Source organism: Chiloscyllium plagiosum, unplaced genomic scaffold (genome assembly GCF_037043375.1).
Source record: "Chiloscyllium plagiosum isolate Xiang-an unplaced genomic scaffold, Cpla_swu_hap1 HiC_scaffold_20, whole genome shotgun sequence".
Classification (NCBI taxonomy): Eukaryota; Metazoa; Chordata; class Chondrichthyes; order Orectolobiformes; family Hemiscylliidae; genus Chiloscyllium; species Chiloscyllium plagiosum.
In genome coordinates, this window is record NW_028270158.1 from 68,739,729 (window position 1) to 68,811,817 (window position 72,089).

Genomic DNA, 72,089 nt, shown 5'->3' on the forward strand with positions numbered 1-72,089 from the left:
CAGCTGTTTATGAACTGCAGAATTTTATAGGGAGAAGCAGGAGTGAAGTCTGGAAGATACATTAGTTGTTTATAGTCTGCAGGATGTTACAGATGCAAGCAGGAATGAAATATGGAAGAGGTAACATTTGTTTATGCATTGCAGGATGGTTCAGAGACAAGCAGGAATGAAATCTGGAAGAGTGAATACTTGTTTACGGTCTGCAGGATGTTTTAGAGACAGACATAAACGAAATGTGGAAGAGGCACTAGTTGTTTATGGTCAGCCGGATGCTACAGAGTCAAGCAGGAATGAATTCTAGAGGGGTTAATTGCGTTTTATGATCTGTAGAATGGTATAGAGACAATTAGGAGTGAAATCTGGAAGAGGTAGCATTTGTTAATGATCTATAGGATACTACTGGGATAAACTGGAATGAATTCTGCAAGAGGTATTACTTGTTTATGGTCTGCAGAATGTTACAGGGCTGGGAAGGAATTAAATCTGGAAGAGGTAATAATTGTATATTGTCTGCCAGATGGTACAGAGACAAGCAGGAGACATATCTGGAAGAGGTAATATTTGTTCATGTTCTGCAGCATGATACAGGGAGAAGCAGGAATGAAATCTGGAAGAGGTAATAGCTTTTTTATGGACTGTAGGATGCTACAGGTACAAGCAGGAGTGAAATGTGTAAAAACCAGAATTGATTATGTTTTGCAGGATGGTACAGAGACAAACAGGAGAGCAATTCGGAAGAGGTAGTGGATGTTCATGCTCTCCAGCATGCTATAGAGACAAGCAGGAATGAATTCTGGAAGAGATAATAGATTATCATCAGCAGCATTTTACAGAGACAAGTGAGAGTGAAATCTGGAAGAGATAATAGTTGTTTATGGTCTGCAGGACATTATAGAGACAAACATCAGTGAAATCTGGAAGAGGTAACAGTTGTTTATGGTCTGCAGGATGGTACAGAGACAAGCAGGAGACAAATCTGGAGGAGGTAATAGTTGTTTATGTTTTGCAGGATGGTACAGAGACAAATAAGAGAGAAATTCAGGAGAGGTAATGGGTGTTCATGGTCTCCAGCATGCTACAGATATAAGTAAGAGTGAAGTTTGGAAGAGGTAATAGTTGTTTATGGTTTGCAGGATGTGAGAGTGACAAGCAGAAATGGATTCTGGAAGATGTAATGGTTGTTTATGGTCTGCGGGATGGTGCATAGACAAGCAGGAGATAACTCTGGAAGAAGTAATATTTGTTTATGGTCTGCAGAATGATACAGAGACAAACAGTAGCGAAATTAGAAAAAAGGCAATATTTGTTAATGGTCTAACGGATGCTACAGGAATAAGCAGGAATGAATTCTGTAAACGGTATTACATGTTTATTGTCTGCAAAATGTTACAGGGTCAGCAACAATGAAGTCTGGAAAAGGTAATAGTTGTTTATGATCTGTAGGATTGTACAGAGACAAGCAAGAGTGAAATCTGGAAGAGGTAATAGCTGTTTGTGGACTGAAGGACATTTCAGAGACAAACTTAACTGAAATCTAGAAGAGGCAATAGTTGTTTATGGTTTTCAGAATGGTACAGAGACAACCAGGAGTGAAATTCGAAGCAGTAACATTTGTCAATGATTTGTTCATGGTGTGCAGGATGCTCCAGAGTCAGGCAGGAATGAATTATGGAAGACTAAGTAGCTTTTTATGATCTGCAGGATGGTACAAAGACAATTAGGAGTGAAATCTGGAAGAAGTAACATTTAATAATGATCTATAGGATACTGCTGGGATAAGCTGGAATGAATTCTGGAAGTGATATTACTTGTTTATGGTCTGCAGAATGTTGCAGTTGTTTATGGTCTGTCGGATGATACAGAGACGTAGGAGTGAAATGTGGAACAGATTAAAAAAAATTCATGGTCTGTGCAATGCTACAGAGACAAGCTGAAATTCATTCTAGCAGAATTAACAATGTTTTATGATCTGTGGGATGGTAAAGAGGCAAGCGGGAATGACATCTGTAATAGGTAATAGTTGTTCTGCTTCCCCCTCACCCACTCGCCCCTCCCCTCATCCTCTCTCCCCATCTCTTCTCTCCTTATTCATAATCCCCCCATCCACCTTCTCTCCCCATCCACAACCTCTATCTGACATCCCCTCCCTCTCTCTCTCACCATTCACTTTCTCTCCCCTCACTCTCCGCCCTCCATTGGCTGTAACCTCCATCTCTCTGCCCCTCCTTCTCCCTGCTCTCTCCTCTGTCTCTTGATCTTCCCCATGCTCTTCTCCACCCGATCCTCCCTCTCTCTCCCTCTTGCTCTCTTTTCTCTCTCACTTTGCTCCCTCTCGCCCTCCCTCACCCCTCCCTCTCTCTCTCTCTCCCTCCTTCTACCTCACGCCCCTTCCCACTCTCCCTCTCTACCCATCCCTTTCTTTGTCACTCTCTCACTCTCCCTCTCCCACCTCCTTCGCTCGATACTCCACCGTTTCTCTCTCTCTCCCCCATTCTCTCCTCCCCTTCCTCCCTCTCACGGTCACTCTTCTCCCCCACTCCCGCCCCTTCTCGCCCTCTTCCACTGCCCTCACTCACCCCCTGACTACCCCTGCTCTCTCTCCACTTTCCTGTCTTTCATCCCCCTCTCTCTTCCACCTCGCCTCTGTCTCTGCCTGCCCCTCTCTCGTCCTCTCCCCTTCTCTTGCCACTGTCTCTCCCTGTCCCTTCTCTCATTCTCCCTTCACTTTCCCCCTCTCTTCCTCCTTCCCCTCACTCTCCTCCTCTCTCTCCACCTCTCTCTGCCCCTACCCATCTGTCTCCCAATCGCATGCTTTCTCCCCACCATCACTCTCAACCACTCCATCTCTCTCCTGTTTCTCTCTTTCTCTTCGCTCTCGCCATCTCTCACCCTTCGCTGTCTCCCCACTCGTCCCGACCCACTGTTTCCTTCCATCTCTTTGTCTCGCTCCCAATCCCTCTCTTAATCCTGCCTCCCTCTTTCTACACCTCACCCTGTCTCTCTCCACACATCTCACTCTCTCTCTCGCCCCTTTCACTAACTATTCTTCCCTCCCCACCTCCCTCGATCTCTCTACAATTACCCAACACTCTCTTTCTCCCCACACCTCCCTGTCCTTCACTTTCCCACACTCTCTTTCTGTCGCACCATCCCTCTTTCTATCTTTCACTCTCCCAAACATTCCCCCTCCACTACCAATACAGGCGCTCCCCATCCCTTCCCTCCATACCCCATTCAACATTCCCCATACCCCACAATCTCTGACACCTCGCACTCTCCCCTTCTCTCTCCCCTCCGCAACCACGCTCTCTCCCCATCCTCTCTCTCTCTCAACCCATGCATCTTCTCCCCTTTCACTCTCGCTCCCTGACCCAAACACTCTCACCCATGCACACTATCTCACCCTTCCCATTCAATTTTACTCCCCTCTCTCTCCCCCCACTCTCTCTCTCCTCCACCTATCTGTACCACATCAGTCCTCTCCCCGTCTGTTTACTCATCTCTGCCCCCCCTCTCTCTCCCCTTCCCCCCGTCTCTACCTATCCCTCGCTCTCTGCGCACATTTTCTCTCACTCTCCTCCCCGTCTCTCTCACACTTTCCCGACTCTCTCTCCCCTTCCCTCCCTGTCGCTCTCTCTCTCACACACAAATAGTCCCTGTCTCTCTTCTGCCTCCCCCAATGCGCCCCAGTCCTCTCTCTCTCTCCACCCACTTACCTCTCTCTCCCTACACCCTCCCCATTCTCTCTCTCTCGCCCCCCTCTGTTTCTCGCTCTTCCACTCTCTGTGTTTCTACCCTGCTTCTCTCTCTGTGTCCACGCTGCCTCCCCACATCTCACCTCCTCCACACTCCCCGTCCACACTCCCCATTCCCTCTCTCTATTCCCTCCATCTCACGCTCTTTCCCTCTCCCGATCCTTACTCTCCACTTCAGCCTCTCACCCTACTCCAATTTGTCTCAACCCCACACTCTCTCCCTCTCTCTCCCCATCCGTTCCCTCTCCCACCTCTCTCTCTCTCCTCTCTCTCTCCTCCTTCCTCTCAACCCTCTTTCCCTTTCTATCTCTCCCCCACTCTCTGGCTCTCTTGGCCCTCCTCCTTCTCCCTCCCCCTCTTCCTACCCACTCCCTGTCGAGCTCTCCACCATCTCTTCCTCCCACCACCCTGTTTCTCTTCCACCGTCTCTCTTCCTTCTGTTCTTCTCCCCGTATTGCTCTCTCCTACAGCCCCCTCCCTTTTTTCCGTCCACCTCTCTTGACCCTCGTCTCTTATTCTTCCTCTCTCTCCAATACCCTACATCTCTCCTTCTCGAACAATTCCCTCCCTATCTCGATTTCCCTCGCTCTCTCCCCACACTGTCTCTGTCCTCCTGTCCTCTCCCTGCCGCGCCCTGTTTCTCTCCATTGCCCACTCTCTTTCACCCCTCCACATTTCTCTCTTGCTCCCTAGTCTGTGCCGCCACTCCTCCTCTCCCTGTCTCTCCAAACCCCTCCCCTATCTCTCTCCTCCCTCTTTCCCCAGTCCCTCTCTCTTCCCTTCCCTCCCTTTCTCCACCCCTCTATCTCCACCTTTCAATCTCTCTCTCCCCGCTCCTGTGTCTAGTGCTTTACCTGTCTCTCTTCCGTCCTCTCTCTCTATCCTATCATGCCCCTCTCTCTCTGTCCACTTCGTCTGTCTCTCTGTCTGTTTCTCACCTCCTCGTTCCTCTCTCCTTCCTCCTCTCTCACTCCTCTCTGTCTCTCCCCCTCTCTGGGGTCTGTCCCATCTCCCTCACTCTGTCCCTCCAATCACTCTTGCCCAACCTCCCCATCTCTCTCCCTCTCACCTTTCCCTCTCTTTCTCCTCCTCCCTCTCTCTCCCATCCCTCTCTCTCACCCCGTCCTTCTCTCTCACCCCTTCCTTCTTTCCCCTCAGTCTATCTCCCCCTCTCGCTCTATCTTCCCCTCTCTATCTCTCCTCCTTTCCCAATCCCTCTCTCGGTTCACACTCCTCACTCTATTTCTCCCTCTTTTCCTCGTCCTCCTCTCTCCAACTCCCTCACTCTCTCTCCCAACGTCCATCACCCTCTTCTCCCTCCCTCAGTCTCTCTCTCTCTCCACTCGCTCTCTGTCTCTCCCCCTACCCTAACCTCCCTTTCACTCCCACCCTCATGCCTCGCACTCTCCGTTCCCCTCACTCTCTATTTCGTCCCCACACTCTCTTTATCTTCCTCCTCCCTCCTTTCCTCTCCATATCCATCTCCCCCTCACTCTACATCCTCGCGGTCTCTTTGTCACATCTCGCACTCTGGTCCGTCTTCCCTCCCTCCCTCTCTCCTGCTTCTCTCTATCTCTCAGCATGAGTCTATCCTTCTCCCTTGCCCTCCCTTTCTCGCCGTCTTCTTCTCCCTTCAGCCTCCCACTACCCAAAACCCTTCCTCTCTTCTGCCCTCACTCTCGTAATCTTCCTCTCCTTCACTCTGTTTCTCTCTCGTTCCCTCAACGTCTCTCTCCCTTTTCTGCCTCTCACTCTACATCCTCCGTCTCTCCCTCTCTCAAACCGCTCTCTCTCGCTTTTCCTTTTCTTATTTCTCCATCCCGACCTATCCCTGCTCTCTCTCTCTCTCCCAAGCTATCATTGTCTACAACACTCCGTTTCTCTTTCCGCTCCCTCTCTCTAAATCCGAACCTCTCTCTCCCCACCTCTCATCCCCTCCACTCTCTCTCTTTCACCTCCTCCCCTGTCTCTCTTTATCTCTTTCGCGCAGTCAATGCCTCTCCACAACGATACTTACCGCCTCCACTCCACTTTTCCCTTTCTCCCTAATATCTCTCTACACACCACTCTCTCTCCTCCTCTTTCTCTCTGCCTTGCCCACTCTCCCTCCTTATTCATACCTTCTTCTCTTTCTGACCCTCCCCGCTCCCAAACGCACTCCCTCCCCCTCCCTATCTGTCCCCATCCCTTCCTTTCCCCCAGCCTGTTCTCTCTCCTTCCCTCTCTCTCTGCCACCTCGCTCTCTCCCACACTCATTTCTCTCTTTCCACTTTACCTCGCTTTTTCCACTCCTGCACTTGCTCTTCACCTCCCTCTCGGCCCTTCCCCCTCCCTCTTTGTCTCTCTCACTCCCTCTCTCACCCCGTACCTCTCTCACCTGCCTTTCTCTCTCTCCAGTCCATCTCTCCAGCTTCCTTTCTCTTCCTCGAACCCCCTCACTTCCTATTCTCTCTTGCCATTCTCTCACTCCCTTGCCCCTATCTCTCTCTCTCCCACCTCTCTTCCTCCCTCTGTTTCCCCCTCCCTCCGTCTCCCTCTCTCCCACTTACTCTCTCCCTCTCTCGCACTCCCGCTCAGCACACTCACTGCTCCCAGAACTGCAGCTGCTATTTTCTCAATGCAATATTTAGTTTTCGCCTTCTGGCAACAAATAGCCAAAAACAGATCAAAGTGAAGAGTGGCGGCGAACCAGACAGTAAAGTTAGTGGCTGCGTAAAGAAGGACGGCTTGGATATTTCACAAGCGGATGGAGTACAGGCAATAAACCTATTCCCAATAAAGTATGTCCGATCGAGGACAATGACCAGGAGATCCGCCGCTGCAATAGCCCACAGGTAACGTCTGACACATGGAGGCAATCCATAATCTTTATGATGCAGAATGTTGATCATCACTACGTTAACTGTGAGGAAGAAAAACAAGCACATGCTACATCAGCCTGGAAGCAAAGTAATCATTTTGACTGAAGACACAGGGACAATGTGTCGCTGTATTCAGAGATGTAATAAAATAATTGGAGCTGAAATAACAAATGGGACGGTCTGAATTACTGAGACCGTGCGTCATAAAACAAAAGGAAACCTCCTTTCCCAAACACAAAGGGGTATATCCATAAGAACATATAGTTTCCACATCGTTCGAAACACTCGATCACTCGAAAGCAGACACAGGTCACTACTTTCCGTTTCTTCATACGGAGGGTGAAAACATTGTAGTCCTCAAGGAATTTCTCCCAGTTCGTTGAAGACAAACGGAGGTTGAAAGTTTCTGTCTTTCAGTCTAAACTGTCATCGATCCTCTGTTGTGCAGAAATGTACACGCAGTTAAAACATACTCACCTCCTTAACTGCCTGAGGGGACTTCGCAACACTGTCTCCTTTTCCCTGGAATGGGAACATGTCCCTCGGGATCCCATTATTTGTTCAATTCACTGACATACAGCCGTTCTCATATAATGTCAGAGGTAGAATGTTCCGCAGAACGTCAGGCCTAGGATTTTTCGGGGAATGTCAGTTATTGAATGTTTGGTATGGAATGTTCCAAGGAATGTATGTTGCAGAATGTTCAGAGGAATGTCAGTTATAGATTGTTTGGTACGGCATATTCTGGGAAATGTCAGTTATAGAATGTTGGGTATGTAATGTTCCAGGGAATGTCAGTTAGAGAATATCGGATACAGAATGCTCCGGGGAATGTCAGTTGTGGAATGTCAAGTACAGTATGTTCTGTGATATCTTCCACCGCTGTGCCAGCACCATCTCTCACTTTTCCTTTGCTCCATCGATTGTCGTACAGACGCACATCTGTTCCCACAAGGATATTGAACAGTTCATCAACTTCAACACCTTGCATCCTGATCGCAAGTAAACCTGGTTCATCTGGGACACCTCACTCACTTTCTGGTCCTCTCCATCCACATCTTTGGCAACCGCCTACGTGCGGGCATCTACCAGAAGCCCACCAAATCCCACAGATACCTGGACTACACCTCCCCCAACCTGCCTCCTCTAAAACCTCAATCGCTTATTCTCAATTTCTCTGTCACCGCCGCATCTGTTCCCAGTATGACCAATTCCACTGTGGAACCTCAGATAGCCTCCTTCTTCCAAGAACGCAAATTCCCATAAAACGTAGTCGACAATGCCTTCCACTGCATCTCCTCCATTTCCCACAGCTATGCTATTGAACTTCATCCCTCCCAACAAAACAAGCGCAGACCTCCCTTCCACCCCACCATCCTCTGTATACTCTGAATCATGGTTCACCACTTCCATTACCTACAAACAGATGCCAACACAAGGGTATATATCCCTCGCCATCCCCATCTCCATTCGGGAGAGACCATTCAGTTCGCGTCTCCCTGATTAGGTTAACGTCCACCCTACATGACTGTCCCCTACCAGCACCTTCCCCTGACATCGCAAGAAGTGCAATCCAGCGCCAACACCTCCTTCACCTCCTCCCAATGCCACAAAAGGTCCTTCCATATTCAACAGAAATTTGCCTGCACATCCACCAATGCATCTACTGTGTCCTTTGTGGTCTATACTCCACCAAGGACTTGCAGATCCTGGGGCCCCACAATCGCCAAACCCTCACCACCAGACGCCTGAACGAAAAACGCCTCATCCTTGGGATGAGGCAATCACACGGATTGATGTGGATTTCACCAATTTTCAAAATTCACCTCTCACTAACTCATCTCTGTCCCAACCCTCCAACTCGGCACCGCCCTCTTGACCTGTCCAGCATCTATCCCATCTATCCGCTCCACCGTCCTCTCCAACCTATCACGTTATTCCCCATTTGCAACTATGTATTGTATTATCACCTAGTTCACCCAGGCTCACCACTCGCCCCCCCCCATATATCTCTCAGCTCCCAGCCCACATCCTCTTCCCTGATTAAGTGCTTAAGCCCCAGACGTCGATTCTCCAGCTCTTTGGATGCTACCTGATCTCCTTTTCCAGCAACACAGTCACGGGCAAGCAAATAGCTGACAAATTGCTTCGTGTCAGTCTACCCGGTGAAAGTCACGAGTAATATTCCAAAAAAAAGTCAATAGAGTGAGGGGGCAGAACTTGGTATTGTGTCCATCACCGAGGAGAAGGTGAAAGAAAAACTGAATAGCATGATGGTGGATAAATCATCCGGACCAGATGAACTACACCCCAGAGTTCGAAGGGAGATAACTGCAAAGGTGTTCGTGCTCATCATTCTGGAATTGCCTGAATTCCAGAGATTCCAAGAGGATCAGCGACGTGACACAATTTATTAAAATTGATGTAAGGCAAAAGACATAAAATTACAGACCAATTAGCCTAAACTCAGCCGTGTGTCAGATGCTGGAATCCATTGCAAAGAATGAGGTTGCTGAATGTTTCAAATTGTATGGTAACACGCGGCAAAATCAGCATGGTTTCATCAAGGGAACAACTCCGGATTCCTCAACCGTTCCAGAAACTTCCATCGGCCTCCGAAACCAGTCCGGCGCCATTACACACGCGGCCGCTACAGCGCCCGCGGCAATAGCCGCAGACGCCGCCGACGATGACGTCACTTCCGCCCCCACCGACCTCGCAACCTTCATGATCGCGGCCCAAACAACCGCCTCCGGGATCGCCGCACAGACAACCTGCTCTGCGATCGTCATGAAGACAGTAACCAACAGATTGGCGACCTCCGCGGCTATGGGGTAGAACTCTGTCTCCGTGGTCGCCGCAGCTACTTCCGCCCCCAGTGACGTCAACAATCTACATTTGGACCACATCGCCGCATGTGTCTCCGCCCCCCCGCCGCGTTCCGTCACCACGCCTAACCCCGCCCCCCCGCCGCGTTCCGTCACCACGCCTAACCCCGCCCCCCCCGCCGCGTTCCGCCACCACGCCTAACTCCGCCCCCCGGCCGAGTTCCGTCACCGCGCCTAACCCCGCCCCCACGCCGCGTTCCGCCACCACGCCTAACTCCGCCCCCCGGCCGAGTTCCGTCACCGCGCCTAACCCCGCCCCCACGCCGCGTTCCGTCACCACGCCTAGCTCCGCCCCCCGGCCGAGTTCCGTCACCGCGCCTAACCCCGCCCCCCCCGCCGGTCTCCATCACCATGTCCAACTCCGCCCCCACGCCGACCTCTGTCCCCGCCCCCAGGCCTAACCCCGCCCCCGCATCCAGCTCCAGTCCCACACCAGGTCCTAGCTCCCAGCCCTGCCGTTTGTTCACCATCCCTCCAGACTTGCCCCTCTCTGAGGATGAAAGATCAGTCCTCAGCAGAGGTCTCACCTTCGTTCCCACACGTTCTCGGGTCAATGAATTCAATACACGGAGTGACACCGAACAATTCTTCCGCCGCCTTCGCCTCCGTGCCTTCTTCTTCAATCAAGACTCTCGCCCACCCTCTGACGACCCCTTCTCCCACCTCCAACACACCCCGTCCACCTGGACACCACGTGCTGGCCTCCTACCTGCCCTCGACCTCTTCATAGCAAACTGCCGTCGCGATATTAACCGCTACCTGAACTCCCGCACCCCTCCCACCCACTCCAACCTCTCACCCTCGGAACGCGCAGCCCTCCACTCCCTCCGTTCCAACCCCAACCTCACCATCAAACCAGCTGACAAGGGAGGCGCAGTAGTAGTTTGGCGCACTGACCTTTACACCGCTGAGGCCAAACGCCAGCTCGCAGATACCTCCTCCTACCGTCCCCTTGACCATGACCCCACCCCCCACCACCAAACCATCATCTCCCAGACCATCCATAACCTCATCACCTCAGGGGACCTCCCATCCACCGCCTCCAACCTCATAGTCCCACAACCCCGCACCGCCCGTTTCTACCTCCTGCCCAAAATCCACAAACCTGACTGCCCCGGACGACCCATCTTCTCAGCCTGCTCCTGCCCAACCGAACTCATCTCGGCATACCTCGACACGGTCCTGTCCCCATTAGTCCAAGAACTCCCCACCTACGTTCGTGACACCACCTCCTCCAGGATTTCCGCTTCCCCGGTCCCCAACGCCTCATCTTCACCATGGACATCCAGTCCCTGTACACCTCCATCCCCCATCACGAAGGAGTCAAAGCACTCCGCTTCTTCCTTTCCCGCCGTACCACCCAGTACCCTTCCACCGACACCCTCCTTCGACTAACCGAACTGGTCCTCACCCTGAACAACTTTTCTTTCCAATCCTCCCACTTTCTCCAAACAAAAGGAGTAGCCATGGGCACCCGCATGGGCCCCATCTACGCCTGCCTCTTCGTAGGGTATGTGGAACAATCCATCTTCCGCAACTACACTGGACCCACCCCCATCTTTTCCTTCGCTACATTGATGACTGTATCGGCGCTACCTCGTGCTCCCACGAGGAGGTTGAACAGTTCATCCACTACACTAACACCTTCCACCCCGACCTCAAATTCACCTGGACAGTCTCGGACTCCTCCCTCCCCTTCCTAGACCTTTCTGTTTCTATCTCAGGCGACCGAATCAACACGGACATCTACTACAAACCAACCGACTCCCACAGCTACCTGGACTACACCTCCTCCCATCCTGCCCCCTGTAAAAACGCCATCCCATTCTCCCAATTCCTTCGTCTCCGCCGCATCTGCTCCCAGGAGGACCAGTTCAAAATACGTACAACACAGATGGCCTCCTTCTTCAAGGACCGCAATTTCCCCCCCGACGTGGTCGACGGTGCCCTCCACCGCATCTCCTCCACTTCCCGCTCCTCCGCCCTTGAGCCCCGCCCCTCCAACCGCCACCAGGACAGAACCCCACTGGTCCTCACCTACCACCCCACCAATCTCCATGTACAGCGCATCATCCGCCGTCACTTCCGCCACCTCCAAACAGACCCCAGCACCAAGGATATATTTCCCTCCCCTCCCCTATCAGCTTTCCGTAGAGACCACTCCCTCCGCGACTCCCTTGTCAGATCCACACCCCCCACCGACCCAACCTCCACTCCCGGCACCTTCCCTTGCAACCGCAGGAGGTGCAACACTTGCGCCCACACCTCCCCCCTCACTTCTCTCCAAGGCCCCAAGGGAAACTTCCATATACGCCACAGATTCACCTGCACCTCCACCCACATCATCTACTGCATCCGCTGCAGCCGGTGTGGCCTCCTCTATATTGGGGAGACAGGCCGCCTACTTGCGGAGCGATTCAGAGAGCACCTCTGGGCCACCCGGACGAACCAACCCAACCAACCTGTGGCACAGCATTTCAACTCCCCCTCCCACTCCACCGAGGATATGCAGGTCATTGGACTCATCCACCGCCAAACCACAACAACCCGACGGTCGGAGGAGGAGCGTCTTATCTTCCGACTGGGAACCCTCCAACCCCAGGGGATGAACTTGGACTTCACCAGTTTCTTCATCCCCCCTCCCCCCACCTTGTCTCAGCCGGATCCCTCCAGCCCGGCACCGCCTTCCTGACCTGAAGTCTTCTTCTTGACCTCTCCGCCTCCATCCTACTCCGACCTATCACCCTCACCTTGACCTCTTTCCACCTATCACATTTCCAACTCCCCTCCTCCAAGTCCCTCCTTCCTAGTGGGCGGCACGGTGGCACAGTGGTTAGCACTGCTGCCTCGCAGCGCCAGAGACCCGGGTTCAATTCCCGACTCAGGCGACTGACTGTGTGGAGTTTGCACGTTCTCCCCGTGTCTGCGTGGGTTTCCTCCGGGGGGTCCGGTTTCCTCCCACAGTCCAAAAATGTGCAAGTCAAGTGAATTGGCCATGCTAAATTGCCCGTAGTGTTAGGTAAAGGGGTAAATGTAGGGGTATGGGTGGGTTACGCTTCGGCGGGTCGGTGTGGACTTGTTGGGCCGAAGGGCCTGTTTCCACACTGTAAGTAATCTAATCTAATCTACCTTTTATCTTCTCCTGCTGAACACTCTCTGCTCATTCCTGAAGAAGGGCCTGTGCCCGAAACGTCGAATCTCCTGTTCCCTGGATGCTGCCTGACCTGCTGTGCTGTTCCAGCAATAAAGTTTCAACCTTCATCAAGGGAACCTCTTGTCTGACTAATTTGCGAGAATACGATAATGAAGTAATGCCAGTTTAGACTAAAGAGAGACAATGGATATTATCACCCTTCAAGAATGCCTTTGATAAGGTGCCGCAAAGTAGGCTACTTCTTAACATAAAGTCCCATGGTGTTAATAGCGATGTGCTAGCATGGATAGAAACTTGTCTGTCTGGCAGAATGCGGAGAGTGGTGTGAGCAGGGTCCTTCTCAGGATGGCAAACAGTGACAAGTGTTATTCCAGAAGGCTCACTGTTGGGACAACTACTTTAAACTTCATACATTTTCGATTCAGATGAAGGGAGTGAGGACATTTTGCTGAAGTTTTCAAACGAAAATAAAATGATAGGTAGAGGGACAGGAAGCACTGTGGAGAAGTTTGGTTGTAGCAGGCTTTGGTCAGCTTAGGTGAGCGGGCAAAGAAGTGACAAAGGAAGTTCAACGTGGGGATTGACAGGACATGCGCTTAGGTAGGAAGAATAGAGGAATGGAATATTTTCAAAATGGCGAATAAATTCAGAAGGGTGCATTGCAAAGAAACTAGCGAACCCGAGTCTAGGTTTCTCTCAAGGTTATGTTACAAGTTGAGTCAGTAGTTTGGAAGGCAAATGTATTGACGCTATTTATTTTTGGAGGTCATGAATAAAAAAAAGGGATGTGCTTCTGTTACTCTTTCAGGGCTCACCTGACAACATTTGGACTATTATGCGCCGTTTTGGGCTCCATATCTCAGGAAGGATGTACTGGCCCAGGAGCGTGTTCAGTAGAGTTTGATGAGGTCCCAGGCATGAAAAGCTAAACACACGAAAAACGTTTGAGGAGTATGGATCTAGACTCGATAGAGTTTACAAGGATTACGGGGGATCTAAATAGAACACATAGATTACTGAATGGCCTGGTCAGATTGGATGCTGGAAAGATCTTGCCATTGGTAAGAGAGACTAGGACCCGAGTGCATAGGTTTAGAGTAAAAGGAAGAGCGTATATAACGGAGATAAGGACAAATTTCTTCAGCCAGAGAGTGGTGAATCTATGGAATCCATTGTCACTGAAGGCTGTGGATGGCAGTTCATTGTGTATGTTTAAGACTGAGATAGATAAGTTCATGAATATCAAGAGGATCAAGGGCTAGTGGAAGAACGCAGAAGAATGTGTTTGAGAAACTTACAGCCATAATGAAATAGCGGAGCAGACATGATGGGCAGAATATCCTAATTTCTGCTTCTAAGTCTTTTGGTCCTATGCTCTACGTACCTCTTTTCTACTCCCCCTCTTGGTTCTGCTTCAGACTCACATTCCCTCTCTCCCAGGTCAAGTTTCTGGCTCTGGTGTCCTAACAATCGCTGCTCCATCCATCCCACTATTAATAGTAGAGTCGTTAAACGCCTAGATTTTGTTCTCTGTCCTGACGCTATTCATTCCTGACCCCATTGATTGTTGTGCTAGGAATATGCTGTTCAGTCACCTCACTTTTATTTTGCCGTTCACTTACTGTTGACATGATGACTTATTCCTCATCATTAGATCGAGCGTGGTCTGAAGCATGAGTTGATTCAAGAGGATATTGTTTGAGAAAACGCTGTTCTGCAAAGTGGGTTGTCTGCTTCTCTCAGTTTTTGTGGAAAGTGAAGGCTGAACTGTGAGTAAGCTCTACTACAGAGGTGACGAGACCTATTGTGCCTGTTAGTCAAATGTATCCAATTTGTCCCATTTGTCCAGCTCTTACTATAAAATTCGGCAATTGTTTCCTTTCAACTGTTTGTCCAAGTTGCTTTTGAATCTGCTTCTACTCACAGGGCAGGCAGTTATCATGAACTGCTCTCTCAAAAGTTCCCTTCTTGTATCATGTTATTTGGACTCTTTGTTAAAATTGATACAATCTAGTTACTGACTTCTGTGCCTGTAGGACAAAAAATGGTCCTGTATTTATTGCATCAAGCCTCATTTACTTTCAACATGTCAGTGAATTAGAGTCCAGAGTGTGATCCTGAAAGAGCACAACAGGTCAGGCAGCATCCAAGGAGCAAGAAAGTCGATGTGCCTATCATAAGCCCTTCATCAGGAATGATGCTTGTGGACTGAGGAATAGCTGGGCGGGGGTGTGGGTGGAGCGAAGCTAGCAGGGAATGGGATCGGTACATGAATTTAGGAGTGCAAGTGATAGTTTAGAGGCGTTGATGGAGCGGACAGGTGGGAGGCAAGATAGCCAGGGCGGACCTTTCAAGAAGGCGGGGCCGAGTTCAAGGCTTGCGAATTGGATAAGTTTCGTGGAGACCCTTAGATGCTGTCAGAACTACACTCTTGACTCTGATCTCCAGCAACTGCAGTTCTTGTTTCCGCCTACATCACCTTCGAACACAACAGGAGAAGAATGTTTAGACTATCAAGTAAATGCTGTCTTTTCATTGAGTGATCGAGTTACTTCCACCCCTCCCCTACGACACCAGGGCCTCACAGGCTTATTTCCGGCAAGAGCCCATACCTCCAACCATTGCAATCGCTAATTGTCTCCACTTATTTTAGCGGAATGACCCTAATTTCTAAGTCATTACCCATCTCTTTTTAAAACAAAGGTCTTCCTCAAATCCAGCATCTGTTGTTCAACGAATTATCAGACATTTTCAATGGAAAGACGGGCTCTTTTGCCACACAGAGTGTGCCCTTGTCACTGTATTGAAACGGCCACGGACAGATACACCTTTCGCAGGCAGATTGTTCAGTAGGGGTGTGGTTTTTTTCACTCACTTTTCTGTTCCCTTGCAACCTGCTACAGTTCCAGTCTATCAGTTGAATCAGGTGGAAATGGTCAACCTTGCTCCATAGTGATGGTGATGAGCAACGCTTGATGGTGGACTTTGAAGTCCCAAAATGAGAGTTTATCCAGCATCCTTCCGACCCCCAGCGCTCCCTCCAAGTACACATGGAGGAGGACTTACTGTTTACGTGAGTCTTTCATCCCCATGTTTGATTTAAGATGTCATAGTTTTTCATAACTAACGTTTAGGGCTCCCAGGGTAACTCCCTTCTGACAGTATGCACCATTGTGTTGCTATACCTGCTCGGTCTATCTCGCCAGTTAAAAACAGAATGAGAGAACAATTCTTTGCATACTTCACTGCCCAGAGACAGAGATGCTGCTGCTGCTGCTGCCGCTGCCGCCTCTGCTGGATTCAATTTCTAATATGCAAGTGCATGCTTGTGTATTTTTGAGAGAGTGACTGACACGTTTCCCATCACTGTGATGTTTTTGTAAGGAAAAGGAATATCAGGGGCATTTGTGTTGACAGAATGTAAAGCTATCACCAAGTCTGCACTTTGTGTCCCAAAAGCAGAGGTTATCACATTGTGAGCAGTGAATGCTGTTATAAGTGCAGGTAAATTGTTTTCACCTCGAAGTTATGTTTGCAGCCTTGAATATTGAGGATAAATGAGGTAAATGGGCAGGTTTTGCACTCTCGACAGTTGCGGGGGGGTGAGAAGCTATCCCGCCGTGGGTGTGTATTGGGAATGTAAGGAGAGTGGACTGGAGAGTCCTGGAGATGCTCCCCATCTCTGTGTCATCTTAAGTTATGGATAAAATACATTTGCTTCTTTCCTCCAAGTCATTAACTAATCTCCATGCAACCTCAATTATTACAGGTCACCAACCTGGAAAAGAACCCTTGTCACCCTTGCTCAATCGCCAACTATTTATACATGCCGGCACACTACCAGCAACATCGCAGACTCTGAAGCCTTTTGGACTTCCAATTACAACAAATCTACTGGTTTCCCTCTGTCCGCTCTCGATGAGGCTTATTTGATAAACCCTCACAGTATAGTCAGCCACGATATCTCTTTCATGAAGACACGCCGAATTTGTTCAATTAGATTATGATTTTTCAAATGTTCTGTGACCACTTACTAAGAGAAAATATATAACAATTTTAAACAATATATGTTAGCGTAATCAGTCAATACTTACATTTGAGTGAAATAATTAAAACGAGAGTTCGCTGCTCCCTTGCTGTTGTTCTAATGACTTACTCCTCATCAGCAAATCTATTGCGCACTGAACCATGAGTTGTTTCAAGAGCATATTGCTTGAGAAAACGTTCTTCTGTAAACTGGATTGTCTGCTTCTACCAGTCTTTTGTAAAGGTGAGACAAAAGTTTGTGTAAGCTCGACAACAGACAGAGCTCACTCGACCGATTGTGACTGTTAGTCAAATTCATCCAATTTGTCCAGCTCATAAGGTGAAATCCTGCAATTGATTGCATTTCAGATGTTTTACCAATTGTCATTTTGAAAGTTGTTTTTGAATCCGCTTCTAGTCACATTGCTGACAGTTATCATGAACTCGCTGTATAATAAAGTTCCCTTCTTCTCTTTTGTTCTTTCGACTATTTGTTAAACATGTGAAATCTGGTTTCTGACCCTTCTGTCTGAAGGAACAATTTGTCCTGTATTTACTGCAACAAGTCTCGCTAACTTTGAACACATCATGGAATTAAATGATTTCGATGTGAGCTTAAGACATATAGATAGTGAGTTTGCAGATGACAACAAAATAGAAGGTGCAGTGGACAGCGAAGAAGGTTCTCTCAGATTATAACTGGAACTTGATCAGATGGGCCAATTGGCTGAGGAGTGGCAAATTAATTTAATTAAATGTGAGGTACTGCATGTTGGGAAAGCAAATCTTAGCAGGATTCTGAATGGCAATGTCACAGGGAGGGTTACTGAACAAAGAGAACTTGGAGTACAGGTTCGTAGCTCCTTAAAAGTAGAGTCGCATGAAGATGGGAAAGTCAAGGAGGCATTTGGTATGCTTTCCGCTATTGGTCAGAGTATTGAGTACAGGAGTTGGGAGGTCATGTTGTGGCTGTAAACGACACTGGTTCGGCCACTTTTGGAATATTGAGTTCAATTCTTAGGTCTCCTTCCTATCAGACAGATGTTGTGAAACTTGAAAGGGTTCAGAAAAGATTTACAAGGATGTTGCCAGAGTTTGAGGATTTAAGCTGTAGGGAGAGTTTAAATAGACTGGGGCTGTTTTCCCTGGAGTGTCGGAGGCTGAGGGGTGACCTTATAGAGATTTATAAAATTATGATGGCTTGGATAGGATAACTGGACAAAGTTGGTTGTGGGAGTCCAAAACTAGAGGGCATAGGTTTATGGTGAGAGAGGAAAAATACAAAAGACACTTAAGAGGTAACATTTTTCACGCAGTGGGTGGTACAAGCATGGAATGAGTGGCTAGAGGAAGTGGTGGAAGCTGGCATAATTGCAAAATTAAATGCGTATTGATATATGGGTATATGAACAGGAAAGGTTTGGAAGGCATTGGGCCGGATGTTAGGCAGGAGGGATTAGATTGGGTTGGGTTATCTGATCGGCATTGAAAGAGTTGAACCGAATTGTCTGTTTCTGTGGTGGACATCGCTTGACTCTATGACGTTAGTGTCAAGAGTGTGGTGCTGGAAAAGCACAGAAGGAGCAGGAAAGTCGACCTATCTGTCATAATTCCTTCGTCAGGAATGACATCTGTGTGCTGAGAAATAAATAGGAGATGTGGTGGTGGGGGAAAGGTGGCTGTGAAAGTGACAGATAGATGAAGAAACAAGGCAGAGGTCATAGTTTGGAAAGGTGGGTGCAGCGGACAGGAGGGATGTTTAGTGGATAGGTAGGACTGGTAAAGAGGGCAATTCCAATTTGGAAGCTTGGTACTCGGATATGTTTTTGGGGTGGTCTTTGAATGCTGCCTGACTTGTTGTGTTTTTCTAGCACGACACTCTCGACTCTGCTACCCAGCATCTGCAGTTTTCACGTTCACCTACATCATGAAACCAGACCTTTTAATAGCACAGGAGCACATTATTCAGAATATCAAGTAAATTTTCATTTCATGAAGCGATCCAGTCACTCCCAACCCTCCTCTACTCCACTGCTAGATCCACACCGGTTTATTTCCATTAACAGACCATGCAAACTGCCATTGCAATAATTAATCTTCTCCATTTCCTTACCTGAATAACACTAATTTCCAAGTCATTGCCAATTGCTCTTAAAAACAATTTTTCCTCCCATCGCAGATATGTTGAAAACAAAACATCAGATAGACTCAGTATTGAATTGTATTTTGTCTCGATCTGGACTCTGCGCTGATCATTTTACTGACACTGTCACGGATATATGCACCTTCCGCTGGTAGATTGGCCAGAATGGGTGTGGGTATGATTGTCGCGTGTGTTGGTTCCCTCACTCTCTGCTAAGTCCGAGCCTTTCATTTGAATCAGGTGGAAATGGGCAACTGTGCGCCGAGTAACGCTCCTGAATAACTCTTGATGATCAATTTGAAGTCCATGCAGGAGAGTATATCCAACATCCATCTCATCCTCAGTGCTCCCTCCAACATAGAGGAGGATTTATTGTTCTGGTGAGTTTGCAGGCGACGTCGGTGCTATGTGAAGATCAGCAGGATGTTTCCTTCCTCATGTTTGACCAGCTGCAATGAGACGCCATGAGTTCCATAACAAACGGTGGGGGCACACAGAGTGATGCCCTTACGACTGTGCTACGAACCCTCCTCGTCTATCTCGCCAGTAAAAAAACAGAACGAGAGAACTGACTTTGCATACTTCACAGCTTAAAGATAGAGCTGCTGCCACTGGAATAATTTTCTGATCTCTGAGTGCAGGCGCGAGTGTTTTTAAGAGAGTGACTGACACTTTCCCCATCACTGTGATGTTTCTGCAAAAAATAAGGAAGACTCACAATAGCACGGAATTGCCTCCTCTAGTGCTGTCAGATGCAGAGAGTGAAAGCCATTCTCAGTTTTCTCCCATCTCAGTAAGAAACGTCTCAGCTGCTCGATGCTCCTTCCTTCATTTCCACTATTGGTGACGTTTCAACCTTACGATCTGTCAGAATTTGCAGTTAGTTTTGTTTTTTACACTGGGGCTATGTGTTCTGGTCAGAATCTCTATTAATAATCGTCAAATCAATGAAAGTTTCGCAGCGAAGAGCAGTCAATACTGTGGATCCAAGATCTCACTGAGAAATATAATGGGAAGTTCAAGTCGATCCACTTAGCTCCCAGGAAAAACCCATCCCTCTCTCTGAGCATGATCGTCTACTTACCCAGACTCTATGCAGCCTTGGTCTAATCTTAGAAGATGATATGAGGCCCACGTCCTCCACGTCACAATTATCAGCCACTAAAAATCTCAGCCTTGTCTTTTGGACTCCAAACGTGACCATTCCCAAGTTATCCTGACAGCATCACAGCCTCCACCACCTTCGGGAAATTTAAGCTCATCTCAAACTCTGCTGCTCATATTTGAACTCACACTAAGTCTCATTCCCCGATCCCGCCCCTGTGCTTACTCTGCTCATTGGCTCACAATTCAGCAGCAACTAGATTTTCAAATTCTCATCATTGTTTGATAAGTTTCCCTACAGTGTGGCAAATTGCCCTTCGCCTCAACAAGTCCACACCGAACCTTCGAATAGTCACCCACTAAGCCTTATTTTTCTTCATTTACTCGTGCCTAATGCACCGAACCCTATGGGGAATTTAGCATGGCCAATTCACCTGACCTGCACATCGTTCGGAATGTGGGATGAAACCGGAGCACCCGGAGGAAACTCACGGAGACACAGGGAGAATGTGCAAACTCCACACAATCACCCATGGCAGGATTCGATCTCAGGTCACTGGCGCTGTGTGGAGCAGTGTTAACCACAGAGCCACGGTGTCGCCCACCATGTAATCAAACCCGTGCTTGTCCTGAACTTCCATATCTCTGTAATGTCCTCCAAACTGTGTCATCCAGCATGCTCAGCAACCTTGGATGCATGGTGTTCTATTCTTTCATCCAAGTCATTGAGAAATATCATGAAAAGCTTTGGTCCCAGCACAGATTCATGGTTACACGACTATTCACACAGTATATCTCCTGGACCAAAGCAATTACTCTTCGTTAATTGCATATGTTTCCATGTTGAAGGAGTCTCTCAAACAGAGCAACATAGAAAAAAATGAGCAAGCGTCGGGATTTAGCCATGCTCTGTATTTTATGACGAACATGGCTGGTCATTCAATTCAGTCCCCTGGTCCCGCTTTCTACCAATACCCTTTGATCCCGTCAGATTGAAGAACTGTATTGAGCTCCTCATTACAAATGTTCGATGTTTTGGACTCATACAGAAATAAATAAACGTTGCTGGAAAGGCTCAAAACGTCTAGAAATATCTTTGAAGAGAAATCAGCGTTGACGTTTTGTGTTCAGTGAACCCTCCTCAGGACTGATGATAGCTCTGAAAATGCTAGTTTGTGTGCAGAAGATAGGGTGGGTGGGTGCGGTAAGGTGTAATCAATATTTGGAAAGAGGGAGCAAAAAGATCAAAGTACAGTTGATTATATAAAGCAGTGGATAATGATTTGGTTAGTCGAGTGAAAAACTAGTAATGGAGACGTTTAGTGTCTTTGTATTTCAGACTATGTGATGATAAGGCTTGAACTGTGGGGCTGAGCGCTAGGACTTGGGAGAAATCAGGCCGAAAATTATTGAACACAACATTGAGTCAGGAGGGCTTTAAGACCCCAAGGGGAAAATGAGGTGTTCTTCAAGCACGCGCTGATATTCATTGGAACATTGCAAAAAGCCTGTGACAGAAATATTGATAAGTGAATAGGGTGGTGCGTTAAAGTGGCAGGCAACTGAAAAGTCAGGGCTATTTTTGTGGGCAGTGTAGACGTTTTGTAAAGCGATCACTCAGTCTACACGTCCTTTCTCAAATTTAGAGGATGCCACACTGAGCAGTGAATGCAATAGACTAGATTGCGAGAATTGCAGATAAATTGTTGTTTCACCTAGATTGGATGTTTGGGTCCTTGGATACTGATGAAGGAGGAGGGAAGTTACGAGGGTTGATTCCATGGGGCTGTACGGGTGTGTTGGGAGTGAAGAAAGCATGGACCACAGAGTTCTGGAGATGGTCCCTTTTTGTGTCATCTCAAAATATGGAAGAAGTACGTTTGCTTTCTTTCCAAGTTATTAACCTGTGACTATCGATTATACAAATATCTCAGCAAAAGGCCCAGCAATCACTTCTCTATCTTCCCATTATTGTGAGGCAAATGGTTTTCGGGAAATTGATGGAATTAAAGTTTAATAAATTCACCAGACAAATAACTTGCATCCCAAAATATTCCAGAAGGTGGTACATAAATTGTTGGAATAATGGTGTTCATCTATCACGGTTCTCTGTTTTCAGGTAATGTTCCTTCATAATTGCAGGTTGGCTCATAAGATCTCAGAATTGAAAAAGGTCGTGAGAGAGAAAATGGCAAGTTTTCGGCCGTTCAGCCTAACGGTGTTATTGGAGGAATATACTCGAATTCATGATTAAACAGAGTTGGGTATAAGTTTATAAGAGACATGGGATAAATGAATACAAAACAGCTTGTTCTTGTTTGTCTAAAGGTCAATACCAAATTGGTATCCATTCAGTCGTGCGTACAAGCTTGATAAAGTGTGTGCATGAGTGCGAAGGGGCATAAACTTGTGAGAGGTTGTATGCACAGGTGTTAATGTGAGAGGTGTATGTGTGTACCTACAAGAGAGAGATTGTGAATGAGAGTGCTTGTGTGTGGGTGTCTCCTTGTGTGTGTGCGTGAGAGAGAGAGAGTGCATACTGTAATGGGGTGAACTGTAGTGTGACATGAACCCAAGGTCCGATTTAAGGCCATACTCATATGTCGGGAACATGGCTATCAACCTCTGACCAAGTTGGTACGCATTCAGTCGGAAAAACAAAAGGTTTAGAGGGGAGTTGAGGAGCAGGTTTTACCCACAGGGTATTGAGGATCTAGAATGTACTGCTTGAGTTAGAGATGGAGATGGGAAACCTCATAACATTCAAAACGTAATTGGATAAATACTTAAAATATCATAGCATTTAAATCTATGCGCCCTATATTGCAAGTGGGGCTAGTGTAGGCTTAGGTTGACTGGCATTGATTCAGTTGTCCGAAGGGACTCTTCTAATGGTGTAATTTCGTCGCACGATGGTGAGCAGTTTTGATTTCCTTATCTGAGGAAAGACGTTCTGGCTGTGCAGGAAGGGCACAAATCAAACTGATTCCTGGGATGAGAGGACTTATATCTGATGAAAAACTGGGTCGGTTATGAATATACAATATTCACTGGAGTTCAGAAGATTGAAGTTTGAATTTTGAAACTTTCAAAACCCTAAGAGGTCAAAGTAGGATGAATATAGGAAGGATATTTCTGACGACTGGAGAGTCCAAAACCAGGCTTTACTGTATAATGTTATGCAAAGAATATTTAAGAATAAGAAGGGGAGAAATGAACCCGCGTCTCTGGCACTGTGGTTAGCACTACTGCCTCACAGCGCCAGAGACCCGGGTTCAATTCCCGCCTCAGGCAACTGACTCTGTGGAGTTTGCACATTTTGACCTTGTCTGCGTGGGTTACCGCTGTTTGCTACGGTTTCCTCCCACAGTCCAAAAATGTGCAGGTTAGGTGAATTGTCCATGCTAAATTGCCCGTAGTGTTGGGTGAAGGGGTAAATGTAGGGGAATGGGTCTGGGTGGGTTGTGCTTCGGCGGGTCGGTGTGGGCTTGGTTGGGCCGATGGGCCTGTTTCCACATTGTAGATAATCTACTCTAATCTAATCTTCACTTGGAGAATAGAAATCTGTGGAAGTCGCAATCATAGAAAGCAGAAGAGCTAGAAATATTGAATGTTCTAACAGGGATTAGATGCAGTTAATGGTGAGTAAGCATGAACAGGGGATTGAGTTTGATGATCAGCCATGATCATATTGAATAACGGAGCAAGCGCGAAGGGCTGAATGGTGCAGATCAGCTCCTAGTTTGGCGACAGTCGACAGAGACGAGGGAAATTATGTGTCCCCTTCAAGCAACATACGAATAGTGGTGCCCTCAGGGATCTGAGCTGGATCCTCAGCATTTCAAAGTATTTCCAAATGACTTCAGCGAAGGAACGGTCATGACAGGAGCCACAAAGATATGGCTGAGGTTTTCAGTGGCAGATCATTGTGATGTGGAGGACTGGGGGCTCAAGTAAAATTCAAAGATGAAGCCATGTTTTAAAGAATCTGTTTAAGCAGGAGAAAGGGCTCTGGGAGACGGATGTAGGTGGACACGAAGTTGAAAAAGATAGCTTTAATCTTGCAAAAGTGTGTCCTGGTCTACCTTTACAAAGTCCTGACAGCTGTTAGCTGCTGTGCCTTTCACTTACAAGGCACTTATTATTAGAGATTCTGACCACAGCAGAAAGCCCCAGTGTAAAAATAACTGCAAAGTCTGACATATCTACTGGTTTAGCTTCACCGATAGAGGAAGTGAAAGGAGGACCTCAGACCAGCTGGAGTTTGTTACTGACAGTAGAGAATAATGTGAACCATCGGCACTCCCCGGAATCTTATGGCATAGGACGAGGCCGGTCAACCCAACGTGTCTGTGATTCACACATTTAGTTCCACTATTCCCCTCTCTCTAACCATTACCCAGCAAATCTCCACTTTCTAGCTTGATATGCAATTACCTCTTGTAGACTGGGTGCACAACACGAGGCTGTCCTTAAGACGACCTCAAAATCGGCATCTTATTCATTCATTTGGAGATAACCTGACTCCTTTGGGAAGTGGATTCAATGAGCATGATGCTGGAAATGCACATCAGGTCTGCCAGCACCCGAGGAGCATGAAGGTTGACGCTTCAGGAATAAGCTCTTCATCTGGAAACTGCGCCTGACCTGCTCATCGGATGCTGCTTGACCGCCTGTGCTTTTACAGCATCAAACACGTTGACTGATTAACTCTATTAGCGGGTCATTTGGGAAGGAGCTCCATGTTTACTCGTCTCCATTATCGAGTGCAATGCAAGTTGGACTATATTTTCTTGCAGAGAAATTGAGGGCTGCAGATGGTGGAGATCAGAGCTGAAAATGTGTTGCTGGAAAAGCGCAGCAGGTCAGGCAGCATCCAAGGAACAGGACAATCGACGTTTCGGGCATAAGCCATTCCTGAAGAAGGGCTGATGCCCGAAACGTCGATTCTCCTGTTCCTCGGATGCTGCCTGACCTGCTGCGCTTTTCCAGGAACACATTTTTAGCTATATTTTCTTGCCCTTATTGAGGCTGCTATTGGAAGGTGCCCACGTTTATTAGTCTTTATTGGATAGTATGAAAACAAGAGGCCAGTTTTACTCCTCTGCATTTAAGAAGTAGGCCAGACTGTCCAATTCCTGTCGGAAATGGTCCATGTCTAGGAGGGAAACAGGCCCTTTGGTCGACTCGTCCATGCCAACCAGTTTCTAGAACTGAACGAGTCCCTTTTCCCAGTATGTGTCTCAAATTCATCTAAACCTCTCCTTTCAATGTGCCTGTCCTAATATCCTTGAAATGTAGCAATTGCACTTGTCTCTAACAGTTCCTCTGGCATCTCGTTCCATATAAGGTCCAACATTGTGTGAAAAAGTTGCCTGTCAAGTCGCTGCTTAATGTGTTCTCCAATCGTAAACCTCTGTACTCTACTATTGGACTCTTTTAACTCAAGGGAAAATACTTCGTCTATTCGCCATTTAAAATTATGCTCATTAGTTCAAGGAGCCAGGGTTGGACTAATGTAGAGAAAGTTAAATACAACACAATACAAGGTTATAGCCCAATAGGTTTATTTAGAAGTACCAGCTTTGGAAGCGCTATTCCGTCATCAGGTGATTCTTCATCATGGCTCTATAAACATGGATAATATTTCACCTCAGTCTCCTATGATAAAGCAAGAAGAAGTATAGACCTATCCACCTTTATCATTCTAACTCTCTAGACTCGATAACATCCTGGTAAATCGATTTTTTATTATTTGTTTCGTTTTGAAGACACTTTTCATATAGCAGAAATATATGCAGAGTACTAATTTAGCTTTAACAAAGCCTTGTACAGCTGTAACATGATATTGCATTCCCCGCTATGCCCAGTGAAAGAAAGCGTGTTAAATACCTTTCACATCCCCCTACCGATGTGTGACACACCTCTCAACGAACCATTTATCTGCATCCCTCGGTCTCTCTGTTCAACAACACTCCCCAGGGTCAGAGCATGTCTTACCAAAATGCAACTAACTTACCTAATTTTCCAGAAATTAAGCTCCACCTGTTATTTCTTGATCCGTTGGTACAGTTGATCAAGATGCTCATGTACCCTTCGACAACATCCTTCTTTATCCACTATATCTCCAATGAAGGGGTCAACCACAAATTGATTGAATATTCAAACTATGTTCTCATTCAAATAGTTCATATAAATGATGCACCACAGTGGATCCAGGATTGTGCATTGCGTCAGACACAGGCTTCCAATCTTTAAGAACAACACTCCACAACCAGACGCTTCCTCCTACCAACATTTTTTGGTATCGAAATGATTAGATCTCCATGAATCTCATGTGATCCAACTTTACTAATCAGTGTGTCATGGGGGAATGTTTCCAAGTCCACATGGACAATATGTACCGATCTCCCTTCATCTCTCTATTGAGTCACTTCGTCAAAAACTCAATCGGCTACTGGTCACTATAAGAGAGTCTAGTGTAAAGAAAGTTCATTTTCACTGGTGTCTATTTGAGGTTCCAATTGGAAATGGGGTCCATATTTACTGGTCTCTATTGGAGAGTCCAGTAGGAAGCTGGCAATACTCAACGCTGTCCATGTGGGAGGAGGTTGATGTTTAGAGGTCTCTGTTGAATAGTCAAATAGGAAGGAAACCATTCTTGTTTGGTCTACCCTGGAAAGTGAATGGGAATCTGATCTGTTTTGAAGGCTCCAGTCCGCAGGAGGTTCATGCTTATAGATCACTATTGGAAAGTCTGTTAGAACAGGGAAACCATGATGGTTGTGGGGTTCATTTCTTTTCTCTGGTAACTGTGGTGATGGTCCAGATTTTATCCCGGTAAAACGGTCTGACTTGCAGTCTGATCACAGTAGCAAAACGTGAGGGAAAGGGACAGGAACATGTTGCGAATGGGCAGCATGGCTGAATGGGTCAGAGGCATTGTTTATACAGCTCAGACTGATGGCCTAATTATATCCCCCCTCTAGTATGACTTCATGTAAAGAGGGCTATATCTAAACCAATCCCCAGTCAACAGCACAAAACTGCCCTCCATTAGACAAAATCTGTCTGTCTTCCTGCGAGAGGCTGAAGCCTGGCCAGTGTGGCTAATGAAGCCGTTCTCCAGGAGAAAACATGCTCCTGGAGTCAAGGGTCAACATCAGTACTAAATCAGAGCAGAGGGAGATTTACCTGGCAACAATGTGGGAAAGGGTGAGAGGGGGTTTGTGTGAGTGAGGGAGAGATTGTGTGTGTGAGAGAGAGGGGTGTGTGAGAGAGAGAGACAGAGACATAGAAAGAGAGAGAGAGTTGGATGTAGAGGGTGTTAACGCATGAGTGACAAATAAAGAGGGAGTGACAGAGAGGCAGATGATTGTAAACACATTTTCAGAAGGATGTGATTAGACTCGAGAGGTGGCAGAGAAGATTTATCATTATACTGCCTGGCCTGGACATTCTGAGGTAAAGAGAATGGATTGGAAACGCTGTTTATTTTCCATGGAGCAGTGACGTTTCGGGGGAGATATGGTGGAGCAGAATAAGATTATGTGAGGTAGAGATTGGGCGGGGTTGGAAGGCACTTTTTCCCATGCGTAGATTCATGAAGGCATGGAGGTGTACAGCACTAAAGCAGGACCATTCGTTTCAACTCATCGTGCTGACCAGACATTCTAAATTACACTACTCTAATTTGCTAGAATTTGGCTCATCGCCCTCTGAACCTTTCCAATTCATTTAACCATTCAGATGTCTTTAAAATACTGTAATTGTAACAGCATCCACCACTTCATCTGGCAGCTAATTCCGCCAACGAACCAGACCTCTTGTTTTGGACACCACTACCCAAGGGAAAAGACCATTGCTATTCACCCTATTCAGGCCCCTCATGATTTGAAATACTTCATTACGGTCACCCATTAGTGTCCAATGCTCTAAGGAGAGTAACCAAGTCTATTCAGAGGAGACGTGAATAGAAATGTCAATAACCGGGGTCGAGATTGATGGTAATACAGAAGAGGAAAGATAGAAACTACGAGAAGAAGTCGGCCATATAAGCCTCTTCTGCCGGTTCTGTCATTCAGTATGATCATGGCTGATCCTCTCTCTCACTGCCATGCTCCTGCTTTCTTCCCCAACACCCACCCCCCCGCCCCCCACCCCGCCGTGATGGTGTTAAACTGTTTAAAAAAACCTCCCTCTTTTTCTTAAATATACTCAGTATCTTATCCTCCACAACTTTTGTGGTAGAGAATTCCACAGGTTGACCACTTGCTGACGAATGATTTTTCTAACCTCCATCACCCTGTGACTGTGTCCCCTTGTTATAGACTCGCCAAACAGGGGAAACCTCCTCTCTGCACCGAGTCTGTCTGGTTCTGGTATAACTTGACATGTTGAAATCAGAAGAGAGTTGAGGAGAAAAGTTTTCACCCAGAGTGTGCTGGGAGAATAAACTTCACTGCTTGAAACGTTCATAGATTCACAAACTCTCAGAATGTTGAAGTAGGATTTAGATATTCACTTGTGTTGCTGTCACCTTCAGGGATATGGACCAAGAGCTGGAGAATGTGATTATTATAATCAGCTATTTGTTAACGCACACAGATACACTGACGATGTTCACACCTATTAATGTCAAACCGAGAGATAGTGAGATAGATCGATGCACTTAGTGAAATTGACTGCGAGTGTGAGGAGACATTAAACTGTACATGACTCAGTGGTACGAGACTATAGAGATCAGTGAGAGAATGACACAAAGGTGGAAGGTGAGAGAGATAGAGTAAGTCAGGAAGGGATTGAGGGCATAAAGACACAGGGTTGAAGAGCACGTAGAGAGATCGGTGAAGAAGGATAAGGGAGTGAGAAGCAGCGACAGAGGTAAATATAGATACAGAGAGAGACGGAGAGGGACTAACCAGCATTACAATACAGAGATATTGAGAGACAGACATGGAGAGAGACAGAGACAGGAAATAGGTTTGTCATTGGTAAAGGAGAGGTTTGTAACTGGAGACAGAAAATGAGACAGTAAATCGGTGTAAAATAGACTTAAATATAAATGGAGTGAGAGAGTGCAAGACTTGAAATGGAAACAAGGGAGAAGCGGAAGTGCAAGGGGCTTACGTGGCTCTCTCTGCTTGAAACTATTTACATACTGAAGAACAGCCAGTGAGAATCTTACAGGCTGCAGCTTTATAAAACAGAGTGCACTGAAGTGAGAGTTTATCAGGAACAAGGCACAGGGACAGGAGCACACACCATGATTTCAAACGTTCAGCAGATCTGGCCTCTGGCATTGTTCATCACAGGTACAAATGTCTTGCCTTCCACCTTGAATCATTAGATGCTCTCTATTTCACTACAATCCCACTAATTTGTGATTGAAGGGAAAATGTTGTAACCAGAGGAATGCTCAGTGACTCCAATAATCTCTGATTTGACAGAGGCTTTCTGTGGCAATTCTGACTTCACTGTATTTATATCTGACCCCTCAGGTATCAGCGGGGACATCATCATGAACCAGTCTCCCGCGGTGCTGTTTGTGCGACTGGGCCAGACCGCAACTATCAATTGTACAGCCAGTCAAGACGTTAACGACGACGTCAATTGGTACCAGCAGCGAGACGGTCAGAAACCCTCTCTTCTGATCAGCGATGCAAATTACCGATACACAGGCGTCCCTGAACGGTTCATCGGCAGTCAATTGGGAATCAGTTTTACTTTGACAATCAGCAACGTTCAGGAAGAGGATGTCGCTGACTATTACTGTATGCAAGATTATAGCGTGCCTCAAGCACTTTCATTTGGTAAAGGAACCAAGATCCAACTCAGTAAGTCAATCTCAATTCTCCGTTATTTAAAATCCTTTCAATACTGAAGCACAACTTCAAAAACACAAAAACAGAATTTCTGAATGTGTTATTCGGGAGCAGCAGTGAATAAATGGTTGATGAGGAGCATTGTGTCTAACAGAATGTCCAGCTCTCTTTCTTGCGTTCCATGCCCCCTTTAAGCAACAAAATCTAAATCAGTAAGTTTTACTCACAATGTGGAGGAGCTCTGTCTGCTAGCAGCCTGTGATCAAAATTCCTGCAGCATGGAGTGAAATCAGTGAGTTGTCTCCTGTAATTCTTAGTGTGACGGATCCAGGCAGAGTTCACTTTGAGCTCTGGCTCCCTGTGTGAGTCAGTAATTTCCCTAACTGCAACAGAAGCAGCGGAAACAGCAACAGTAGGAAAATCACAGTAAGGCATCGGCTCCCACATCCCCCTGCTTTAACTTTGCTCAAACACATAATCTTAAAACACACGGAGGCCATTCGGTCCATCTGTTTGAATCGTCTCTCTGACTGACCAATACACTGATTGTCATTTTCCTGCCGTTACCATGCAAATTGTTCCCTTCCAAGCAACATTCTCATTCCCTTCGCAAAGTTTCAATTGAAGCTGTCATGATGGAAATGTGAGGAATGCACTAATGTCGCATTCCTCACATTAACATCTGTCTGGAAATGTTTTTCCTCATCTCACGTTTGCTTCTTTTATGTCTTACTTGCAATCCATGGCCTCTGTATCAGTTTTCCAAAAGTGAGAATCCATTTTTTCTGGTTTACTCTTTTCACACCTCCCCGGATTTTGATTTCCACTGCCTCTTCTGTATTACGAATTGAATTGAAATGGTTAGAAGTGTTCGATATTTGGAGGTGGTCCATGAGACGTGATACTTTACTCTGGATTTCATTTGTCCTTTTCCGCTCTAATCCAAAACTTTGTGATATGGTGATCATTCATCCCTAAATGTCCTTTCACTGCCACTTAATCTTCTTGGGTCTGCTCATTCCAACGACCCAGATCCACCAGACCACATCACAGCGTCTCTTCCTCTGTGGCGTGGACGCTTTTCAAGGCATCACTACTTATTTCCCGAAATTCCTTTGTTTTCATACCTTTCCCAACAGTAAATACTGAGGCGAAATTTTTGCTTAGCAAAGCACTACCAACTATTTTAAATAAAAATTCCACAATTTCAAAGTGTGACACATTAGGAGGTGATCCATGGAGTATGTTCTATGATCATGATTTTAATCTGTTCTATTCCATGGTCACCTTAAAGTTTCTCGTGCAATGATCACTCTGCCCTACATGTCTCTCACTAACACTTGATGTCATTGACCCTCCTAGTTCCTGAAATGCAGGTCCAGCGGAGTGACCTTTCTCAATAGACACGAAACATACGTTTGGAGAAAGTCCACCTGCACAAATATCACAAATCTGGCCCTTCTATGCCATTTACATAGCGACTATCCTCGTCTATATTCGGAGAACTGAAGACCCCATAATAACGACTGTATCATGTTGCACATCTCTGTAACTTCCTTGTAGATTTCTTCCTTTCCATCCTTCACACAGACCTATGGACTGCACAAAGCAATCTGATTGCATCTGTTTTGTTTCTTAATTCAATTCAAATCGATTATGTCCTTCATGCTCTGGGACATCCTCTTTCTACAGCTCTGCACTGATCTCCTTAACTTGTGCCACCACCCCTCACACTTTTTCCCCTTTCCTACCTTTCGTGAACACGCTGTATTCGGGAGTATCTAATATTCGCTACTGCACTTCTTTGTTTCCAGTCTTTGTTCGAGCCCGAATATCAGATTTCTCTTTATAATCTGTGCCTGCAATTCCCCAGTCTTAGTTCCGACACTTCATGCAGTCCCATGCATGAATAGACTAACTGATTTAGACTTTATTACCCTCCATCAATCTGGCCTTTCCAAAGAAGTTACTTTCCTCGTTCTGCTGCTATCTATCCGTCTATCCTTTTTTTAAGCATTGGCATTCCTCTCGGATATAATCTTCTAGATCCCTTATATTCCCGCTAATTTCACATAAACCCTCTCCAACAACACTAGCAAATTAACCCACATGGATATCAGTCTAACTCATTTGCTATCTCCCCAGAGGCAGAGCCAGTGTTCCAAGAACCTAATGCCCTCGTCCTGGATAATCTTTCGAGAGCCACATTCACCCGTTGTATCCTCGACTTCCGATTAACATTGCCGTTGAGCACTGGGAGTTATCTGGAAATTCCAACTTTTGATTTCTTGATGCGAATACACTTCCAAACTATCTAAATTCTAACTGCAGGACCACATCTCTATTCTCCTTCTGTCACTGGGACAGACGTGGACCATGATTGCCTGCCTTATTGCTGCTCCCATTCTCGCCTGAGTTTGTTTTAGGGCCTCACAATGATTTGCTTCACCTTGTATCCAGGGAGTAAACACACCACTCTTGGTTCCCGTCTGATACTGCAGATATACCTATTGACTGCTTTCGCTCTCGAATCTTCTGTCACTATCGTCGTTTCGTCTTCCTTCGTCTCCCCCAGCTCTCCCCCATGGTGTCACTCGGTTGTTACTGCAATCCCCAGTTAAACGAGAGTCCTTATCACGTTTCCGAACTGCACACACGTGCTTCCTGTACCTATTCATTTTGAACTGTCTGCTGCTCTGCTATTCCCTGTCTCCCTGCTAACTCTGAGGCTGTAGAGTGGTCACATCTAGAAACTTGCTCTCCGTGGAACTCCCCGCCTCATGGACGCTCCTCACTGACAGCAGTTGCTATTCAGCTCTGAAATCCGAATTCCAACGGCTGTCAGTGACCACATTTCCAATTCATATTGTTCTCCAGTAGCTGGGAACCATCGTAAAGTTCCCACATGGAATAGTGTGCATAATGTCCACACATTGCTTATTTCTTGGCTGAGTTCTGACGAGAAACAGCTACAGTAGGGCTTTCTATTCAATGTTTTCAGTGTTCCAGCGTTGCCTAGGGTATTATAAGTTGTTTTCTTTGGGGGTCGCGTTCAGGTCGATATTTAAAAATCCCTTAAACAACATCACTAAAATTGCTCCATGACCTCATTGCTACTTGTGGGGTCTTGCAGTGTACAAACTAGCTGCCACTTGCTTACACTAAAACAGTGGCTGGTTTTGAAAGAAGTCTTTCACTGTCTGAAAATGTCTTTTGGAGAGCCAGAGGTGAGAAATACTCGATACTTGATCGTATGCATTGTATGATTCTCTGATTCTCTGATTCCAATAAACCTCCCATATACAGTCTGCCCTTCGGTGATAAATCAGTCTCTTCTTCATGTTGAACAATACTTCGAGGAAGTATTGAAGGTTGTGAGGGCAAAAAATGTACGCTGGGTGGGGTACTTCAGTGTCCTTTTGTTGTGTTTTATACATATTGGTTACAAACATTCAAACCAACAGTCTTGCAATTTACTGTTCGGAGAATTGAAATACCTTTCAAACACAGGCACTAAAATTGCTTCTTTTGTCTTGCAGGCCGTGAGAGGTCTCAGCCCAAGCTGATCCTGCTACCCCCCTCTCTGGAACAGGTCAAGGCCAAGAGTGCTGCCACTCTGATGTGCCTTGTCAATCATTTCTATCCCGCAGAGCTGAAAGTGCAGTGGAAGAAGAATGGTGCAATCATTTCGGACGGGGTTCAGACAAGCAACTACCTGCGAGCTTCAGACAGCACCTACAGCCTCAGCAGCCTGCTGATACTTTCTCGTTCCGATTGGGAGTCCAATGTTCGCTTCTCCTGTGACGTCACTCATGTGACCCTCTCCTCTCCCCTCAGCCGGAGCATCAGGAGATCAGAATGTGTGTAGAGTGTTCGAGACAGTTCACACAGAAGGCACAACTTTAAATAAAACAGGGCTGAGCTTACAGGACAAAGGCCATTGTCAGCATTGGGTTTTAACTCTCTTCCATCTCGGCACTGTCTCAGAGACACTTCTGAGTTTTAAGGGTTAAAAAAGTGCATTTGGGCAGTGTAGAGGAAGATTTACTTTGTATCTAACCTTATGCAGTCTCTGCCCTAGGAGTGTTAGTTGGGAACAGTGTCAACTTCTGATGCGAAGTAACGTTCCTCAAAGATGTTGATGTCTGTCAGCTGCAGAAAAAACGATGTGTACCTCTGTCGGCTCTGGCTTAGTCAATCAGACCTCCTTCCTGCTCAGCCACTAGTTCCAATTTAAGGTTTTGTCACTGTTTAAAGCGATAGGATTCTCATGTAATTAAGAAAATCTCCACCAGTGTTTGCCTCAAGCTCCGATATAGCTGTGAATTCGTGCAACTTGCTTTACCTCGGCTCTTATTTGAGCCTTTTCTCTGTCAATGTTAATCTTCAAAATGGAATAAATTCGAAGAAGTTTGAAGTTGATGTCTCTTAGGTGAAGTGTAATTTGAAGCATAGTGTGTGAACTGAAAAGCTCAGCCCTCAAGGGGTCATTACACAATAGTCTGATAGTAATTCCCCTTTTCACCAAACCAGCCATTCAGCAGAACAACATCCCAAGCCTCAACTGTTTGGAGCCATAACCACAGGGAACACTGCGCTGATCAACGTGACCAGCACGATCTTGCTACCCAGAATATCAATTGAACAGGGTTTGGGTAATAAATATTCCATAAGCTAGACTGAGGTTTTCTTTTCTCTTCGATTGTTTTCCCCGTGTGCTTTTGAGATCAGATTGGGTGTATTCAGTTCAGGGATTCTGGGAGTCACGGCTGGGAAGTACACTCAATGATCAACTGGTTACACTTTCTGCTGTGAAATTCTGTAGCGGTCAGGCCACCTCAGTGAGCATTGTTCAGCGAGTGGATTCCAAGGCATCCCATTGTCCTGATTGTTATGTCCTTCAATCCACCAATGGCTCCAGCAATGTCACTCACTGGCTCAATTATCAGTGAGACACAAGGGGGCTGAAACATTACCTGAACAGGCCCTCACACAGCGGGGAGGCTGCTGGTATCTCATAAACCCTTGGATTATGCCCCAATATTCCACCGTGGCTTTTTGATTCAAACAGGGCAACTGCAAACTGATTCCACTATCAGTGCATAAACCTGAGATGGGGCAAGTGTGATTCTTGATTCCAGTGTGAGGAAATGGGGGCTGTGTGTTAAACGTCCAGTTGGAATAGTTCGAGTACATAATAATAAAGAAATGAAATGGATGTCATAATGAAGGCAATGTTAGTGGGAATATTTCTATTATCTGTTCCAAAACTGACAGAATATACGCAATCTTCTGTGAGACCTGAAAGTTAAATTAGATTAGATTCGCTACAGTGTGGAAACAGGCCCTACGGCACAACAAGTCCACACATTTGTCTCTGATTAATGCACCCAACACCATGCAAAACGAAGCATGGCCAATTCACCTGACCTGCACTTCTTTGGACTGTGGGAGGAAACCAGAACACCCAGTGTAACCCATGCAGGTTGTGCAAACTCCACACAGACAGCTGCCTGAGGCAGAAATTGAACTTCAGTCCCTGACATGGTAAGGCAACAGTGCTAACCATTGCACAAAGTGCACTGCATTGCATCTCAGAAAGCACCTCATTTACACTCACTATTTCGTCAAATGTCCCTGAAGTAGTGAAATGTTCTCTGCCTCAGTGATTCCCTGTAACAGGGTTTTTAAAAGACCTGTAGGAATGGGAGTGTTGATTCTCAAAGAGAAAACCAATGGAAGGATGCTGAGGAGACAGTGGGAAACGGTAGGACACAGAGAATGACACGAGAAGCACATCAATGTTGTTGCTGCCTCCTTTTTTTAAAAAACTGGCAGTACTTGGTTATTGCTGACAATTTTCTCTTTCGTATTCGTTCCACTTGCCTTTCTTGCTTTGCTTCTTCTGAATTGAGTCGGTGGGTACTTCCATCAAAACCCAAATTCCTCACACTAATCTTGGCCCCTGAATAGGTTAGACAAAGAAGACTGGATTTCAAGAAACATCACAGGTATTTCAAGATTTGCTTCATTGATGTCAAACCTTTGAACCCATGAAACCTGAAAAGGATAACGTCACTACTGTCATATTTGCTGGTTGTGAATGTAAAGTCTGCCACAGGCTGAAAGAAGGAAGTTCTTGACTGAGAAATGGGTGAGCTAAACCCAGATCCAGAGCAATAGCAAAACAGAACCGAGTGATATAATTCAGAAACAGTATAAACACAAGGCAACGTATATGCGGCAACCAGCACAGAGTGCAACTGGCACAGTGTGGAATGCTGGGAAATTTGGTCAGTGTTTGATGATGAGGAACTGTGGGAGGGTGATCTCCATTTGCTTTTCCAAACTGATTTGGAGCTGTCAATTCAGCTGCTGGAAGCCCACTTGTGCACGTGGTTTGTAAAATTTGCAAAATGATTAAAAAAAAGGGAGTCTGGAAAGCAGATCATCTAGGAGTTGTTCAGTATGAGGGACTGTAAATAGACTGCTTCAGGACACGTCCATTAGTGAAAGTCAATAAATGCAAAGGATGAAGACTTCAAACCAGATATTGAAGACAATTACTGATATAACGAAGAAATGGATATGATTCATTTGTGTTTGGGATCTGTACCCCCTTTTAAAATTGAAATGATTCAGGATTAATACATCTGTAATGAATGTATAAAAACTACAGCAACTGTCACTCAGGAGGTTTGGTTTACAGGCTGAGTTGAGAAAAATTGTGACACATCAGCGAGGGGTGGGGATACCTGAAAGAAGAAAGTTATCAGCCTCAGGGTTGGGCAGTCTAATTTCATGTAAAGAAGAAGCAGGAGTCTATGACTATGAGGGAGGAAGATAAGCGTTTGGAGAGTTCTGTAGAACAGGAAAACCTCTCACTCTTCTTAATTGCAGTGAGACCAAAGCCACCTTTTCAATTTTTCCTCATCACACAAAACAAATATTGCGGGGATCATTCGAATACAACTCCTCTGAAACATCACCAAAGGATTTGTATTCTTTGTTCAGGGGCGGCACAGTGGCACAATGGTTAACACCAAAGCCTCACAGCTCCAGGAACCTGGGTTCAATTCCCACCTCGGGCAACTGTGTGGAGTTTGCATATTGTCCCCGCGTCTCCTTGGGTTTTCTCCAGGTGCTCCGGTTTCATCCCAAAGTCCAAAGATGTGCAGGTTAGATGAATTGGTCATGCTAAATTGCCCATAGTGGTAGGTTCATCTGTCCGGGGGAAATGTAAGGAAATGAGTCTGGGTGGGTTCCTCTTCGGAGGGTCGGTGTGGACTTGTTGGTCGAAGGGCCTGTTTACATACTGTAGGTAATCTAATAAGGCAATCAAGATTGCAGCCCGTATTCGAGATGTGGTTTTACTAATGTCCAGGAATAACTGAAACATCGCATTCTTCATTTCAGATCCCTAATCATGCCTATTTTACTTTTACATATCTTTTATATGTCCATCAGTAATTCTCCTAGAGAATGAGGCGCAAAGCTGCATTATTGGACTGCTGCAGACCACATCCTGTAAGTGGAATCATAATGCACTGAGGAAGTGACTTCCTGAATTAAGACATGATGACAGTGTAGGAACGGTAGTATACTTCCATGGCAAACTATTGAATGGCTTGCAGGAAAACGTGAAGGTGGTGATGCTCTCATCTAACTGCTGCCCTTGTCCTAATTGATTGAAGTAGTAATGAGTTTGGAAGTTGTTGTTTCAGGATTTTTGTCGAATGTTTGTAATGCATCCTGTCCACACTAAACACAGCTGTTAATGAAGGCGTGTGTGGATAGTGTGGATATTTGCAAATGTGATGTCAATCAAACGTGCTGAAATGTGATAAGAAAGTTCTAAACAAACTAAAATAACATAAAATAGACTAAATTAAACTAAAATAAAATGTTGCTGCCTTTGTAACAGAATTATCCAAAACATTAACTCATCCCCTCCCAACAGAGGTTGCACTCTTTGCATTTCTCCAGCATCGGGCTTTTATTTCAGATTCGTAGTAATTTGCTTTGGAATCTATTTTAATGCGATTGGTTATAATAAAAGGTTTCACCAGCACCCTCGGGAGATTCTCACTGAGACGATTACAAAGCCTTATATTTCGATGGACCTGAGAGTTCGGTGTTTTAAGCAATCATTCAGCAAGAGGCATCTCCACCTTTGCCTGCCTCAGGGTGATGCTCCAGTGATTGCAGTGGTGCTTGTAATCTCCAAATTCAGATTAGGATTTTAAAACTGAAGCCTTCCTTTGGCAGACAAGTCCATCATTTGTTCTCCCTTTCTAATTATCCTGGAACTGAAAGGCTTTATAGGCTTTTGCAAATGTCAGTCATATTGCTAAAGGGCTCAAGTCTACAGTAGGCATTCAATCATAAGGGGCCTTGCCTAATGAACCTAAGTCGGACAAATACAACCTCTTCAGGATTCGAATTTCATGTCCCAACAATAGGCCCATCATCCTGTATATCTTGACATTGCAAGTGCATATTTAAATACTTCTTCAATGTTTGTTCTGCCTCCACCAGTATAAAGACAGTGAGTCCCATATTGCCACCACCCTCTCTGTGAAAATGTATTTACTCAGATCCTCTCTTAACCTTCGGTCCTTTATCTTACATCAATACCTCTGGTCCATGAATATGAAGTAACCCATGTCACATCATCACATGGACTGCCTTTGACTGCAGTGTCTCATGCAGTGGCAGGCCCCAGAATCTCAGAGTCCCTGTCAGTCAAATTTTTTCATGTGTGTGTCAGCGAATACTTTCCCTGTTATGTTCTTGTTAAGATTTCAGCTTTCCTTTTAAAAAAGCAATTTGGATTTTTTCATGGCACTGAATCTCCAGCACACCCCGATCTCTGTTGTTGCGCTCGCTTGTGGGGTCGATTTTTGCCATTTCATTCTCTTGTTTCAGTTCTTTACATTTAAATCTAGTATGCGATATGTACTTGAAATCACAGTAGTGAAGCTACTAGCACTTCAATAAAAGGAATGTCGATGTTTGCAGTAAGCCTGGACAAAGCTTTTATAAGAATGTTGTCAATGTGTCGAAATTACTGCAACCGGTAGTCAAGATGGATAGAGACACTTTCCCTAGGACAGAGGAGAAGAAGCGGTGATGTGATTGAAGTGTCCAAAATAATCATGGTCTTGGATAGAGACTTGTCACCTTCAACGCAGGACGCATCTACCAGGAGACAAAGAGTGAAAACAATTGCTGGAAGGAAGATAGGGGACATGAGGCATAGCCCTTTCATTCAGAAGTGATGGTACATTTGGAATTCACTTCTCATTTTGAGTGGTTGCTTGAGGTAGCAACGCTCAACACATTTAATGGAAAACTAGGTCTTCACCTCAAGTGAAGCAACTTTCAAACCTCGGGGCCTGTTGGTGGAAAGTGGCATCGGAACACATGACTTTTTTATTTATTTTATTTAACCTCATTAACTTTCCTGCAGCTCTAAGAGATTGTCGAAAGCTGAGAAGTACTAAATTGTATTTACTTGTTGGTTTGTACGTTTCCGCCAATTGTAATGTTTATTAGAAAATGTTGGAGTGTTACGATGAATTACTAATGACTACTTTACAATTGTTCACTGAAGAAATATCGGTAGATTTATAATTTTTTATAATACATAAGGTAATTTTTCATGGGGAGAAATTATTTTTACAACATTAGAGCATTACAGCGCAGTACAGGCCCTTCGGCCCTGAATGCTTCACTCGCTTTGAAACCAATCTGAAGCCAATCTAAACTACAGTATGTCATTCTCGTTCATATGCCTCACCAAAGACCATTCAAATGTATTAAACTTGACGAGTCTACCACAGTTGCACGCAGTGTGTTCCACCCCCTCCCCGACTACACTCTGAGTAAAGAAATAAACTCTGACATCTACCCTGTAATTATTACCTCTCAATTTGAAGCTATGTCTCCTCGTGCTAACTATCACCAAACAACGAAAAAGGCTCTCACATGCCAACCTACATAACCCTCTGATTATCTGATATGTCTCAATTAAGTCATCTCTCAACCTTCTTCTCTTGGACGAAAACAGCCTCAAATCCCTCAGCCTTTGTTCCTTCGTCCTTCCCGCCATTCCAGTTCATATCCTAGTAAATCTCCTCTGAACCCTTTCCAAACCTTCCACATCCTTCCGATAATGCGGTGACCAAAACGGTACATGATACTCAAAGTGTGGCCGTACCAGAGTTTCGCTCAGCTGCAGCACGGTCTCATTTTTCTGAAACTCAGTCCCTCCATTAATGAAAGCTCACATACTGTACGCCGTCTTAACGACTCTGTCAACCTGCGTGGCAACACCCAACGATCTCTGCACCTGGATATGGAAATCTCTGCTCTTCTTCATTCCCAAGAATCTTATGATCATCCCAGTACTCTGCACTCCTGTTGCTCCTCCCAAAGTGAATCACCTCACATTTTTTCAGCATTAAACTCATTTTGCAACCTCTCAGCCCAGCTCTGCAGCTTACCTATGCCCATCTGTAATTCACTCCATCATTTGTCACTATCCACAATTCTACTGATCTTACTATCATCCACAAATCTACAAACCCAAACTTCTGAGCTCTCGTCCAGGTCATTTACAAAAATGAAAAACTACAGTGGACTGAAAACAGACCCTTGTGGTACACCTGTATTTACTGATGACCAGGTTGAATATTTCCCATCAACCTTCACTCACTGTCTTCTTTCAGCGAGTCAATTTCTGATCCAAACCAAGAAATTACCCTGCATCCCGTGACTCCATATTTTGTGCAATAGCCTGCAGGGGGGAACTTTGTAGAACGTCTTACTGAAAGCTGTACATAGCCCATCAATCGCTTGACTATCAATTTGGTCACCTTCTCAAACTGAGGGACTAAATTTGGTCATTAGGTTAATATTGCTTAACTTGTTTTTTTTAAACTCTCATCACAAAATAAAGTTTTTTTTAAAAGAAAAGACAAACGTTGTCTTGTACAGTCTGTGAACTGCTATGCATTCAGATGATCAGTTTTAGCTTAGCTACCTATTAGATGATCAGAACACAATCCAGACTAAAAGAGACTAGATTTTATTATAATACATTTTATTATACAAAGATTGGAGAAGCCGAGTTCAGTAATTACCACAGTGAAGTGGCTGTTTTTGTCTGCAGTGTCGTTTATTCATAAATTATCAACAAGGATATTACAAACATATTTGAGTCAGCCAATATAGAGAATGAAACAAAAATTAGATATCAGTCAATGCACAAGCAAAATTTTAACATTTGTTAAACATGACGAGGATTTGTTGACTTTCCAAACCAAGGTATGAGACGCTCATTGAATTCATAGTTCTTCAGTTTATCCAGGCAAGCAGAGCTTAGAATGTGGCTTGTGACTTTAAAGATGAAACAAAACTTTCTCTGTTCCGTTACCATTATCCATCGAAGAATTACATTCTCTGAAGTGCCACAACTCATTTTCTTGTAATACAGTGACCAAAGGGCTGTGGGTAACCCTAAATGGAGGACGGTATAACATTGTGGATGTAAGAGCTGCCCGCTTTTTGAAGTCTTTTAGATATTGTAGCTAATGTCCTGGATTGCCGAGTAAAGTAGGTGTTATTGTTTATGCTGTTGCCTTGTTATGGATCCTCACGATAAAAATTGGAATAATTGCACTTTACGAAGGAGGGAGAGACACAATAGTAGAACTCAGTTGGTCAGATAGAGAAAGAAATGTATACTGGTGTCTGACGATGCAATTAATCTGCACAGCTACTGTTTTTGCATTTTGATTACAAATATTTATGGGCATCGGAGTGCACGGAAGAAAATGACCAACTAGCAAAGATCACAGATATCATTGAAGAAGCCTGTATGGGAGAACTGACAGCACTGGAGCCGATATGTGCATGAAATTTCAGATTAAACTTGCTGACTTCTTTTGTTGTAAATCCCCCGTAGTGAGGAGGGGGGTTTTCTTTTGCTGGATGCTTATTGAGATATGTCACTTTATTAAAAATTAAAAATAAAAGTTACAGACACTGAGTTAGCCTGGGGTAGTGATTTTAAAGCAACAATACTCTGCCATTTTCCGTGTTTAAAGATTGGTAAGGTGTAACTATGACCATTGGTCGAGTGATGAACTCTTCCTGTCGAATGTGGGAGATTAGAGAGAGTTTCCAAATTACTGATGATTATGTCTGCAATAAGTATGTTCGGCTGCGAATCATGCCAGATTGCATGGATCAGTTGGAACACCACTTCGAGGCAATGAGGAATTCACACGAATGAAATGATGTGATGGATAATGATGGGTGGCGCGGGAAAGAGCATGCAGTGGACCCAGGGAGATAGTGAGGAAAATAAAATCAGTCTGAGATTGGAACAGTTGAAAAATGAAGCAAGTCAAATAGGCCGGGCAGGGTGGAATAATGCAAATAGGGTGGTCATATTAAATTGTGTTTTTTATTCCACACAAGGAAGCAAACTGGGAATGCGGATCAACAAAAGACATAGTTAGGAACATGGGACTTGGATATCATAACAACTACAAAGACGTATTTCAGGCATAGACAGGACTGGTAGTTTCATGCTGCAGGTAACAAGTGCTATAGTAACGAAATAAAGGGGAACAGGAGAAGAGGTTGCGTTGCGTTCTTGATAAGGGATAACGTATTGGCTGTACATAGGGACGATATTCCTGTTCATGCATTCAGGAAAGATATTTGGGTGGAACTCAAAGTTAGTGGGCGGCACGGTGGCACAGTGGTTAGCACTGCTGCCTTACAGCGCCAGAGACCCGGGTTCAATTCCCGCCTCAGGCGACTGACTGTGTGGAGTTTGCACATTGTCCCCGTGTCTGCGTGGGTTTCCTCCGGCGCTCCGGTTTCCTCCCACAGTCCAAAGATGTGCAAGTCAGGTGAATTGGCTATGCTAAATTGCCCGTAGTGTTTGGTAACGGGTAAATGTTGGGGTATGGGTGGGATACGCTTCGTCGGGTCGGTGTGGACTTAATATGACCACCCTATTGGGCCGAAGGGCCTGTTTCCACACTGTAATGTAATCTAAAAAATCTAATCTTAAGAAATGGGACGATCACTTTATTGGGATTGTGCCACAGACACGCCAATAGTCATTGGATTATTGAGAAACGCATTTGGAAGAGTTATTTGTGAGAATAATAGAATAGCAATTGTCGGGGTCTTTAACTTTTCAAACATGGCCTGAGATTGCCATTGCGTTGAGGGTTTAGATGGAGAGTAATTTGTGAAGTGTGTACAAGAAAAATATCTGATTCAGTGTTTGGATGAACCGACTGGAGAAGGCGCAAAACTTGACCATCTTCTTGCAAAATAAAGTAAGGCAATTGACTGTGTTTTAGGTGGGGTAGCGCTTGGAGCCAGAGACTAGAAATTTGTTAATTTAAAATAGTGATGCAAAGGGATAGACCGGATCGAGTAATTAAATTCTAAATTGGAAAAAAAGGCATTTTTGACGGTATTTGGCAAGAACTTTCAGATGTTGATTAGGGGTGGATGTTCTCAGGCAAAATGATAGGCTGAAAATGGAAGCCTTCACAAATGAAGTAACGAGAGTCTAGAAAGTTAGGGTGAAAGCCAACGCTAATAAGTATAGCTTTCGGTTAAAGAAATGAAGGAAGCGTACATCAGGTAGAGACAATTGAGTTTGAGGGAATCCTTAGAAGATTATAAAGGCAGTGGAACATACTTAAGTGGGAAATCAGGGGGGCAAAAGGGGAAATGAGATCGCTTTGTCAAATAAAGCTAAGGAGAATTCAAAGGAATGCCATAAATGCATTAAGGACAAAAGTGTAACTAGGGAGAGAATATGGCCCCGCAAAGATCTACAAGGCAGCTTATAAGTGAAACTGAGAATTTGGGGAGATGGTAAACAGGTATTTTGCATCAGCATTTACTGTGGAGAAAGAAATGAAACATATAGTATATCGGGACATTGATGGTGACATATTGAAAAGTGAACACAGTATAGAGGAGGAGGTACTAGATGTCACAAAACGCAAAAGAAGGATAAATTCCTAGGACCTTATTCAGTATACCCTCGAACTCTTTGGCAAGCTAGGGAAGTGATGTGACCACTCTACAGCCTCAGAGTTAGCAGGGAGACAGGGAATAGCAGAGCAGCAGACAGTTCAAAATGAATAGGTAGTTAGTACAGGAAGAACGTGTGTGCAGTTCGGAAACCTGATAAGGACTCTCGTTTAACTGGGGATTGCAGTAACAACCGAGTGACACCATGGGGGAGAGCTGGGGGAGACGAAGGAAGATGAAACGACGATAGTGACAGAAGATTCGAGAGCGAAAGCAGTCAATAGGTATTTCTGCAGTATCAGATGGGAACTAAGAGTGGTGTGTTTTCTCCCTGGATACAAGGTGAAGCCAGTCATTGAGAGGCCCTAAAACAACATAAAGCGAGAATGGGAGCAGCAATAAGGCAAGCAATCATGGTCCACATCTGTCCCAGTGACAGAAGGAGAATAGAGATGTGGTCCTGCAGTTAGAATTTAGATAGTTTGGAAGTGTATTCGCATCAAGTAATCAAAAGTTGGAATTTCCAGATAACTCCCAGTGCTCAACGGCAATGTTAATCGGAAGTCGAGGATACAACGGGTGAATGTGGCTCTAGAAAGATTATCCAGGACGAGGGCATTAGGTTCTTGGAACACTGGCTCTGCCTCTGGGGAGATAGCAAATGGGTTAGACCAGGCTGGTTGCTCATGAACAGAGTAAGGACTGATATCCATGTGGGTTGTTTTGCTAGTGTTGTTGGAGAGGGTTTATGTGAAATTAGCGGGAATATATGGGATCTCGAAGATTATAACCGAGAGGAATGCCAATGCTTAAAAAAAGGATAGACGGATAGATAGCAGCAGAACGAGGAAAGTAACTTCTTTGGAAAGGCCAGATTGATGGAGGGTAATAAAGTCTAAATGAGTTAGTCTATTCATGTATGGGACTGCATGAAGTGTCGGAACTAAGACTGGGGAATTGCAGGCACAGATTATAAAGAGAAATCTGATATTCGGGCTCTAACAAAGACTGGGAACAAAGAAGTGCAGTAGCGAATATTAGATACTCCCGAATACAGCGTGTTCACGAAAGGTAGGAAAGGGGAAAAAGTGTGAGGAGTGGTGGCACAAGTTAAGGAGATCAGTGTCGAGCTGTAGAAAGAGGATGTCCCAGAGCATGAAGGACATAATCGATTTGAATTGAATTAAGAAACAAAACAGATGCAATCAGATTGCTTTGTGCAGTCCATAGGTCTGTGTGAAGGATGGAAAGGAAGAAATCTACAAGGAAGTTACAGAGATGTGCAACATGATACAGTCGTTATTATGGGGTCTTTAGTTCTCCGAATATAGACGAGGATAGTCGCTATGTAAATGGCATTGAAGGGCCAGATTTGTGATATTTGTGCAGGTTGACTTTCTCCAACCGTGTGTTTCGTGTCTATTGAGAAAGGATGCTCCGCTGGACCTGCATCAAGTGTTAGTGAGAGACATGTAGGGCAGAGTGATTATTGCACGAGAAACTTTAAGGTGACCATGGAATAGAACAGATTAAAGTCATGATCATAGAACGTACTCCATGTGTCACACTTTGAAATTGTGGAATTTTTATTTAAAATAGTTGGTAGTGCTTTACTAAGCAAATATTTCGCCTCAGTATTTACTGTTGAGAAAGGTACGAAAACAAACGAATTTTGGGAAATAAGTAGTGATGCCTTGAAAAGCGTCCACGCCACAGAGGAAGAGACGCTGTGATGTGGTCTGGTGGATCTGGGTCGTTGGAATGAGCAGTCCCAAGTAGATTAAGTGGCAGTGAAAGGACATTTAGGGATCAATGATCATCATATCACAAGGTTTTGGATTCGAGCGGAAAAGGACAAATGAAATCCAGAGTAAAGTATCACGTCTTATGGACCACCTCCAAATATCGAACACTTCTAACCTTTTCAATTCAATTCGTAATACAGAAGAGGCAGTGGAAATCAAAATCAGGGGCGGTGTGAAAAGAGTAAACCAGAAAAAATGGTTTCTCTCTTACGTATGGGATACAGAGGCCATGGATACCACTTCTTCAGGAATGGCTTATGCCCGAAACGTCGATTGTCCTGTTCCTTGGATGCTGCCTGACCTGCTGCGCTTTTCCAGCAACACATTTTCAGCTCTGATCTCCAGCATCTGCAGCCCTCAATTTCTCTGCAAGAAAATATAGTCCAACTTGCATTGCACTCGATAATGGAGACGAGTAAACATGGAGCTCCTTCCCAAAGGACCCGCTAACAGAGTTAATCAGTCAACATGTTTGATGCTGTAAAAGCACAGGCAGTCAAGCAGCATCGGATGAGCAGGTCAGGCGCAGTTTCCAGATGAAGAGCTTATGCCTGAAACGTCAACTGTCATGCTCCTCGGGTGCTGGCAGACCTGTTGTGCATTTCCAGCATCATGCTCATTGAATCCACTTCCCAAAGGAGTCAGGTTATCTCCAAATGAATGAATAAGATGCCGCTTTTGAGGTCGTCTTAAGGACAGCCTCGTGTTGTGCACCAGGTAATTGCATATCAAGCTTGAAAGAGGAGATTTGCTGGGTAATGGTTAGAGAGAGGGGAATAGTGGAACTAAATGTGTGAATCACAGACACGTTGGGTTGAACGGCCTCGTCCTATGCCATAAGATTCCGGGGAGTTCCGACGGTTCACATTATTCTCTCCTGTCAGTAACAAACTCCAGCTGGTCTGAGGTCCTCCTTTCACTTCCTCTATCGGTGAAGCTAAACCGGGAGATATGTCAGACTTTGCAGTTATTTTTACACTGGGGCTTTCTGCTGTGGTCAGAATCTCTAATAATAAGTGCCTTGTAAGTGAAAGGCACAGCAGCTAACAGCTGTCAGGACTTTGTAGCAAGGTAGACCAGGACACACTTTTGCAAGATTAAAGCTATCTTCTTCAACTTCGTGTCCACCTACATCCGTCTCCCAGAGCCCTTTCTCCTGCTTAAACAGATTCTTGAAAACTTGGCTTCATCTTGGAATTTTACTTGAGCCCCCAGTCCTCCACATCACAATGCTCTGCCACTGAAAACCTCAGCCATATCTTTGTGGATCCTGTCATGACCGTTCCTTCGCTGAAGTCATTTGGAAATAGTCTGAAATGCTGAGGATCCAGCTCAGATCCCTGAGGACACCACTATTCGTATGTTGCTTGTTGGGGACACATAATTTCCCTCGTCTCTGTCGCCTGTCGCCAAACTAGGAGCTGATCTGCACCATTCAGCCCTTTGCGCTTGCTCCGTTATTCAATATGATCATGGCTGATCATCAAACTCAATCCCCTGTTCATGCTTACTCACCATTAACTGCATCTAATCCCTGTTAGAACATTCAATATTTCTGGCTCTTCTGCTTTCTATGATTGCGACTTCCACAGATTTCTATTCTCCGAGTGAAGATTAGATTAGAGTAGATTATCTACAATGTGGAAACAGGCCGATCGGCCCAACCAAGCCCACACCGACCCGCCGAAGCACAACCCACCCAGGCCCATTCCCCTACATTTACCCAACACTACGGGCAATTTAGCATGGACAATTCACCTAACCTGCACATTTTTGGACTGTGGGAGGAAACCGTAGCAAACAGCGGTAACCCACGCAGACACGGGCAAAATGTGCAAACTCCACAGAGTCAGTCGCCTGAGGCGGGAATTGAACCCGGGTCTCTGGCGCTGTGAGGTAGCAGTGCTAACCACAGTGCCAGAGACCCGGGTTCATTTCTCCCCTTCTCATTCTTAAATATTCTTTGCAGAACATTATACAGTAAAGCCTGGTTTTGGACTCTCCAGTCGTCAGAAATATCCTTCCTATATTCATCCTACTTTGACCTCTTAGGGTTTTGAAAGTTTCAAAATTCAAACTTCAATCTTCTGAACTCCAGTGAATATTGTATATTCATAACCGACCCAGTTTTTCATCAGATATAAGTCCTCTCATCCCAGGAAACAGTTTGATTTGTGCCCTTCCTGCACAGCCAGAACGTCTTTCCTCAGATAAGGAAATCAAAACTGCTCACAATAGTGCGACGAAATTACACCATTAGAAGAGTCCCTTCGGACAATTGATTCAATGCCAGTCAACCTAAGCCTACACTAGCCCCACTTGCAATATAGGGCGCATAGATTTAAATGCTATGATATTTTAAGTATTTATCCAAGTACGTTTTGAATGTTATGAGGTTTCCCATCTCCATCTCCAGCTCAAGCAGAACATTCTAGATTCCCTACACCCTGTGGGTAAAACCTGCTCCTCAACTCCCCTCTAAACCTTTTGTTTTTCCGACTGAATGCCTACCAACTTGGTATTGACCTTTTGACAAACAAGAACAAGCTGTTTTGTATTCATTTATCCCATGTCTCTTATAAACTTATACCCAACTCTGTTTAATCATGAATTCAAGTATTTTCCTCCAATAACACCGTTAGGCTGAACGGCCGGAATCTTGCCATTTTCTCTCTCACGACCTTTTTCAATTCTGAGATCTTATGAGCAAACCTGCAATTATGAAGGAACATTACCTGAAAACAGAGAACCGTGATAGATGAACACCATTATTCCAACAATTTATGTACCACCTTCTGGAATATTTTGGGATGTACATTATTTGTCTGGTGAATTTATTAAACTTTAATTCCATCAATTTCCCAAAAACCATTTGCCTCACAATAATGGGAAGATAGAGAAGTGATTGCTGGGCCTTTTGCTGAGATATTTGTATAATTGATAGTCAGAGGTTAATAACTTGGAAAGAAAGCAAACGTACTTTTTCCATATTTTGAGATGACACAAAAAAGGGACCATCTCCAGAACTCTGTGGTCCATGCTTTCTTCACTCCCAACACACCCGTACAGCCCCATGGAATCAACCCTCGCAACTTCCCTCCTCCTTCATCAGTATCCAAGGACCCAAACATCCAATCTAGGTGAAACAACAATTTATCTGCAATTCTCGCAATCTAGTCTATTGCATTCACTGCTCACAGTGTGGCATCCTCTAAATTTGAGAAATGACGTGTAGACTGAGTGATCGCTTTACAAAACGTCTACACTGCCCACAAAAATAGCCCTGACTTTTCAGTTGCCTGCCACTTTAACGCACCACCCTATTCACTTATCAATATTTCTGTCACAGGCTTTTTGCAATGTTCCAATGAATATCAGTGCGTGCTTGAAGAACACCTCATTTTCCCCTTGGGGTCTTAAAGCCCTCCTGACTCAATGTTGTGTTCAATAATTTTCGGCCTGATTTCTCCCAAGTCCTAGCGCTCAGCCCCACAGTTCAAGCCTTATCATCACATAGTCTGAAATACAAAGACACTAAACGTCTCCATTACTAGTTTTTCACTCGACTAACCAAATCATTATCCACTGCTTTATATAATCAACTGTACTTTGACCTTTTTGGTCCCTCTTTCCAAATATTGATTGCACCTTACCGCACCCACTCACCCTATCTTCTGCACACAAACTAGCATTTTCAGAGCTATCATCAGTCCTGAGGAGGGTTCACCGAACACAAAACGTCAACGCTGATTTCTCTTCAAAGATATTTCTAGACGTTTTGAGCCTTTCCAGCAACGTTTATTTATTTCTGTATGAGTCCAAAACAGCGAACATTTGTAATGAGGAGCTCAATACAGTTCTTCAATCTGACGGGATCAAAGCGTATTGGTAGAAAGCGGGACCAGGGGACTGAATTGAATGACCAGCCATGTTCGTCATAAAATACAGAGCAGGGCTAAATCCCGATGCTTGCTCCTTTTTTTCTATGTTTCTCTGTTTGAGAGACTCCTTCAACATGGAAACATATGCAAGAAACGAAGAGTAATTGCTTTGGTCCAGGAGATATACTGTGTGAATAGTCGTGTCACCATGAATCTGTTCTGGAATCTAAGCTTTTCATGATATTTCTCAATGACTTGGATGAAAGAATAGAACACCATGCATCCAAGGTTGCTGAGCATGCTGGATGACACAGTTTGGAGGACGTTACAGAGATATGGAGGTTCAGGACAAGCACGGGTTTGATTACATGGTGGGCGACACGGTGGCTCTGTGGTTAACACTGCTCCACACAGCGCCAATGACCTGAGATCGAATCCTGCCTTGGGTGATTGTGTGGAGTTTGCACATTCTCCCTGTGTCTCCGTGAGTTTCCTCCGGGTGCTCCGGTTTCATCACACATTCCGAACGATTTGCAGGTCAGGTGAATTGGCCATGCTAAATTCCCCATAGGGTTCGGTGCATTAGGCACGAGTAAATGAAGAAAAATAAGGCTTAGTGGGTGACTATTCGAAGGTTCGGTGTGGACTTGTTGAGGCGAAGGGCAATTTGCCACACTGTAGGGAAACTTATCAAACAATGATGAGAATTTGAAAATCTAGTTGCTGCTGAATTGTGAGCCAATGAGCAGAGTAAGCACAGGGGCGGGATCGGGGAATGGGACTTGGTGTGAGTTCAAACTTCCCATTACATTTCTCAGTGAGATCTTGGATCCACAGTATTGACTGCTCTTAGCTACTATAACTTTCATTGATTTGACGATTATTAATAGAGATTCTGACCAGAACACATAGCCCCAGTGTAAAAAACAAAACTAACTGCAAATTCTGACAGATCGTAAGGTTGAAACGTCACCAATAGTGGAAATGAAGGGAGGAGCATCGAGCAGCTGAGTCGTTTCTTACTGAGATAGGAGAAAACTGAGAATGGCTTTCACTCTCTGCATCTGACAGCACTAGAGGAGGCAATTCCGTGCTATTGTGACTCTTCCTTATTTTTTGCAGAAACATCACAGTGATGGGAAAAGTGTCAGTCACTCTCTTAAAAACACTCGCACCTGCACTCAGAGATCAGAAAATTATTCCAATGGCAGCAGCTCTATCTTTAAGCTGTGAAGTATGCAAAGACAGTTCTCTCGTTCTGTTTTTTTACTGGCGAGATAGACGAGGAGGGTTCGTAGCACAGTGTTGCATAGAGTCGCAAGGGCATCACTCTGCGTGCCCCCACCATTTGTTATGAAACTCATGGCGTCTCATTGCAGCTGGTCAAACATGAGGAAGGAAACATCCTGCTGATCTCCACATAGCACCGCCGTCGCCTGCAGACTCACCAGAACAATAAATCCTCCTCTATGTGGGAGGGAGCACTGAGGATGAGATGGATGTTGGATATACTCTCCTGCATGGACTTCAAATTGATCATCAAGAGTTATTCAGGAGCATTACTCGGCGCACAGTTGCCCATTTCCACCTGATTCAGATGAAAGACTCGAACTTAGCAGAGAGTGAGGGAACCAACACACGCGACAATCATACCCACACCCATTCTGACCAATCTACCAGCGGAAGGTGCATATATCCGTGACAGTTTCAGTAAAATGATCAGCGCAGAGTCCAGATCGAGACAAAATACAATTCAATACTGAGTATATCTGATGTTTTGTTTTCAACATATCTGCGATGGGAGGAAAAATTGTTTTTAAGAGCAATTGGCAATGACTTGGAAATTAGTGTTATTCAGGTAAGGAAAGTGGAGAAGATTAATTATTGCAATGGCAGGTTGCATGGTCTGTTAATGGAAATAAACCGGTGTGGATCTAGCAGTGGAATAGGGGAGGGTTGGGAGTGACTGGATCGCTTCATGAAATGAAAATTTACTTGATATTCTGAATAATGTGCTCCTGTGCTATTAAAAGGTCTGGTTCCATGATGTAGGTGAACGTGAAAACTGCAGATGCTGGGTAGCAGAGTCGAGAGTGTCGTGCTAGAAAAACAAAACAAGTCAGACAGCATTCAAAGACCACCCCCAAAACATATCCGAGTTCCAAGCTTCCAAATTGGAATTGCCCTCTTTACCAGTCCTACCTATCCATTCAAAATCTCTCCTGTCCGCTGCACCCACCTTTCCAAACTATGACCTCCGCCTTGTTTCTTCATCTATCTGTCACTTTCACAGCCACCTTTCCCCCACCACCAGACCTCCTATTTATTTCTCAGCCCACAGATGTCATTCCTGACGAAGGAATTATGACAGGTAGGTCGACTTTCCTGCTCCTTCTGTGCTTTTCCAGCACCACACTCTTGACACTAATGTCATAGAGTCAAGCGATGTCCACCACAGAAACAGACAATTCGGTTCAACTCGTCCAATGCCGATCAGATAACCCAACCCAATCTAATCCCTCCTGCCTAACATCCGACCCAATGCCTTCCAAAACTTTCCTGTTCATATACCCATATATCAATACGCATTTAATTTTGCAATTATGCCAGCTTCCACCACTTCCTCTAGCCATTCATTCCATGCTTGTACCACCCTCTGCGTGAAAAATGTTACCTCTTAAGTGTCTTTTGTATCTTTCCTCTCTCACCATAAACCTATGCCCTCTAGTTCTGGACTCCCACACCCAGGGAAACAACTTTGTCCAGTTATCCTATCCAAGCCATCATAATTTTATAAATCTCTATAAGGTCACCCCTCAGCCTCCGATACTCCAGGGAAAACAACCACAGTCTATTTAAACTCTCCCTACAGCTCAAATCCTCAAACTCTGGCAATATCCTTGTAAATCTTTTCTGAACCCTTTCAAGTTTCACAACATCTGTCTGATAGGAAGGAGACCTAAGAATTGAACTCAATATTCCAAAAGTGGCCGAACTAGTGTCATTTACAGCTACAACATGACCTCCCAACTCCTGTACTCAATACTCTGACCAATAGCGGAAAGCATACCAAATGCCTCCTTGACTTTCCCATCTTCATGCGACTCTACTTTTAAGGAGCTACCAACCTTACTCCAAGTTCTCTTTGTTCAGTAACCCTCCCTGTGACATTGCCATTCAGAATCCTGCGAGGATTTGCTTTCCCAACATGCAGTACCTCACATTTAATTAAATTAAAGTCCATTTGCCACTCCTCAGCCAATTGGCCCATCTGATCAAGTTCCAGTTATAATCTGAGAGAACCTTCTTCGCTGTCCACTGCACCTTCTATTTTGTTGTCATCTGCAAACTCACTATCTATATGTCTTATGCTCACATCGAAATCATTTAATTCCATGATGTGTTCAAAATTAGCGAGACTTGTTGCAGTAAATACAGGACAAATTGTTCCTTCAGACAGAAGGGAAGAAACCAGATTGCACATGTTTAACAAAGAGTCGAAAGAACAAAAGAGAAGAAGGGAACTTAATTATACAGCGAGTTCATGATAACTGTCAGCAAGGTGACTAGAAGCGGATTCAAAAACAACTTTCAAAATGACAATTGGTAAAACATCTGAAAAGCAATCAATTGCAGAATTTCACCTTATGAGCTGGACAAATTGGATGAATTTGACTAACAGTCACAATCGGTCGAGTGAGCTCTGTCTGTTGTCGAGCTGACACAAACTTTTGTCTCACCTTTACAAAATACTGGTAGAAGCAGACAATCCAGTTTACAGAAGAACGTTTTCTCAAGCAATATGCTCTTGAAACAACTCATGGTTCAGTGCGCAATAGATTTGCTGATGAGGAGTAAGTCATTATAACAACAGTAAGGGAGCAGCGAACTATCGTTTTAATTATTTCACTAAAATGTAAGTATTGACTGATTACGCTAACATACATTGTTTAAAATTGTTATACATTTTCTCTTAGTAAGTGGTCGCAGAACATTTGAAAAATCATAACCTAATCGAACAAATTCAGCGTGTCTTCATGAAAGAGATATCGTGGCTGACTATATTGTGAGGGTTTATCAAATAAGCCTCATCGAGAGCGGACAGAGGGAAACCAGTAGATTTGTTGTAATTGGAAGTCCAAAAGGCTTCAGAGTCTGCGATGTTGCTGGTAGTGTGCCGGCATGTATAAATAGTTGGCGATTGAGCAGGAAACAGTAAATGGTGACAAGGGTTCTTTTCCAGGTTGGTGACCTGTAATAATTGAGGTTGCATGGAGATTAGTTAATGACTTGGAGGAAAGAAGCAAATGTATTTTATCCATAACTTAAGATGACACAGAGATGGGGAGCATCTCCAGGACTCTCAAGTCCACTCTCCTTACATTCCCAATACACACCCACGGCCGGATAGCTTCTCCCCCCACCCGCAACTGTCGAGAGTGCAAAACCTGCCCATTTACCTCATTTATCCTCAATATTCAAGGCTGCAAACATAACTTCGAGGTGAAAACAATTTACCTGCACTTATAACTGCATTCACTGCTCACAATGTGATAACCTCTGCTTTTAGGAAACAAAGTGCAGACGTGGTGATAGCTTTACATTCTGTCAACACAAATGCCCCTGATATTCCTTTTCCTTACAAAAACATCACAGTGATGGGAAACGTGTCAGTCACTCTATCAAAAACACGCACACATGCACTTGCATATTAGAAATTGAATCCAGCAGAGGCAGCAGCGGCAGCAGCAGCAGCAGCATCTCTGTCTCTGGGCAGTGAAGTATGCAAAGAATTGTTCTTTCATTCTGTTTTTAACTGGCGAGATAGACCGAGCAGGTATAGCAACAAAATGGTGCATACTGTCTGAAGGGAGTTACCCTGGGAGCCCTAAACGTTAGTTATGAAAAACTATGACATCTTAAATCAAACATGGGGATGAAAGACTCAAGTAAACAGTAAGTCCTCCTCCATGTGTACTTGGAGGGAGTGCCGGGGGTCGGAAGGATGCTGGATAAACTCTCATTTTGGGACTTCAAAGTCCACCATCAAGCGTTGCTCATCACCATCACTATTGAGTAAGGTTGACCATTTCCACCTGATTCAACTGATAGACTGGAACTGTAGCAGGTTGCAAGGGAACAGAAAAGTGAGTGAAAAAAACCACACCCCTACTGAACAATCTGCCTGCGAAAGGTGTATCTGCCCGTGGCAGTTTCAATACAGTGACAAGGGCACACTCTTTGTGGCAAAAGATCCCGTCTTTCCATTGAAAATATCTTATAATTCGTTGAACAACAGATGCTGGATTTGAGGAAGACCTTTGTTTTAAAAAGAGATCGGTAATGACTTAGAAATTAGGGTCATTCCGCTAAAATAAGTGGAGATTGCAATGGTTGGAGGTATGGGCTCTTGCCGGAAATAAGCCTGTGAGGCCCTGGTGTCGGAGGGGAGGGGTGGGAGTAACTCGATCACTCAATGAAAAGACAGCATTTACTTGATAGTCTAAACATTCTTCTCCTGTTGTGTTAGAAGGTGATGTAGGCGAAAACAAGAACTGCAGTTGCTGGAGATCAGAGTCAAGAGGTGAAGGCAGAGTGCGAGGCATGAGGGTGGGAGTGAAAGGGAGATTAGGGTAGGGGGAGAGACAGAGAGCGTGTGGAGTGAGAGAGAGACTGACGGAGGGAGAAGAGGGTGATGGACGTTGGGAGAGAGAGTGAGGGAGTTGGAGAGAGAGGGACGAGGAAGAGAGGGAGAAATAGAGAGAGGAGTGTGAACCGAGAGAGGGATTGGGAAAGGAAGAGAGATAGAGAGGGGAAGATAGAGCGAGAGGGGGAGATAGACTGAGGGGAAAGAAGGAAGGGGTGAGAGAGAAGGACGGGGTGAGAGAGAGGGATGGGAGAGAGAGGGAGGAGGAGAGAGAGAGAGAAAGGTGAGAGGGATAGAGATGGGGAGGTTGGGCTAAAGTGATTGGAGGGACAGAGTGAGGGAGATGGGACAGACCCCAGAGAGGGGGAGAGACAGAGAGGCGTGAGAGAGGAGGAGGGAGAGAGGAACGAGGAGGTGAGAAACAGACAGAGAGACAGACGAGGTGGACTGAGAGAGAGGGGCATGATAGGATAGAGAGAGATGATGGAAGAGAGACAGGTAAAGCACTAGACACAGGAGCGGGGAGAGAGCGATTGAAAGGTGGAGATAGAGGGGTGGTGAAAGAAGGGGTTAGGGAAGAGAGAGGGACTGGGGAAAGAGGGAGGAGAGAGATAGGGGAGGGGTTTGGAGAGACAGGGAGAGGAGGAGGGGCGGACCAGACTAGGGAGCTAGAGAGAAGGTGCATGGGTTGAGAGAGAGAGAGGATGGGGAGAGAGCGTGGTTGCGGAGGGGAGAGAGAAGGGGAGAGTGCGAGGTGTCAGAGGTTGTGGGCTATGGGGAATGTTGAATGGGGTATGAAGGGAAGGGATGGGGAGCGCCTGTATTGGTAGTGGAGGGGGAAGGTTTGGGAGACTGAAAGATAGAAAGAGGGATGGTGCGACAGAGGGAGAGTGTGGGAAAGTGAAGGACAGCGAGGTGTGGGGAGAAAGAGAGTGTTGTGTAGTTGTAGAGAGATAGAGGGAGGTGGGGAGGGAAGAATAGTGAGAGAAAGTGAATGGTGAGAGAGAGAGGGAGGGGAGAATGGATGGACGAGAGCGAGTGGATGTCAGATCGAGGTTGTGGATGGGGAGAGAAGGTGGATGGGGAGAGAATGAATAGGTAGAGAGAGATGGGGAGAGAGGATGAGGGGAGGGGCGAGTGGGTGAGGGGAAGCAGAGATTTATGGGTGACTGGGGAAAAGTGTGGAGGGGTGGGCGGGGGAGGGTCAATGTGTGATAGGTGAGGGAGATGTTGGGGAGAGGGAAAGAGCTGAAAATGGAGTGGAATGTGAGAGGGAGTGGGAGAGAGAGGGGATAGCGTGTTGGGAGGATGTAGAGAGAGCGAAAGAGTTGGGGAGAGAACGATAGTGAGGGAAGGGGCGGGAAAGGAAGAGAGAGAATAAGGGGGACGAGAGAGAGAGGAAATACTAGAGTAGATAATGGGAGGCGGGTGTGAGAGAGGGATTGGTTGAGAGAGACAGCGAGGGAGGGGTGACAGAGGTTGAGAGGGAGGGGAAAGGGGGTTAGAGAGAGTAAGGGAGAGATGGTGAGGGAGAGCGAGTGGAATGGGGAGAGAGGGAGGGGTGCAAAAGAGGGAGGTTTGGGAGAAAGGGAGTTGAGAAATGGGGAGGAGAGAGACAAGGATGGAAAGGGAGAGGTGAGAGAGAGGAGGGAATGAGAGAGGGAGGGGTGCGAAGGAGGGGAAGAGAGAGGGGCATAGAGTGTGGTGGGGGAGATAGAGGGACGGGGGAGAGAGAAAGGATGGTGAGAGAAATAGAGAGGCACGGTTTAAAGAGGGGGAGCAGAAGAGAGAGAGGACAGGCGAGGTGGAGAGATAGAGGGGGCAAAGTCGGAGTGGGGAGTGAAGGAGATGAGAGAGAAATGGGAGGGGAAGAGGGACAGGGAGCGGGAGGAGTGAGGGAGAGGGCAGAGAGGGAGGCAGGAAGGACAGACAGGGAGAAAGAGGGGGCGAGAAGAGCGAGTGAGGGAAGAGAGAGAGGGAGGTGGGAGAGAGTGAGCAGGGAGATAGGGAGTGGGAGAAGAGAGGGGAGAGAGAGTAATGGAGAGAGGGCAGAGCGAGAAGTGGAGGGGAGAGAGAGGAGAGAGAGAGGGAGGACAGACGAGGAAAGAGAGAGCGAGAAGAGGAATGGAGGGACGTGAGAGAGAGGGAGGAGAGAAAGAGAGAGCAGGGAGACATGGATGGGGAGAGAGATGGGGGAGAGAGAGGATTGAGTAGAGCGCGGAGAAAGAGGGAGTGGGAGAGAGAGGGAGCAGAGAATCGTGATAGAGAGAAAGCAGAGATAAATAACGGGGTGAGAGGGAGGTTAGCGAGGGGGAGAGAGGTGGGAGATAAATTGGGAGGGGCAGAGAGAGGGAGTTGGAAGAGGGAAGGTAATGAAAGAGCAGAGAGGAAATATAGAGAGAGGGATGAGTGAGGGACGGGGAAGAAGAGCGGGGAAGAAGAGTGGGGGAGAGAGGGGATAGTGAGGGGGAGATGAAAAGAGAGAGGCAGAGAGAGGGAGGTGTGAGAGAGGGAGCGGGGAGAGAGTGATGTGGGAGAGAGGGGGAGGCAGAGAGGGAGGGGAGAAAGAGAGAGGTGATAGAGAGAGGCAGGAAAGATAATTGGGGGGAGATAGAGGGAGGAGAGAGGACGGGGACTTGGGGAGGGGGAAGGAAAGGGAGGAGGTTGAGCTGGGAAGGAGAGAGAGGAAAGACAGCGGGGGAGAGAAATAGGGGAGACAGGGTGTGGAGAGAGTAAGTGAGTAGAGAGAGTGGGAAAGCGGAGGGGGTGGGGAGAGAGAGTGGGAGAATGAGAGACCGTGTAGCAGTGGGAGAGAAGGGTGAGAGGGAGGGAGGGCGAGAGTGTGGGAGAGAGAAGAGTGGCGAGAGGGGATTTCGAGAGTTGGATGGGGATAGAGAGGGGTGGGGAGAGTTGACGGGAGATAGAAGGAAGTGAGGGAGAAGTGTGCGAGAGAGAGAGAGGGGAGTGAGGAGGAGAGATAATGAATGAGGTGGCAGATAGATTGAAGGAACGCGGTAGACAGAGGAAGCAGAGAGAGGGAGATGGAGAGAGTGAAGGACAGGGAGAGAGGGGGAGCTAGTTTGGATGAGAGATAGAGATGGGGAGGGAGAGCTGGGAGACGTGGAGGGTCATGAGAGAGAGAGCACAGAGAGAGGAGGGTAGCAAAAGGGGAGCAAGAGAGTGTGTGAGATGGAGGGGAGGGAGGGGAGACAGATCGAACTGACAGTGGTGCAGCAAGAGAGTGAGAGAGAGGAGGGGGATGGGGAAAGGGAGAGCGTGGGGAGGTGGGAGAGAGAGGTTTGAAAGAGAGTGAGGTGAAGACAGAGCTCTAAAGACAGGGAGGAGGAGAGCGAGAGATGGGGAGAGAGGAGAGAGAGAAACAGGGTTGGGGAGAGGGAGGGGTATGGGAGGTGGCAGAGATGGAAGGGGAGAGGAGAGAGAAAGATGTGAGGGACAGAACGGGGAAGATGTATTTGGGAGACATTGGAGCGAGAGGGAGTGGGGGGAGAAAGAGAGGGATGGGAGAGTGCAAGGGGCAAGAAGGGGAGAGAGAGAGTGAGGTAACAGAGCAGAAGTGGGGAGCGAGGGTGGTAGAATGTGAGGGAGTGGGAGGGAAACGGGTTGGAACGGAAGGGTGAGCGAGAGTGTGGAGAGAGAGGTGGAAGTTTAAGACAGCGCGAGAGGGAGAGAGAGAGAGAGACCGAGACGGGAGTCAGAACCAAATATGGAGGGTGCCATAAAGGGAGAGGGAGGGGAGGGAAATGGGCAAGAGATAGAAGAATGTGGGATAGAGAAGGAGGGGGAAGAGAGAGGGTGCGACGTAGTGGGAGAGCGAGGGATGGGGAGAGAGAGGGCAGGCAGAAAGAGAGGGGGAAGGAGGGGGAGTGAAAGAAGGAGAGAGGGAGAGATAGACAGGGAATGGCGAGTTATATAAGGTGAGAGGAGCGAGAGAGAGAGACACAGAGGGAGCTTGAAAGCTGGGATGATGGGGAGACAGAAAGGGGGGGAAGGGGGTGTGTGTGGGAGTGAGAGGGAGAGAGATGGAGGGAGAGAGAGTGGGAAGAAAGAGAGAGAGAGACAGTGAGAGAGTTTGAGGAAGATAGAGGGGTGGAGGTGGAGTGAGAGGCAGGCGAGAGACAGGAACGGAAGGAGGATAGAGAGAGAGACATGGGGGAGAGAGAGACGGAGGGATGGGAACAGAGAGTGAGGGAAGAGACAGAAGTAGGCAGTGAGGGAGAGAGAGAGGGAGGTGTGAGAGACGAAGGGAGGGGAGTGAGAAGGACGGAGGGTGAGCGAAAGAGAGGAAGTTCTGTGGAGACAGAAGAGGTGAGTGGAAGAGAGAAAAGGGAAGTATGGGGAGATATGCGTGGGATGAAGAGAGAGGGTGGGTCAGGGAGAGAGTGAGGGAAGGTAGGTCAGAAGGCAAAGTGGATAGAGGGAGCAAGCTAGAGTGAGAGATAGAGGGATGGAAGGGCGAGAGATGGAGGGTGGGGCAGATAGAGAGGGGGAGGTAGAGAAGTGGGGAGGAGATGGGAGGAGAGAGAGGGAAGGAGACGGAGAATGAAAGGGACGGAAGGAGGGAGAGAGAGGGAAGAAGGGAGAGTACGCGAGAAAGGGAGGGAGCGTCGGGGAGCAAGACAAAAATGTTGGGAGGTGAAGGGAGAGAGGCAGGGAGGGCTGGTGAGAAAGAGAGTTCGGGAAGGGGAGGGAGAGGGAAGGAGGGTCCGAGAGAGCGGGAGAGACGTGAGGAGAGAGATGGAAGGGGTGCAGACAGTGAGGGAGAGTGGGGTATAGAGAGAGTGAGGGAGGGTGAAAGAGAGGGAGGGTGGGAAGAGAGAGTAGGAGGGAAGAGACAGAGGTGGAGAGTTTTGGGAGAATGAGAGAGGTGGAATGTGGGCGGATGGAGTGAGTGGGAGGGAGAGGGAGGGAGGGGAAGAGTGAGTAGCAGGGAGGGGAAGAGAGAGGGAGTGGGGACAGAGAAGGAGGGAGGAGCAGGAGGAGAAGAGAGAGAGAGCGTGGGTAAAAAGAGAATGAAGGAGAGCGAGAGATGGGGTGGAAGGGGAGAACGAGAGAGAGGGATGCTTGAGGGAGAAGCAGGGAAGGACAAGACAGAGAGCGAGTTGAGGGTGGTGCGAGAGCGAGGGAGGCCGGGAGGAGAGAGAGGCAGTGAGAGTGTGCATAGAAAGTGAGGTAGGTAGGAGTTAGAGAGACAGATGGGAAAGAGACAGGAAGGGAGCAGGAGAGCGCAGTGTGGAAGTGAGATACAGAGTAAGGAGGAGAGAGAAGGAAGAAATGGGAGAGCGAGGGCGAGGGGGGAGAGGGAGTGTGAGTGTGGGAGATTGAGAGCAAGGGAGTAGATATCGAGGGGGATGGAGGGTAGGCGAGAGAGAGGCAGGAAGGGACGTGGAGAGAAAGAGAGGGAGGCAGTGAGAGTGCGGGGTGAGGGGGATAGAGGGAAACGTGGCAAGAGACGTAGTGATTGGCAGACTGAGTTGGGTGGAGGGAGAGAGAGGGAAGGAGAGCGAGAGTGAGGGGGACACCGAGAGAGGGAGGGAAGTGGAGAGAGAGGGAGAAGGTGGAAGGACAGATAGGGTGAGAAATGGAGACAGGACGACACGGGGAGATAGCGGGAGTGAGTATAGAGAGACAATGGTGGGGGAGAGAGAGCAAGAGTGTGGAAAAGATGTAGGGCAGAACGAGGGAGGGAAGGGGATGCCGAGGGGAAGGTAGAAGGGCAGAGAGGAGAGAGAGGGTGGTGGGTAGGAGAGAGAGTGAGCGATGGGAGGACAGAGACATAGGGCTGAAGGGGGAGAGAGAAAAGGAAGGAGAGACTGAGAGAGCGAGAGGATGTGGAGAGAGAGCGAGTTGGAGAGACTGAAGGTACTGGGATGGGAGAGAGCGGGAATGTGTGGAAGAGAAAGAGGGTGGAACGGTGAGGGGTGGAGGGGAGACGGTGAGGGAGGGAGGAAAGATGCGAGAGTGAGGGACGTGGAGTGTGGTAGGGAGTGAGGGTGAGAGAGAGGAGGGATGGGGAGAGAGTGGGAGAGTGGGAGTGCGAATGGGAAACAGAGAGCTAAGGGGATACATGGAGGGAAGGAGGGGAGAGAGCTAGATGGAGAAGAGAGAGAGGGAGGAGAGAGAGATAACGAAGTGGGGCAGAGGGAGAGGAAGGGAGAGGGTTGAAGAGAGAGAGGGTGAGAGGATGCAGAGAGGCAGGGAGGGACAAAGACAGAAATGCCAAGAGTGAGAGTGCAGTGGAATAGAGGGAGGGTTGGAGGAGAAGGCAGAGAAAGGTTGAAGGGGAGGTCGAGAGGAAGGAGGTGTTCATAGAGAGGGAATTGGGAAGGAGGGAGAGGGAAGGAGGGGGATGACACAGGGTGTGATAAGGAGCAAGGGAACACAGAAAATGCAGTGAGTTGCAGAGCGAGCGGAAAGAAGGGGCAGAAAGAGAGTGAGGGAGGGGCCAGAAAGAGGGAGTTAACGGGAAGGAGAAATGGAGCGAGGGGGAGTGAGAAAGGGAAGGGAAGAACGAGAGGGAGTGAGAGACTGTGAGAGGGAGGTGGACGGAGAGATGCAGGGGAGAGAGATTGAAGTAGGCAGGAGAAAGTTAGAGATAGTGAGGGTGTGCGGGAGGAAGGATGTGCGAGAAAACGGGAGTAATCGGAAGACAGAGAGTGTGGAAGGGGAGAGAGAGATGTACGGATGGAGGGCGGGAAAGAGAAAGAGTTCAGGAGGGGAGAGATGGATGGAGCAAAGGGAAGTGAGAGATGGTGGGAGATAGGGAGTGATGGGGAGAGAGAAGGAGGGAGGCGGAGAGAGAGGTGGGAGGGGAAAGAGAGACAGCGTGACAGAGAGAGAGAGGGAGGCAGAGACCAAAAGGAGGGTGGGAGGGTGAGAGAGAGGAGTGAGGTGGAGAGAGGCTGATCGAGCCAGAGAGAGGGAGCGATGGGGAGAGAGGAAGGGTGGAAGGACGAATGAGAGAGATGTATGGAAAGACTGTGGAGGACATAAGGTCCACATAAGGAGTGATGTGGGGTGGACAAATGAGGTGGAGTGGCAGAGGGAGGGGGAGAGAGAGTAATGAAAGAGGGTGATCGAGAAGGAGGAAGGGGTAGAGAGAGGTAGAGTTTGAGAGAGAGGGAGGCAGAAAGAGAGGGTCGTAGGGAGAAGAGAGATGACGGAAGAGGGGGGACAGAGACAGAGCAAGGTTAAGTGGAGAGAGAGAGTTTGAGGATTGGGAATGAGCTGGGGAGATAGAGTGAGTGAGCGAGATGGCGAAGTCCAGATGGAGTGAGTTGGAAAAAGGGAGGGAGGGTGGGAAAGAGGGGAAGAGATGGAGGGAGTGAGGCGCAGGGAGGGAGGTGGTGGTAGAGATGGAAGGGGTGATCAAAAGGGAGGGAGGGGTAGAGAGAGAGGCATGGATGGGCGAGGGAGATTCGGAAGAGAGAGAGGGGGGTGGGGAGGAGGAGACAGAGGGTTGTGGAGACCGAAACAGGGAGTGCGACGGAAGGAGAAAGAGGGAAGGAGGGGCAGAGAGAGGAAGGGAAGAGGAGAGAGGGAGTGAGGACGTGTGAGGCAGGGAGATGTGGAAAGAGACAGAAAGAATGGCAGAGAGAGAGGGAGGGGTTGGGAGAATGTTTGTGGGAGGCAGAGACAGTGAGGGAGGGTGAGGTTTAGGGAGGAGGAGAGAGGGAGAGAGGAAGGTGAATTTTGAGAGGAAGGGAGGGAGGAGAAGAGTTATAGGTAGGTGGGGAGAGATAGTGCTCAGGGAGTGAGAGCAGTAGGGATGAAGTGTGAGAAAGCAGGGGACGTGGAGAGTGAGGGAGTGAAAGGGAGGCAGAGAGGGGGCAGAGAGGGAGGGAAGGTGAGGGGGATATAGCGATGGAGGACTGATGAAAGCGATTTTATCAGGGCGAGAGTGAGATGGAGGGAAGGGAAGTCAGACTGACAGGGGGTGACAGAGATGGAGTGCGAGGGAAAGAGAGGGAGAGATGCAACGGTGGTGGAGAGGGATGGAAGGGGAGAGTGGGGGAAGAGAGTTACAGGGCGGGGTGAAAGAGAGAGATCATGGCAGAGAGTGAGTGCGTGGGTGGCGGGAATGAGAAAGATGGAGGAAGGGGTGAGAGTGTGTGGGAGATAGAGAGTGAGGCTAGGGAGATGGAGAAGAATGGGGAGATGGCGGAGAGGGGGTGACGGGGTTAGAGAGTGGGAGAGAGGGAAAGAGAGAGAGATAGCGAGGGGAAAAGATAGTTCTGGAGACGGAGAGAGGGAGGGTGAGAGGAAGAGCAGGAGGGCCGTGGAGAGAGGGAGTGGTGGAGAAAGTGGGGGATTCAGCGGGCGAAAGAGAGATAAGCCTGGGGAGAACGAGAGGTAGGGAGGGGAATAGAATGTGGGACGTAGAGTGAGAATGGGGAGGGATGTCGAGAGGGAGGGATGAGAGAGAATGGGAGGGGAGAGAGAGAGCGACGGGTTGCAGAGAGATTAATGGAAGGTAGACAGCGGGATGGAGGGAGCGGGAGACAAAGGCAGGGATGCGTGAGAGAGAGACGGAGATGGAGAGCGAGGTGGGGAGGACAGAGAGGGTGAGGGAGGGAGGGTGAGAGAGGGGAGGAGGGGGATAATGAGAGTGAGGGTGAGTGAGACAGGGTTGGAAGGGGAAAGCGGACTCAACTGACTATTAATTATATATGTTAATGTCATGTCCCAAATATTTATTGACCCAATCCTGTCATACTAACACTTTAAAGAGAAACATGCTTTATTACTTGTGTTATCTCATCTCACCAAAGTGACCTTTTAGCCTTAACCTTACTCTGCCAACTGGTGTAAGAGCATTCCACTATGGTTATCCAATCTTGCCTTCCACAGACCACAGATTGCCAGTGGTCTTCATGGTTTAACCCTTCCCGTGCTTTCATGTTCTTTATTTTCCATAAGAGACGCGAGGACATAGAGATGGAGGGAGAGAGGGTGACATAAGAAGTGATGGAGGGTGAGTGAGAGATGGAGGGAGGGGTGAGAGAGAAGGACTGAGGGGGAGATAGATGGGTAGAGAGCAGGAGGGGAGAGACAGAGAGAGAGGGAGATGGAGACAAGAACGGAGGGAGTGGGAGAGAGAGGGGGAGAGTGGGGGATAGCGATAGAGCGGCGATGGGGAGAGAAGGACGGGGAGAGAGATGGGAGTGAGGGGACAGAAATGAGGGATGAGGAGAGAGAAAGAGGGAGGACGAACGAAAGACAGGTAGGGGAGAGGCAAGATGGAGAGATGCAGGGAGGACGAATGAGCGAGAGGGACAGTTAGGTAGAGATGGAGGGATGGAGGGTGAGAGAGAAAGGGGAGAGAGATAGAGTGAGATGTTGAGAGAGATGACTGGAATGGGAGAGTGAACGGGAGGGAGGGAGGAGAGTGAGAGGGAGGAAGAGAGAGAGGTAGCTGTGGAGGGAGGTCAGAGAGGAAGCGAGGGGTAGACGGAGAGGGAGGGAAGAGAGAGACGGGAGAATGTGAGAGAGGGAGGGCTATAGAGAGAGAGGGAGGGAGGACAGACGAGAGATTTAAAACCATGGGCAGCACAATGTCACCGTGACCAAGTCTCCGGAATGTGAGTATTATGCAATGCACCATAAAGGAATAAATAAACGGTAGAATTTGGGAGGGAAATTATGTTGATATTAAATGAGATGTTTTACAAAAACTTGGTGCACATCAGAAAATACAAAATTCTACCGTTTATTTATTCCTTTATGGTGCATTGCATAATACTCATATTCCGATTATGGTGATGTTACCCTAAAGGGTTTTAACTATGTTGGCAGGATTTGTGAAACTAAAAAGGAGTGGGACAATCTCCAGTCAGATGTAAATACATCAGCCGTCAAGAGCAAGTTTACTATTCAGGATATTCATGGGCACAATAAATGTAGTGGGGTGCAAAGACTTCGGTTTTAAAGGATATTGATATCAACGCACGAGGACTGAGTGAGACAGATGAGCTCAGAGCATGGATTGTCTGGGGACTGGGATATTATATCCATAAGAGAAATCAAGCTAAGAGGGCAGAATTGGCAGCTCAGTTCACAGACTGGACAAGACAACATTTGTCTTTTCTTTTAAAAAAACTTTATTTTGTGATGAGAGTTAAAAAAAAACAAGTTAAGCAATATTAACCTTATGACCAAATTTAGTCCCTCAGTTTGAGAAGGTGACCAAATTGATTGTCAAGCGATTGATGGGCTATGTACAGCTTTCAGTAAGACGTTCTATAATATTCCCCCCTGCAGGCTATTGCACAAAATATGGAGTCACGGGATGCAGGGTGATTTCTTGGTTTGGATCAGAAATTGACTCGCTGAAAGAAGACAATGAGTGGAGGTTGATGGGAAATATTCAACCTGGTCATCAGTAAATACAGGTGTACCACAAGGGTCTGTTTTCAGTCCACTGTAGTTTTCATTTTTGTAAATGACCTGGAGCTCAGAAGTTTGGGTTTGTAAATTTGTGGATTGTAAGATCAGTAGATTTGTGGATAGTGACAAATGATGTAGTGGATTACAGATGGACATAGGTAAGCTGCAGAGCTGGGCTGAGAGGTTGCAAAATGAGTTTAATGCTGAAAAAATGTGAGGTGATTCACTTTGGGAGGAGCAACAGGAGTGCAGAGTACTGGGATAATCATAAGATTCTTGGGAATGAAGATGAGCAGAGATTTCCATATCCAGGTGCAGAGATCGTTGGGTGTTGCCACGCAGGTTGACAGAGTCGTTAAGACGGCGTACAGTATGTGAGCTTTCATTAGTGGAGGGACTGAGTTTCAGAAAAATGAGACCATGCTGCAGCTGAGCGAAACTCTGGTACGGCCACACTTTGAGTATCATGTACCGTTTTGGTCACTGCATTATCGGAAGGATGTGGAAGGTTTGGAAAGGGTTCAGAGGAGATTTACTAGGATATGGACTGGAATGGAGGGAAGGACTTCGGAACCATGGCTGAGGGAATTGAGGCTGTTTTCGTCCAAGAGAAGAAGGTTGAGAGATGACTTAATTGAGACATATCAGATAATCAGAGGGTTATGTAGGTTGGCGTGTGAGAGGCTTTTTCCTTGTTTGGTGATAGTTAGCACGAGGAGACATAGCTTCAAATTGAGAGGCAATAATTACAGGGTAGATGTCAGAGTTTATTTCTTTACTCAGAGTGTCGTCGGGGAGGGGGTGGAACACACTGCGTGCAACTGTGGTAGACTCGCCAAGTTTAATACATTTAAATGGTCTTTGGTGAGGCATATGAACGAGAATGACATACTGTAGTTTAGATTGGCTTCAGATTGGTTTCAAAGCGAGTGAAGCATTCAGGGCCGAAGGGCCTGTACTGTGCTGTAATGCTCTAATGTTGTAAAAATAATTTCTCCCCATGAAAAATTACCTTATGTATTATAAAAAAATTATAAATCTACCGATATTTCTTCAGTGAGCAATTGTAAAATAGTCATTAGTAATTCTTCTTAACACTCCAACATTTTCCAATAAACATTACAATTGGCGGAAACGTACAAACCAACAAGTAAATACAATTTAGTACTTCTCAGCTTTCGACAATCTCTTAGAGCTGCAGGAAAGTTAATGAACTGAAAGAGATTAAATAAAATAAATAAAATAGTCATGTGTTCCGATGCCACTTTCCACCAACAGGCCCCGAGGTTTGAAAGTTGCTTCACTTGAGGTGAAGATCTAGTTTGCCATTAAATGTGTTGAGCGTTGCTACCTCAAGCAACCACTCAAAATGAGAAGTGAATTCCAAATGCACCATCACTTCTGAATGAAAGGGCTATGCCTCATGTCCCCTATCCTCCTTCCAGCAATTGTTTTCACTCTTTGTCTCCTGGTAGATGCGACCTGCGTTGAAGGTGAGAAGCCTTCATCCAAGACCATGATTATTGTGGACACTTCAATCACATCACCGCATCTTCTTCTCTGTCCTAGGGAAAGTGTCTCTATCCATCTTGACTACCAGTTGCAATAATTTCGACACATTGACAACATTCTTATAAAAGCTTTTATACTGCTCAGTGCAATTCAGTCCTCGCCGCTATGTGATGACCAATACTGTGCATAAAACCCCAGCTGTGAGCCACACAGTGTCTCATGTTGTTCACAATTACAATTCTCCGCCCTGGTGAGAGAATTTGTTCGGAGTTGGTGGGATGGTGCAGTGTGAGAGAGTAGAAACTTTCGGAGTACAAATATGGAATTGTGTCTCAGTGTGGATGTCTGTTTAGGCTCTGGGGCACGTAACGGTCTGGAAGTGCATAGTGAGGCGTAGTCTGATTGAAGTGCCAGGTTCGTTAGACAGTTTCTCAGGAGTTAGACTACGTGTTTAAGAACCTCACTTCTATTCTGACACGAAGTGTTGTGCACGAGCCGTCAATGGACCGTGGTAGACAAAGTTAAACAGCACACAACATCAGGTTATGATCAGACAGGTTTATTTATCTTTCGGAGCACCACTCCTTCATCGGGTACCTGTTGGAATATAACTTTTGAGATCTCTGGTGATTATTAGCAGATCAAGCCAGACCCTAGACAGAAATTCAGTTTTATGGGTAATAACTGTGTTTGTTTTGAATTAACAAAATAATCGCTTGCTAAATCGTAAACACACAATGCTGCAACAAACAGAAACTTTGATAAAGTAAAATACATCAAATTACTTGCTTATAAAGTAGATTGAAAAACAATGAACTCACAGTAAACGTATAATCTCATCAAACTCAAAACAATGCATAAACAAAACGAAAAGAAAAACAGATTTTCGGTATTACACCACTCCCGATGCCATTCAAAAGAAAACACGCCTCGTATAATATTCACATCAGACTCCCTGTGTCTAACACTCAGGTAAATGACTTGGGCCTGCCATTTTTTATATTGTAACTGTAACAAATTTCTTCCCGAAGTCACCAAGCAGCTGATTGTCAATGTATTCAGCTTCAACTAAACTCTTCAGAGCTTTTTATTTTTCTCCAAACACTATCACCACGAAATTATCACTCCAAAGTAATGTAGTTGACTCATGCTCTCATTCCCTTCTCATCAGTACACATCTACACATTAACTCAATTCCAGATCTCACAAGGACGAAAAGAAATTACAGAAATGATAAACCTGGATGTAAACGTTCCTTAGTTCACGGTTGCTTATTCACTCTTCGATTTCATAACTCTCCAACAAAGTTTTGAGGCTCGGTTAATATCATGCTGGTTTGCAAATAATAAACTAAATGCAATAAATTCAAATGGAGATTTCTGGAAGACTACCAGTAAAGATGAATAATTATGCAATGGAAAGATCAACATCCCAGCCAATTCCTTCAGAATCTGCAATGATAGGTATTTCACGGGGTCTTTTTAGTCTGAGACTAAATTCCTGATCATCTGCCCCTGTTTAGGACGATATTAGCTAGCCATTCGTTTTAATGGTGCGCCTGGAATGTTTAGGGGAGTCATTCACCACTTAAGAGAAAAATGATACTGTCAAGCCTTAGAAAAGAGAGTGTTGATGTAGCCTTGTTACAAGAAACACACTTAACCTATAAGGAACATTTGCAGTTGCAACATGGAGGATTCAGCCAGGTGTTTTTTCTCACCCTTTAATTTGCTATGGCAAATTACGGATGAGTCCGGGCGATTCATAATTCTTAATGATTTAATACATTAAGAGGAATATGTGATTCTGAATGTATATTGTACCCAACAAATCCCCTTAAAATCTTTATGAATGCGTTTTCTAGGTTGATGACCCTTGGGGTGCATCATACAATTATAAGGGGAGACTTTATTTGTATTATTGACCCTGAGGCATCCTGTCCTCCTCGGGGTCTTGCAGGTATGTTTCCACAGTCCAGGCTCTTAGTGGACCTGCACAGGGAGTTGGGATTGATGGACGTGTGGAGATGTCCTTGCCCCAAAGCTAAGGATTTTACCATTTTTTCCTAATCCCACTTAAGTGCTATACTAGAACTGGCATCTTTCTTGCCCCATCGACCTTTTTGAACTCGGCGCTGTCTTGCAGAAAAGGCAGCATTACCATTTCAGATCATACAGCAGTGTACATGGAGGTCAAGGGTGGTGGTGGCAGCAGAAGCCCCCAACACTGGCGCACGGGCCCTTTCCTCCAAAAAGATAGCAAGTTTATAGAGTATGTTTCGCGGGAGTTTGAAAACTTTTGGGATATTATTTTGGGTGCTGTGTGAGACTGCCAAAGCCTATGCACGGGGTATGATTATTTCTTACTCAGCGACCTGGTACAGACAGAGGGGAGAACAGCAACGTTTGCTCGAAACTTGCCTGAGGGCAGCTGAGTTAGCATACTTTGACGGGCCAAACTTGGATATGTTCAGAAAGATCGATGAGACAAGAAATATGTCATTTCCAACATAATAATTATGTTGATTAGAAAAAGAAAGGTAAAATCCCTAACTTCGGGGTGAAGACATCTCCACATGTACTCCACCAACTGCCTGGATTGCAGAGACATACCCACAAGACCTCGAGGCATCCTTTCCAGCTTGGGGTCAATAGTAGGATTGCAGCTGTTAGGGCTACTTTGAATGCTGCACTCACCCAAACAGCAAAGTGGGAAATTTCTTTTGCGAAGCAGAGATTATTTGAGTATGGTGATAAACTGGGCAAATATCTAGTTGGCCAGAAAGAAGATTGCCCCCCTCCGCCCCCATCTATTAGATTTATCAGGGAGAGTGCTGGTACTCCTACTTGCAATGCTAAAAAGGTTATTGCAGCATTTGGAAAGTTTTGTTTAGAGCCGTATGTGTCGGAGGGCAGTGAATGATGAAAATGGGTTATTTTTTATGATCCTGGATGTTCCCGCTATAACCTCAGAACAGGCGCCCTTCCTGAATGCCCCCTTGACAATTCAGGAAGTACAAGAGGCGGTGAGGCTGCTCCAGAGCGGTAAAGAACTCGGACCAGATGGATTTGAAATTGAGTTTTATAAGACATTCATTGACAAACTGACTAGGTCTCTCTTAGGTCTCTCCTGAAGAAGGGCTTATGCCCGAAACGTCGATTCTCCTGTTCCCTGGATGCTGCCTGATCTGCTGCGCTTTTCCAGCAACAAATTTTCAGCTCTGATCTCCAGCATCTGCAGACCTCACTTTCTCATAGAGATATACAGCATGGAAACAGACCCTTTGGTCCAACTTGTCCAGGCTGACCAGATATCCCACCTGCTAGCACCCGGCCCATATCCCTCCAAACCCTTCCTACTCATATATCCATCCAGATGCCTTTTAAATGTTCTCTGTGCTTCCTACTCAGTTGGGGAATCTCATACGTGTCCTCCTCCTGTCTCACCACTAGCACCTCTTTCATCCACTTCCATCATGATTAAACTCTCCCTTTTCCTTGTTGCAAGAAAAATTGATCCACAAGAAGGCCAAAAACAGCAAGGGATGGTGGTGGTAATTGGGAGGGGGTTAGGGAGGTTATAGCATACATCCGACACCTCACTCCATCACTCTATGCAAAGAGAATATTCTCTAGTTGATGGAGAAGAGCACTACTGCTTATATAGGAATGAGATGACTGCAGTGTCCATCCAATCCTGTATGTTTCAGCATGCAGTGCTGTGCTGCCCTGTCACGCTTGACTTCCACAATCTGTTATATATTTTCCACAATCTGTTATATACTCCTCTCTTGGGTAATTACAATTACTCATTTAGTAGTGGCTGCCACCATCTTCTTTGAGATAAGCAAGTATTTCTCTTATTCTTCAGAAAGGAAAAACCACAAAATCCCAGAACAGAGGTGGGGAACATTTTCATGTTGGAAGGCCGCATTATGTTAGTTGTAAACTAATAAGGCCGCATCCAAAAAGCGTCAGTTATATATTCTTCAAAATTCGCATCATTTTGTAAAACTCTAACTACTATGTACTAACTAAATGAAAAAAAAGACAAAATGTTAAATCTAAAGTTTAATGATTTTGTTGTGACTGCTTTTTGTAGGAAAGCATTTGAATATTTGGTTGCAGCATGGAGGTCTGCAGTTTTAGCTGATCCTCTGGATGGGCATCCTTCATTTGTGACCTTAAGTGCATCTTGATTTTAGTTAAGTCGGAGAATGTAGGTTCGCAGTGGTTGAAAAGTAAGAAAGCATTTTTGTTCTGCACAATTTGGATTCATTTAAAAGGCCACACACAATGGCCTGAAGGTCGCATACGGGCTTAGGCCACAAGTTCCCAACCCCTGCCCCAGAAGATTGCACTTCGTACAGGCCTATATCATTGCTGAACGCGGATTTCAAAATCCTTCCGAAATGCTGGTGTTAAGGCTGGAGAGGGTATTGCCTTTTATTGTAAAGGAGGAAGAGACAGGGTTTATTAAAGGCCATAGGTCAACCAACAGTATCAGACGAGTACTAAATGTGTTCCAAATATGCAAGCAAAATCGATTCCGGATTTGGACATCTCTCTGGATGCAGGGAAAGGATTAGATCCGGCGGAGTGGCCATACCTCTTTTATGTCATGGAACGATTTGGTCTTGGAGAGGTTTTGCCAAATAGGTGGCAGTGCTGTATAGTGATCCGAAAGCTGTGGTTCTCACTAACTGATAATGTCAGATAGTTTTTGTATCAGCAGAGGCTGCCATCAAGGGTGCCCTCTCTCGCGACTATTGGTGATTGATCCGCTGGCGGAAACCATCTGGACGAATCCCAATTTAACTGCCCCGGAGCTAGGGTGTGGCATGCATAAAATTACCTCGATGCCGATAATGGTCTTCTCTTTTAACTGATCCGATGAAATCGGTGTCCCGCTTAATGCAAGTCATTAATCTATTTGTTTTGTTTTCAGGGTATAAAAATGCTTCCATGAAATCGGAGGCCATGCCTGTGGGGGGCCTTACTAGTATA

At 46.1% G+C, this 72,089-nt stretch overlaps 1 gene segment (V, D, J or C); it reads left to right on the plus strand.

Moving 5' to 3' along the window:
- Positions 1 to 29,178: 29,178 nt before the first annotated feature.
- On the plus strand, positions 29,179 to 34,177 carry LOC122562492 (Ig kappa chain V region Mem5-like). The segment is given in 3 exon segments: positions 29,179 to 29,245; positions 29,432 to 29,767; positions 33,295 to 34,177. Coding segments are annotated over 3 exon segments (714 nt in total).
- The last annotated feature ends 37,912 nt before the right edge of the window (positions 34,178 to 72,089 follow it).